The 61,816-nt window shown below is 46.3% G+C and overlaps 5 protein-coding genes across 6 annotated transcripts; 2 read left to right on the top strand and 3 right to left on the bottom strand.

Annotated features, from left to right (window-relative positions):
* Nucleotides 1-517: 517 nt before the first annotated feature.
* Nucleotides 518-8,721, top strand: LOC122919649 (leucine-rich repeat neuronal protein 1-like). The gene is made up of 2 exons (XM_044268802.1): nt 518-671; nt 6,340-8,721. The coding sequence occupies exon 2, from the start codon at nt 6,414-6,416 to the stop codon at nt 8,598-8,600; it is 2,187 nt and encodes a 728-aa protein (XP_044124737.1). The 5' UTR covers nt 518-671; nt 6,340-6,413; the 3' UTR covers nt 8,601-8,721.
* A 6,378-nt stretch (nt 8,722-15,099) lies between these two features.
* Nucleotides 15,100-30,815, bottom strand: ELK1 (ETS transcription factor ELK1). Its single transcript, XM_044305412.1, has 6 exons — nt 30,488-30,815; nt 29,998-30,206; nt 27,565-27,999; nt 26,081-26,488; nt 24,815-24,916; nt 15,100-22,784 (listed from the first exon to the last, which is right to left on the bottom strand). The coding sequence occupies exons 1-6, from the start codon at nt 30,591-30,593 to the stop codon at nt 22,686-22,688; spliced, it is 1,359 nt and encodes a 452-aa protein (XP_044161347.1). The 5' UTR covers nt 30,594-30,815; the 3' UTR covers nt 15,100-22,685.
* A 4,706-nt stretch (nt 30,816-35,521) lies between these two features.
* UXT (ubiquitously expressed prefoldin like chaperone) lies at nt 35,522-42,300 on the bottom strand. The gene is made up of 6 exons (XM_044268316.1): nt 42,118-42,300; nt 39,397-39,478; nt 39,070-39,137; nt 38,716-38,823; nt 36,104-36,167; nt 35,522-35,750 (listed from the first exon to the last, which is right to left on the bottom strand). The coding sequence occupies exons 1-6, from the start codon at nt 42,177-42,179 to the stop codon at nt 35,703-35,705; spliced, it is 432 nt and encodes a 143-aa protein (XP_044124251.1). The 5' UTR covers nt 42,180-42,300; the 3' UTR covers nt 35,522-35,702.
* A 9-nt stretch (nt 42,301-42,309) lies between these two features.
* On the top strand, nt 42,310-45,432 carry EMC3 (ER membrane protein complex subunit 3). The gene is made up of 8 exons (XM_044268315.1): nt 42,310-42,508; nt 43,399-43,456; nt 43,565-43,658; nt 43,739-43,843; nt 44,188-44,269; nt 44,348-44,427; nt 44,976-45,058; nt 45,247-45,432. The coding sequence occupies exons 1-8, from the start codon at nt 42,354-42,356 to the stop codon at nt 45,340-45,342; spliced, it is 753 nt and encodes a 250-aa protein (XP_044124250.1). The 5' UTR covers nt 42,310-42,353; the 3' UTR covers nt 45,343-45,432.
* A 1,260-nt stretch (nt 45,433-46,692) lies between these two features.
* CDK16 (cyclin dependent kinase 16) lies at nt 46,693-60,968 on the bottom strand. Of its 2 annotated transcripts, XM_044305914.1 has the most exons (17): nt 60,821-60,968; nt 58,408-58,543; nt 57,149-57,307; nt 54,468-54,598; nt 54,019-54,144; nt 53,868-53,924; nt 53,571-53,685; nt 53,098-53,192; nt 51,694-51,756; nt 50,015-50,138; nt 49,798-49,918; nt 49,349-49,446; nt 48,981-49,086; nt 48,853-48,895; nt 48,059-48,149; nt 47,764-47,835; nt 46,693-47,548 (listed from the first exon to the last, which is right to left on the bottom strand). In XM_044305914.1, the coding sequence occupies exons 2-17, from the start codon at nt 58,532-58,534 to the stop codon at nt 47,508-47,510; spliced, it is 1,569 nt and encodes a 522-aa protein (XP_044161849.1). In that variant the 5' UTR covers nt 58,535-58,543; nt 60,821-60,968; the 3' UTR covers nt 46,693-47,507. The 2 variants fall into 2 exon arrangements, with proteins under 2 accessions (XP_044161849.1, XP_044161848.1); XM_044305913.1 differs by lacking the exon at nt 57,149-57,307 and having other exon boundaries at nt 60,821-60,949.
* Between the last annotated feature and the right edge of the window lie 848 nt (nt 60,969-61,816).

The following is a 61,816-nucleotide window of genomic DNA, read 5'->3' as shown; positions in this document are numbered from 1 at the left end:
GCAGGAATATCTTCAGTGTGCATCCTCCTTCATGTGTCTGGTTCCTTAGGAGCCACTAGTTCTGTCTGCCCCCGGTTCCTAAGCCCTTTCCTTGTGTCTGGGGTGGGGTGGGGTGGGGAGGACAATAATGAGTTAATATGTGAAATCCTCTGTTTCCAGGCAGGTCAGCGGCGTGATCTCAGGCCTGATCCATATTCATAATATCACCGTGTGTTGTCAGCTTCTATATCAGACGCTTTACACATCCATCGGTCCCGCCTGCCCGTCTTCTCCATTGGTCGCATCCTTGGAAGCTCTGGAAGATGATTGGCCGGCTGGAGCACCTGTCAGATGAAAAAGCTCCTTTTATTCAGCCGGAGGAGAAAGAAACAGCCACAAAGCAGAACACGAGGGAGAGAGAGAAGACCAAACGGGTGGGAAAACATGACAGATAAAGGCGAGAAGGTCCACCAGTAGACCAGAAGGAACCTCGAAGGAGACATCTCTGCAGGGATAAGAAACGAAGGTACTGCTCCTCCAAGAACCAAGCAAGGACGGAGCAGACCAGGGCGTGAAAGACAAAGAATGGTAGACCCAAGCCCCTGAAGGCTAATGGCGTAGAGTTGAAGAACCGTGGACAAGTCTTCTTCTCAAGCGGTGGTGACCCCTCAAAAACCGAGGCCTCTTTGACGGTAAATAGGTCTATTTCTCATATCATCATCCTTCATCAGTAGGTGTCCCCTCCCGTTGTCCTCAATTCTCCGTCTTGTCCTGCCTCATTAAGTCCAAATTTTTGGATCTCCTCCTTCCCATTCCTCTTGCCCTCCATAAAATTGCATGGGGCACGCCGATTCGGCACTGCTAAGTGGCATGGCATGTTGTCATGGGAGGTGACGTCATGCGTTGAGGGTACAGATAGATATGCAAAATTTAAAACAAACTGTACAGGATGATTTTTTTTAAAATATATTGTTCATTGTTCGTAGGGCCACCTATACCCAAAATTAAAGGGTAACAAAAAACAAACAACATTCTCGGAAACAGTTAATTAGATAAAATTTAAAATTTAAATTTCCAGTGTATTTCTGAGGGGAGACTGGACGTTTTTTATCAAATTGATTGTAAAGTTCTGAATTTCCTTAGTCTCAGGGTAGAATCTTTGTTGATGTTCAGCAACAAACACAGTGACACCTGCTGGTCGATGGGAGTACTGCAGGGAATCATGAAAAAAAAAAATCTGAGAGGTTATGTTATATTACAACATTTCTTGAAAGTAGTCACTCCATGACTCCAATGATGGGGGGGGCAGTGTTTACTAATAGAACCCGTTGAGTAGATGCTGATTGGTTCATTTGCACCATGTGACTAGAACGACTATTACCATATTTTTACAACACTTTTAGGACCATTTTACGACACTAAGCCGGATGGGTCTTGTGGATATGGTACAGCCCTCAGAGGCCAACCGCAAGGATGAAAATGATAAAAAAAATATTCTGCCTGCTGCCACCACTAGGGGGAGCGCCTCACATATAGAATATACAGCTAGTATTGAGTTCAATAGGAGCTGTATAATCTGTATGCAGTGAGCTCCCCCTAGTGGTAGCTGCATTTATTATTACATTCAATAGGAGCTGTATAATCTGTATGCAGAGAGCTCCCCCTAGTGGTGGCTGCAGGCAGAGAAAAGGATATCCATAGTCTTCCATATGCAAAGTAAGGGTACTTTCACACTAGCGGCAGGACGGATCCAACAGGCTGTTCACCCTCTCGGATCCGTCCTGCCGCTAGTGTGAAAATGGCCTAATTTCTTTTCACTTATGGGACCCCTGTACAATTCCTTTAGTATGAAATCTGATCGTCCAGAATGCCCATTGGTCTGAGATTCTTCAGGACTAGTTGAAAGCTACATTAATTGGATGTTTAGAAATTTTGGGGCTCCAGAGTTTTGTGTAAAGATGGTGCACTTCTAATTTGTAAGCCTGGTTTAGATATATTTCATACTTACTGGTGTAGCAGAGCTGACTATGTCACTGTTCTGTTTCATTTACCAAGTGTAACAGCAAGTTATGCCGAATGACAAACTCTGCTCTAACACATCTGTATCTGCAGAGCTGGATATGGCTATTGCTCTCTGTTGTGTTCTTGCCAATCATAGCTCTCATCTGTCTGCTGGCCGAGCATTGATCTCCCAGCAGTCATGCAGTACAGTTACTGATAGTAGCACCACACAGATCAGAAGATCGCCATCTAGTGGCCACCCTCCCATTATAAACTATGTAAACAATGCACACAGGGATAATAAACAGAGTGATGTCACAGTACAGGGATAATAAACACAGTGATGTCACAGTACAGGGATAATAAACACAGTGATGTCACAGTACAGGGAATAATAAACACAGTGATGTCACAGTACAGGGATAATAAACACAGTGATGTCACAGTACAGGGATAATAACACAGTGATGTCACAGTACAGGGATAATAAACACAGTGATGTCACAGTACAGGAGATAATAAACACAGTGATGTCACAGTACTGGGATAATAAACACAGTGATGTCACAGTAGCAGAGATAATAAACACAGTGATGTCACAGTAGCAGGGATAATAAACACAGTGATGTCACAGTAGCAGGGATAATAAACACAGTGATGTCACAGTACAGGGATAATAACACAGTGATGTCACAGTACAGGGATAATAAACACAGTGATGTCACAGTACAGGGATAATAAACACAGTGATGTCACAGTACAGGGATAATAAACACAGTGATGTCACAGTACAGGGATAATACACACAGTGATGTCACAGTACAGGGATAATAAACACAGTGATGTCACAGTACAGGGATAATAAACACAGTGATGTCACAGTACAGGGATAATAAACACAGTGATGTCACAGTACAGGGATAATAAACACAGTGATGTCACAGTACAGGAGATAATAAACACAGTGATGTCACAGTACAGAGGATAATAAACACAGTGATGTCACAGTACAGAGATAATAAACACAGTGATGTCACAGTACAGGGATAATAAACACAGTGATGTCACAGTACAGGGATAATAAACACAGTGATGTCACAGTACAGGAGATAATAAACACAGTGATGTCACAGTACAGGGATAATAAACACAGTGATGTCACAGTACAGGGATAATAAACACAGTGATGTCACAGTACAAGGATAATACACACAGTGATGTCACAGTACAGGGATAATAAACACAGTGATGTCACAGTACAGGGATAATAACACAGTGATGTCACAGTACAGAGATAATAAACACAGTGATGTCACAGTACAGGGATAATAACACAGTGATGTCACAGTACAGGGATAATAAACACAGTGATGTCACAGTACAGGGATAATACACACAGTGATGTCACAGTACAGAGATAATAAACACAGTGATGTCACAGTACAGGGATAATAAACACAGTGATGTCACAGTACAGGGATAATAACACAGTGATGTCACAGTACAGAGATAATAAACACAGTGATGTCACAGTACAGAGATAATACACACAGTGATGTCACAGTACAGAGATAATAAACACAGTGATGTCACAGTACAGAGATAATAAACACAGTGATGTCACAGTACAGGATAATAAACACAGTGATGTCACAGTACAGAGATAATAAACACAGTGATGTCACAGTACAGGGATAATACACACAGTGATGTCACAGTGCAGAGATAATAAATACAGGGATGTCACAGTACAGGATAATAAACACAGTGATGTCACAGTGCAGAGATAATAAATACAGTGATGTCACAGTACAGGATAATATACACAGTGATGTCACAGTACAGAGATAATACACACAGTGATGTCACAGTACAGGATAATAAACACAGTGATGTCCCAGTACAGAGATAATAAACACAGTGATGTCACAGGACAGGGATAATACACACAGTGATGTCACAGTACAGGGATAATAAACACAGTGATGTCACAGTACAGGGATAATATACACAGTGATGTCACAGTACAGGGATAATACACACAGTGATGTCACAGGACAGGGATAATATACACAGTGATGTCACAGTACAGGGATAATATCTTTCTTTTTTTGTCCTTTCCTGGCTCACCCCTTGTCACCCATAGTAACTGGAGTTCCAGTGGAGTCCCTTTGATTGGTTGGTATGAACAAGGCGGCCATTTTTAGTCAGACATGGCAAGGCCTGGTGTGTAGCAGTATGATAGTGGTAGTAGTAGTGTTGGGGGGCGAGGAATTTGAAAAATTGAAGAATACCGCAGTATGCACCTCAAGTGGCTGATAACAGGGAGCAATAGATGAAGAGATGGGATTTAGGCACGATATCCCTTTAAATGGTTTCCCTGACAACCCTTTTATTATGGCAGTTTAGGCTGCTCCAAAAAAACCTCTGTGAGGAAGATGGCAGCTTACAAGATGGCGGAGGGGTGGGAGGAGGGGGTAACAGGCTAAAGATTAGTTCTCTCTTCTGTGCATTGGCTTGCAGGCATTCCTGCGTATCCCAATGAGATGTAGTAGAGCTGAATTTGTTATTTAACGATTCGTTGCGTGCCATCGGAATGATGCAGCACTGTGACGGGCTCAGCACTGCTACATCCGTGCATGGATCCGCTTTTCCATTCATTCCGTTTCTATTGCACCATCCTAATCCATGGTTGCTGAGGTGGATATAGCAGTGCCCGGCGGCGCGCTCGGGGTTAATAATGTGCCTTCCCTCTCCTATCATTGGGAGAAAGCGCTCAGGGTGTTGCCATGGCAACATCTTAGTGCGAGCTAAAAGAGAGCATAGGAGACAGGGGCTTAAGATGGGGAGACAAATGAGGGGAGCAGGCGAATTATGGGGGGTGGGGGCGAGAGAATGGGCGCTGAGAGGAACCGGCATGAGGCGGAAACAAGAATAAAGGGATCAAGGATTTGTATTGATGGGGAAGACAGGGAAAAACACTGGAGCGAGCAAGCCAAGATGGAGGATGAAGAACAGATGGGGGACTGGGGGGGCGTGATTACTAAATCAATGGCTTAGACTAGAAAAATTTTAAGGTTTTGTGGCTTTAATGTATGAATCTGAGAACATGTATATATAATATATATCCTCTAATACAATAATATAATATAATATAAAATATGGAGACACTGGGTTGCCAAGGCATTGTAGAGCATATGGCCATAGCAACCAATCGGGTGGTGGCTTTCATTTTCCAAAAGCCCTCTGACAAAAGAGAGCTGGAATCTGATAGGTCCTTTCAAAAAATGAAAGCTGAAAACTGATTGGTTGCCACGAGCAACTGCTTTACCGTTCATTGGCAGCAGGTTTAATCTCTTAAAGAACCCTTAAAGGAACATGCCAATAAAAACTAGAGGCAGAGGAGCATGACCTCTACTTGGTGGTCTTTAAATCTCCTCAGGTCCAGCACTAGGAATACAGTAGTGTATTAGTTCTTCCTGGAGTGTTCCTTTAAAGCAGACATGCTCAACCTGTGGCCCTCCAGCTGTTGCAAAACTACAACACCCAGCATGCCCGAACAGCCTACAGCTATCAGCCTACAGAAGGGCATTGTGGGAGTTGTAGTTTTACAACAGCTGGAGGGCCGCAGGTTGAGCATGCCTGCTTTAAAGGGATTGGACCATCTGGGACATTGATGCTACATTGCTAGGATTTGCCATCAATGTCAGATAGGTGCAGGTCCCACCTCTGGGACACGCTCGTATCTCTGGAACGGGGCCCCCCAAGTGAAGGAGAACACTCTGCTAACGCTATGGGAGTTTCTAAAGTTCCCAAGCGAGGGTGCTTAGCTGTTCTCAGAAGCAGTGCATTGTCCTTCAGTTTGGGGACCCTGTTCTGGAGATAGGAGCAGGTCTCAGAGGTCCCTAGCGATATGTCATCAATGTCCCAGGTGGACCAACCCCTTTAAGGGCATTTTTGTCCACATTTGTGGCTGGAGGTCCATTGCCTCTGAAGAGGTATAATCTGTTATTGTGACTTCTTTAACTAGGGGTGCAGAGGTAGAAGTTGCACCTGGGGCCACATGTCAAGGGGGACCTAAAGGCCACATAAGATGACCCTACTGTTATAAATGACACATGGTAGTTGGGATGCCCTGATACAGATCTTGCATTGGAGCCCATGAACTTCCAGTTACATTGAGGTTGGTGAACCTGACATCACACCTGTTGAACGAATGTTGTCCAGATAGTGATACTTACATTCTCTGGCTTCTTTACGCCGTATAAATGGTGGTTTATGAGATACTGATATGACATTACTAGATGAAGAATTTGGGTTCTTTCTTGTAATATTACCTTCTGCTTTGTCTCCTTCCAGATCCATAGGCCCACAACTGGCTCCTTGTCTTCTCCTGGATTTCATTCAACATACATCGTATTGATTCCTTAAGAATGACGAGATCACTTCCTTGGACTGAGACTTTGGCTCTTCTTGTCATTTACCAGTCATTGTACATCTCAGGTCTGGCATTCTGTCCTCCTCAATGTGTTTGTGAAACAAGGCCCTGGTTCACCCCACAGTCCGTGTACCATGAAGCGAAGACGGTGGACTGCAATGACCTTCTACTGACTCACATTCCAGAAAATATCTCTATTGATACCCAAGTGCTACTTCTGCAGAGTAATAAGATATCACACATGGGTTGGGAACTTCAAGATCTGGTGAATCTTACCGAACTTGACTTGTCTCAAAACCACTTTCAGAGCATCCGGGACTTAAGCGTGTCCAACCTTTCCCATCTCATCACCCTTTATCTAGAGGAGAATCAGCTCACTGAGCTGCCGGACTACTGCCTAAAAGATCTAGAGAGTCTAGAAGAGTTGTATATTAATCACAACCAGATTAATTATATTGGCCCTCGAGCCTTTGCCGGCTTGGGAAAACTTCTGAGACTTCATCTCAATGCCAACCGTCTACGTGTTATCGATTCAACGTGGTTTGAAGACCTTCCAAACTTAGAGATACTCATGATCGGTGAGAACCCTGTGAGCGCCCTTCAAAACTTGAATTTTCAACCACTTGGAAGATTACACAGTCTAGTACTGGCAGGGATGGAACTTAACCAGATTCCAGAAAATGCCTTCTTTGGGTTGGACTACCTTGAAAGCCTTTCATTTTTTGATAACCGTCTTACTTCTGTCCCCAAGGAGGCGCTGAAGCATTTGAAGCTCCTCAAATTCTTAGACCTTAACAAAAACCCCATAAGTAGAATTCGGTCCGGAGATTTTAAAGACATGCCTCATCTTGAGGAACTCAGCCTAAATTCAATAGAGGATTTAGAAAGAGTGGAAGCGGAAGCCTTCCAGGACCTGCCTGAGCTTATTAAATTGGAAATTTTCAACAACCCTAGGTTGACCTACCTGGACCCTGGTGCCTTTGGACCCAACGTTAGTGCTTTGAAGACTTTACTACTTAGCAATAATCGATTGGCATTAATACCGCTTAAAGTATTTCAGACACTACCGGGATTATCTGAAATCAGCTTATACAGTAATCCTCTGCGCTGTGATTGCCAGAACAACTGGAAAGGACTTTCATCAGTTCAGCTGATTGAAGCCCAAGCCACACTCTGTACGAGCCCACCACTGGTCAGCGGACACCTCTTCCAGGAAATACAAGGACAGGCTTGGTTAAGTCGATGTCCTCCACTAATAGACGAAAATTCTTTTCCATCTCGGCTTCATCTATCCAAACACCAGCTGGTTACTCTTAACTGCCAAGCCAGCGGTCACCCAAAGCCAGAGATATACTGGATAACTCCTCATGGAGAAAGAATATCAGGAGGAACAGGCAGGGTCCGAATCTTAGCTGAGGGTTCTCTGGAAATTTTGGATGCTACAGAAGAAGATTCTGGGTCATACATGTGCCAAATGTGGAACTCAGATGGTACAGACAGTAAAAGTGTTGTCATCTTCATCAATGGGACTGAGGAGCAGGAGTTCACGTCTCTGTCCATAGTTACCAAAAAAGTTCATTCCAATTTTGTTGTGGTGGAGTGGAAGATGTTAGGCGGGCCAGCCAATGCTCCAAACGTCCTCGTTCCAGCCCTATGGACCTCAGCGACCATGAGGATACACAATCCACATATCAGTTATACCGCCAAAGTTCCTCTAGATATACAAGAGTACAACCTCACACATCTACAGCCAGCTACCAAGTATGAGGTTTGCTTCACTGTGTCATCTCTATCCCGGCCAAGTCAACAATCTTGTCTCAATGTGACCACCAAGGATGCTTCCTTTTCAGTGGCTGCAGTTGGTCGGCCGGTCAGTATTGCCCTCTCAGCAGCTCTCGGCTCCCTAATTGCTGGACTATGCATGGCTGCTGTCATCGTCTATGCTGGACATCACCTCCGTTACAAAAGCTGTGGACATTCTTTAAAAAAGTATATGCAGAGGGCTTCGTTCATCCCTCTCAATGAGTTCTATCCACCACTCATCAGTCTTTGGGAAGGAGAAGTCGAGAAGGAAAAGGAGAGCAGCTTGGAACATCCGGTTTTGGTGCCACCTCAAGAAGACAAGACGTTTCCAACGGTGGTTCAGATTGATACGTCAAAGACTTACATGTGGCAGCCTTAAACCCCTCCCTCCAATGCAATGAACTGGACATTGGGCCCCAGAATTTCATGCGTAGAAAATGTCCCCGTCTTAGAAATTTTTGTACCAGCAGACATCACGTGACGTTGGTGCCATTAGCACAATTTTGTCCAGACTGGCACCAGCGAGAGACATTGCGACCGCGACGATACACATTTTTTTATTTTCGTTCTTGGTTCTCGGTTTAACCTACATTACCAGCTTTCTAAAGTAAAATGGCGGCCATTTATACGTCACGTGTCTTTTGTGGAAAACTGTCAATAAGAAGGGAATTTTGGAAGTTCACACCTGTCTGTAGTCTGTTGATTTAGTCATGTTGCTTCTTATATTAAGGAAAGTTAGAGACCACGAGAGGGATCTCTTGGGCCCCAATGCAAGTAACATGGGTCTCCACTTACCATGTACCAATATTAGATCTGCAGGGGTCTGAACCTGGTTTTCAGAAGCTCCAGCACTGGAACCAGCTCCTAAAACTACACAGCTCCTTCCACTGTGTAGTGGCATTGCCTGGTCATTGCAATGCTGCTCCAATCCAAGCTTCTGAAAACAGCTTGGGCAGGAATTGGACCCTCGCAGATCTGATATACTCAACCTAAGGATAAGTCAGTAAGTCCCAGAAAATCCCTTTAAAGAGGGTTGATCCTGTTGACAAGTGCTCTTTAAATGAGAAAATGCATACTCCCTTTATGCACCACTGGAGGGAGCTATGGAGCTTACTGCATACATACAATGCATTAGTATACTGTAAGCTTCTGAGCTCCCCCTAGTGACGTCTGAAGGAAGCCAAATTGTTATCCTTTAACTCTTATGTATATGCAGGGGATTTGGAGCTCTGTGCCAGAAAAGCAAAGCTCTCACCGCTATAAAGATATATTAAGAGATTAATCGGGACAGAATTTAGGACAAATTGGTGTTCAAAGTTGGACATTCCCTTTAAGCAATAATACATCTTCTCTCCACCTTTCCGTGGCATATACTCCATTGTCCCCTCATGCACTGCACAGATTTCCTTACCTCTTCCTGTTCACAACGTTCCTTCCAATGCCTTTACGATCTGTCCACCGTACAGATTTATAATTATTTCCAAATAGGGGCGGGGCTGTGACAACCTGTGTGTGTGTGTGTGTGTGTGTGTGTATATATCAATCTTAATCATTAATATCTGCACTGTTGAGTTATATCATCCTACTACCCTGCTGGTGTCAGTCTTCACTGTATACTGGCATTATATTCATAAGATCAAAATATTCAGAACGAGCAGTAACACTCAAGAATCCCCAGAATGCATTGAGTAATGCCTGGTTGCAATCTAAGGGGCCCTCTGGAATTCTCTCAGGGCCCTTGAAGGAGAATCCTGATGAGCACCACTTGTCCTGATGGCCATCCACTGCCCAATGCTTCGCCTTTATTTCATAATATTGCAGATGGACCCAGAGGATCATAAGGGCCCTGTTTGGGGCCCCCTGATACTGTGTTCTTTCTACTTGGATAGCACTATGTCATGCGCTGCAGGATCAGGTTGTTCTTCATCGGACAGGCCCCAACAGGCCACATACCACAGCGGGTGCACATGGCCCCCAAGATCAGTCAGGAAATATTCTGTGTATCCAGAGATCAGAGAAGAGACGTGAGAAATATCAGATCGGGACACAGCGAATATTTTTAAAAATATATTTACAGATATAACAATATATAATGATTTACAGTGTCCTCAAAGGCCTTCATAAAAGAGTCAAATGAACAAGACCAGAAGAGTGAGACATGTGAGAGCAGCACGGAGACCCCCGAGAGAGCGTCCCTTCATCAACATGAACACAGAGAGAGAAATACTGTCTGGAGAGGGACATCTGAGAATGGTGTGTGGGGGGCTGAGGTGTCACATAACTGTGCAGTGTGACACCCTCAGGTTGTGTGTAGTGACCGGAGGGGACGAGCCGTGTGTGTAGTGACCGGAGGGGACGAGCCGTGTGTGTAGTGACAGGAGGGGACGGGCCGTGTGTGTAGTGACCGGAGGGGACGAGCCGTGTGTGTAGTGACCGGAGGGGATGAGCCGTGTGTGTAGTGACAGGAGGGGACGGGCCGTGTGTGTAGTGACCGGAGGGGACGAGCCGTGTGTGTAGTGACCGGAGGGGATGAGCCGTGTGTGTAGTGACAGGAGGGGACGGGCCGTGTGTGTAGTGACTGGAGAGGACGGGCCGTGTGTGTAGTGACAGGAGGGGACGGGCCGTGTGTGTAGTGACCGGAGAGGACGGGCCGTGTGTGTAGTGACCGGAGGGGACGAGCCGTGTGTGTAGTGACCGGAGGGGATGAGCCGTGTGTGTAGTGACAGGAGGGGACGGGCCGTGTGTGTAGTGACTGGAGAGGACGGGCCGTGTGTGTAGTGACCAAAGGGGACGGGCCGCGTGTGTAGTGACTGGAGAGGACGGGCCATGTGTGTAGTGACCGGAGAGGACGGGCCGTGTGTAGTGACAAGGGGGATGAGCTGCGTGTGTAGTGACCAAAGGGCATGGGCCGTGTGTGTAGTGACCAAAGGGGATGGGTCGTGTGTGTAGTGACCGGAGGGGATGAGCCGTGTGTAGTGACCGAAGGGGATGTGCCGTGTGTATAGTGACCGGAGAGGACGGGCCGTGTGTAGTGACAAGGGGGATGAGCTGTGTGTGTAGTGACCGGAGGGGACGGGCCGTGTGTAGTGACAAGGGGGATGAGCTGTGTGTATAGTGACCGGAGAGGACGGGCCGTGTGTAGTGACAAGGGGGATGAGCTGTGTGTGTAGTGACCGGAGAGGACGGGCCGTGTGTAGTGACAAGGGGGATGAGCTGTGTGTGTAGTGACCAAAGGGGATGGGCCGTGAGTGTAGTGACTGGAGAGGATGGGCCATGTGCATAGTGACCGAAGGGGATTGGCCATGTGCATAGTGACCGAAGAGGACGGGCCGTGTGTGTAGTGACCGGAGGGGACGGGCCATGTGCATAGTGACCGAAGAGGACGGGCCGTGTGTGTAGTGACTAGAGAAGATAGGCGATGTGTGTAGTGACTGGAGGGGACGGCCCGTGTGTGTAGAGACTGGAGATGATGGCCGTGTGTAGTGACTGAAGAGGACATGTTGTGCTTGTGTAGTGACTAGAGAAGATAGGCCATGTGCGTAGTGACCGGAGAGGACAGGCCATGTGCATAGTGACTAGAGAAGATAGGCGATGTGTGTAGTGACCGGAGGGGACGGGCCATGTGTGTAGTGACCGGAGGGAACGGGCCATGTGTGTAGTAACTGGAGAGGACGGGCCGTGTGTGTAGTGACTAGAGAAGATAGGCGATGTGTGTAGTGACTGGAGGGGACGGCCCGTGTGTGTAGAGACTGGAGATGATGGCCGTGTGTAGTGACTGAAGAGGACATGTTGTGCTTGTGTAGTGACTAGAGAAGATAGGCGATGTGTGTCTACAATGTCCATATCCACAGTTTTCCATCTCTCCGGTTAATAAATATTGTTGCTTTTTCCCTTCAGTTCCGTGAACTGATAATAAATAAAGTATATCGCTATGAGAATACATTTTCAGCAAAAGCAAGTCATTGTTGCCGTCATTTTTTCTCCGTTTAGATCATACAGAAATTTTTAGACAAACATAATCACTAAAGTCGGCAGAAGAAAGGTCAGAGTCTTCAGCGTAGTCAATAATAAATTCCCTTTATAGCGGCTGACTCCACAGAGCACATCCGGAAATCACTTCACAAAAATATTGCATAAGACTTGAATTTGTCACCTGAACAAAATCAGAAAAATACGAAAATCTTGCATGAAATTTCAAACTGACCTAGAGCTACAGAAAAACCACCTATAGACTCTATACTTTTTTGGCACACAAAGAGTACGAAAATGGCCACCAGACAGCTGGGAGGACTGTTGACCTGCTAACAAAGCACATTCATCGCCCCCCCCCCCCCCCCCCCCACCTCCTAATTCCCAAATCCCCAAACCCTAAAAATTTCACAGCAGCTAAATTCATCAAAAATAAAATAAAAATTTCAGTTGTGGGTCATCTCAGCGGGGCTGAGCATCAATAAATTGACCCACAGATACAGCATCATAATAAGTAGAAGGTAACGGAGCACAACAGTGGGAGAGCAGCATTTCTACGTCTTGAAAGTATCAGCGATGGACCTCCATATATGTAATCCATCAAATCGTCTTGCACAAGAAGGCCATCATTCAGAAGAAACCTACGGAGAACATCTCATATATGGTCCTAACCTGGTGGTGGCCCAAAAGTGCCTTCTTGGGTATATTGATCGGTTCCAACCATCTGAGTTGTCTTTCAAGCTGTAGACAAGATACTAGAGAGCTAATTAGACCAATCCAGGAGCCAAATTGACTTTTTGGAATTTTTAGCAGCCAGGAAAACAAATCCAAAAGTTAGGTCCCAGAAAGCATAAACCCAAAGGAGCAGCAGACATGGGGCTTGTGGAGAAGGTTGGCCCCAGCGAAGGTTAGTTCCCGGTGGATAATGAGAACCTAAACAAGGCACCCCCCCTCTCCATGGGCACTGTAATGTTAGCAAACATGGCACAGAAACCATCCAGAGGTTTATCTAACCTACCTAAAACAGAAGGGGTACAAACCAGCACTGAGCTCTTCATGACGTATGATGGGGGGTATGAACCTGCAGAAGAGTGGAGTCCATCTGCCATGGGCCCTCGCTACCTTACACCAGTTTCTAGGCAAATTGGCTCCAACCCTGGTCTACTTTGGATCTTTAGGGTCTACAGCTGGGCCCAGCACCCAACAGGAGACAACTCCAGGAGACAAATCCATATACAATGACCAACTAAAAGTGTTATATCCCTCCCTAACTGGGGTTCAAAATTGACTCAAATTGATTGAAATTGGAGGGGGGATGGGGAAGGCTTGCGGGTGGGTTCTAGATTCATACAAAGGATTTGCCCCTGACAAACCAATGGGTTACAATAAAATAATAATAAAATTAAATACTAAATATATACAAGGAGGGCATCAGGGACAAAAAACGGATGCGCCTCCTGAAGAGCATAACATGTGGAACTGTAACATAGCTAAGTGCCTGAAATGTGCCACCCAATATGAGAGCATCAATAAGATAACCCCAGGAAAGGAGTATGTATTGTCACCGCGGGAGCCTAAGGGGCCCAAGTCCTCTTGACCAGGGGTGTAACTGTGTTTCACAACCACTGGAGGGCCACAGGTTGCACCAAAATGCTGCTTCCAATGTGCAGAGGGAATGGAGGTGTTTTAAAGGGGTTCTTCACTGATTTTACAAATATCTGATTACTATACAGCACAAGATGTGGCTTGAGTACTGGCATGCTCCTTGCCCCCTTTGCTACCTCCACACCTTATTTGGTTTTCTAGGCAAAGTTCTAAGTAATCTGAGAAAGCCTGGTTGCTCAGGACATGCCGTCTGACAAGATATGACATTGCTTGTAAGGCAGTCAGAGCAACCAGACGAGTGAGGAGGAGTCAGGCAGCGTCAGCCTGCTTTAGTAATCAGATTCTTTTTCTTGAACCAAGAAACATTAAACCCTTAAACTCATGGATGCTGGATGTTAACATGGGATGTGTCTGAGCACTGGAACACCAGTATTGGCAAGTTTGTAACCAGACTGCCAGCTGAGGAGGACAGGAGGAGTCAGGCAGCGTCAGCCTGCTTTAGTAATCAGATTCTTTTTCTTGAACCAAGAAACATTAAACCCCTGAACTCATGGATGCTGGATGTTAACATGGGATGCGTCTGAGCATTGGAAACACCAGTATTGGCAAATGGTTCCATTGTAACCAGACTGTCAGCTGAGGAGGACAGGAGGAGTCAGGCAGCGTCAGCCTGCTTTAGTAATCAGATTTTTTTTTTCTTGAACTAAGAAACATTAAACCCCTGAACTCATGGATGCTGGATGTTAATATGGGATGTGTCTGAGCACTGGAAACACCAGTATTGGCAAGTGGTTCCAGACTGTCAGCTGAGGAGGACAGGAGGAGTCAGGCAGCGTCAGCCTGCTTTAGTAATCAGATTTTTCTTTTTCTTGAACCAAGAAACATTAAACCCCTAAACTCACGGATGCTGGATGTTAACATGGGATGTGTCTGAGCATTGGAAACACCAGTATTGGCAAATGGTTCCATTGTAACCAGAGTGTCAACTGAGGAGGACAGGAGGAGTCAGGCAGCGTCAGCCTGCTTTAGTAATCAGATTTTCTTTTCTTGAACCAAGAAACATTAAACCCCTGAACTCATGGATGCTGGATGTTAACATGGGATGTGTCTGAGAACTGGAAACACCAGTATTGGCAAGTTTGTAACCAGACTGTCAGCTGAGGAGGACAGGAGGAGTCAGGCAGCGTCAGCCTGCTTTAGTAATCAGATTTTTTTTTCTTGAACCAAGAAACATTAAACCCCTGAACTCATGGATGCTGGATGTTAACATGGGAAGTGTCTGAGCATTGGAAACACCAGTATAGGCAAGTTTGTAACCAGACTGTCAGCTGAGGAGGACAGGAGGAGTCAGGCAGCGTCAGCCTGCTTTAGTAATCAGATTTTTTTCCTTTGAACTAAGAAACACAAATCCCATAAAATCATGGACGCTGGATGTTAATATGGCTTTTAACCAACTGGCCAGCATTGCGAGCCAATCAGAACACTGAACTATACAGATATGAGGCTGCAATATGCTGCTTTGGTTGAAGAGGCAAAATCATACAAAAAAACAAACAAACACAAACCCAACATAGCTATGTACATTTTGACCTATTGTGGTACATTATGTGCACTATAAGGCGGACACCCTTAAATGTGTGGACACGCGTGCAAAGTCCTGTATGAAAAATAGAGGGGTCGTCTGTGATAACCAATCAGATGACAAGAAAAGTAATGCAGTAACTTGATTGGTTGTACTGGCAATCCCTCAATCTTTTATTTCATAAATGAGCTCCCTACAGGGTCCCCGACTGGTTCATGCCACTACACCCTCCAAATACTGTTCTGGTCCTATTACCCGTTGTAGGGTGTGATGGGCCGTCTGCCCACCCTTGCCTTGTTTGCCAACATAGAGCCCATAAAGAGACAGGTTTACACCATCCATGCCAAGGAGAGATAGGACCAAGCTTACCCGGCCCTCTCACTCTACAGACCCCATGGTTGCCACAGGGACCCGTCGATAGGTGCAAAACATCCGCCATCTTACCTGGGCACATGCCCAACCAACCAACTACTAGTGCAGCCCTCCACTGGCATAAATCGCCCTAGCGATGAAGCAGAAAGTATGACGCCAACCCAGACAACAGTGCAAAACTGTCGCCGCCCCAAAGGCGCCATTCATAAGGTTCCTGTTTAGCACAGGCATTGAAATTTTTGGACAAGACCTCGCTGGTCGTAGAGTTCATGCAAAAAGTGACATTTTATCCAGACATACACACTCACACATTTTGGTAAGTTTTAATAGTAGCGCCCCCTACCCTCGTCATGGGGTGAGGGCAATTTTAAAAGGGCTATACCCCCATAATAAATTGCGTAATATAGTAAGGAATGACCGTATAAAAATAGCCTATGAAGTCTGCCTGCAGAATTCACCATTCTTTAAACTCCCTTTACTCCTTTCCTTCTCCCCGTTTTACGCCTGACGACGCCCCGCCATTCTTTTAAAGATAAAGTACACCTCTGTGTAGCACATAAATACCTCTGAGATTAGCGTGCCTTTAAGAGAATCCATGGTAATTAGACTGTATCATAAATATAATATATAACGTGACGGTGCTTTATAATATATATGATGTCTGCATAGAGCTAGCAGCAATGACAGGACTTGGGCCCCCGATGCAAAATTTGTACCAAGGGCCCCAAATTAACACATGCCATTTATAGAAGTGGTGACCTATTAAGTGGCAATGGAGCTCTTGGGCCCCCCTGAGCCACCAGGACCCATACAGGGCATTTGTCATACGTCACACAGCACCAGGCAGATTGTACATATCGGGCACAAAAAATGGAGGGAGGGGGCAATTCGCTGGGTATATTTCAACATGGCATTTTTATGGATGACCCGTTTTATCACCTTACTTGTGCATACACCACTGACAACCGTAAAGGGTTAAACTAGTGGGTGCTAAGTGCTACAATCACTATACGGCTCCCAGGACCAGAGGTGCCTGGTATCCAGCTGAAATGGACATTTGGTAGGAGTACAGTGAACATTTGCTTCTCTAAGCCAATCAACACTGCTGGGAGAACTGTCAGCAATGCTGATTGGTTGTTAGAAGCTAATGGGCAGTGTTCCTCCCAAAAGTCCTTTTCAGCCGGATGCCAGACATATCTCGCCAAATATGCTCCACCCAAATGTCCTTTTCAGTTGGGTGTTAGATATATCATATATCTCACTAAAATATGCTCCACCCAAATGTCCTTTTCAGTTGGGTGCTAGATATATTATATATCTCGCCAAATATGCTCCACCCAAATGTCCTTTTCAGTTGGGTGCTAGATATATTATATATCTCGCCAAATATGCTCCACCCAAATGTCCTTTTCAGTTGGGTGCTAGATATATAATATTTCTCGCCAAATATGCTCCACCCAAATATCCTTTTCAGTTGGGTGCTAGATATATCATATATCTCGCTAAAATATGCTCCACCCAAATGTCCTTTTCAGTTGGGTGCTAGATATATCATATATCTCACTAAAATATGCTCCACCCAAATGTCCTTTTCAGTTGGGTGCTAGATATATTATATATCTCGCCAAATATGCTCCACCCATTTGTCCTTTTCAGTTGGGTGCTAGATACATCATATATCTCACTAAAATATGCTCCACCCAAATGTCCTTTTCAGTTGGGTGCTAGATATATTATATATCTCGCCAAATATGCTCCACCCAATTGTCCTTTTCAGTTGGGTGCTAGATACATCATATATCTCACTAAAATATGCTCCACCCAAATGTCCTTTTCAGTTGGGTGCTAGATATATTATATATCTCGCCAAATATGCTCCACCCAATTGTCCTTTTCAGTTGGGTGCTAGATACATCATATATCTCGCCAAATATGCTCCACCCAAATGTCCTTTTCAGTTGGGTGCTAGATATATCATATATCTGACTAAAATATGCTCCACCCAAAAGTCCTTTTCAGCTGGATGCCAGATATATTATATATCCCTCTAAATACGCCGCCTCCCCTTGAAACTCTGAATGTGGGAGCATTATTCACTCCCTAATTTAACCCTTTAAGGGCCATGTCAGATTTTTTCCTTTTTGCAATGGCCACGAGGTCATAATTTGACCGAATCCCTGTCACCACAAAGCCTTCGCCTTCGAAGGACACTCTTATTCTCCACACAAAACATAACCATGAAAATTAACCTTTCAGCTGCTAGCGGACCAAGAAAGAAAATATCCTATTACATTAAGGTGTATGCAATTTTTCATGCATAATTTACAGTATTTAAGAAAAAAAATCGGGAGGGGCACATTTGCAACAAAAAAGAAAAACAGCGCCACTCTTCTTCATGGGCTGTGTAAGGTATTGCAGCTCAAGTGCATGAGGTCAAGTTGCAATACTAGACACAGCCTACGGTCATGCGTGGCGCTGTTTCAGGAAAAGATAGAAGAAAAAAAAAAAACAGACCCCCTTTACTAATCCTGCATCCCTTTAAGTAGAGGAAGAATACTGACCAATCAATTTTAAAGGAGAAAGTGGTTGAAAACAAAAAGGATTTCCATTACGAAAAAGAAATAGCCCCTTTCGCACCAGGTCTTTTGCGCATTTCTATAAGGAGTATATACACGACCTCTTCGCAGACATTAAAAAAGTTTTGCAAAAAAAATTAAAAAAAATAAAGCACACAGACAGTCTTGTGCTTGGAAATTTCAGCAGCAAAGGCAAAGTTTTACATTAGATACTAAGCCGGTGAAACCCCTGGAGGACACAGCCCGCCACCCGGTGTGAACTCTGCACATATGGTCAGGCTGTGTAGGAAAATGGTAATTTTTTCCCAGAAGCCCTTTCAAGGACAAGACGCCCCTGCGGTTAATAGAGAAAGGCCTTAGGAAAGGCGAGGGAGAGCCGCAGAGACCACACACCCCAGTAAATAAAAAATATGTCGCCCTGAAATGTTTATGTTTAGGGGGCGTCACTGGGCTCCCCCTCTGTCTGGCATCTGTGGAACATTCCTGAGGAGTTCTTTGGAATAGGTGGAACTTGACCCACCGAGAAGGGAATGTGAGATACAAACTGTTCCATGATTGGTTATCAAGAAAGAGGAGGTGGGGGGGGGGGGGGGGGGGGCACAAAAACAACGTCAGATAGATTATATACAGTGAAAGTATAGAAAGCAGCAATCTAGAAAGAGCTAAGCAATGAGCGAGACAATCTAGAGAGGTGGAAGATGGATCTAGAGACACGGATGGTGAATTCGAGAATCTAGGGATATATATTATGGATCTAGACATTTGGACGATGACCGAGGTAATCTGGAAAACGTGGATTAGGATTAAGAATATAGCGATGAGGGTGATGATTTAGATAATCTAGAGATAGGGATGAAAGATCTAGAGATATGGAGGATGAATCATGAGATATGGAAGATTGACGAAGAGATATGGATGGCGGATCTAGAGATATGGATGGGGGATCTAGAGATATGGATGACGAATTAGAGAATCTAGGGGTATAGATGATGGACCTAAACATTTGGACGATGATCAAAGTAATCTAGAAATGTGGAAGATGAATAAGAATAGAGATACGGGTGAGGATTTAGATAATCTAGAGAAATGGGTGATAGATCTGGAGGATGAATCTTGAGATATGGAAGATTGACTTAGAGATATCGATGGCGGATCTAGAGACATGGATGGTGAATTGGAGAATCTAGAGGTATGGACAATCGATCGAAAGACCAGATGATGCCTGGACCAATCCAGAGATATGCGTGATGGTTCTAGAGATACAGATGATGAATGAGAATACAAGCATATAGATAAAGAATCTAAAGATATGGATGACAAATTAGAGAATCTAGGGGTATAGATGATGGACCTAAACATTTGGATGATGATCAAAGAAATTAGAGATATGGGTGATGATTTAGATAATCTAGAGAAATGGGTGATAGATCTAGAGATATGGATATGAATCTTGAGATATAGAAGATTGATCTAAAGGTATGGATAATGAATCTTGAGACATGGAAAACTGATTTGATTTACAGATATGAATGATAGATCTAGAGATATGGATGCTGACTCTTGAGATATATAAGAATGATCTGAAAGTATGGAGGATGACTCTTGAGATATGGAACATTGATTCAGAGATATGTATGATGGATCTAGAGGTATGGGTGATGGATCTAGAGATATGGTTGATGAATTAGAGAATCTAGAGATATACATGATTGATTGAGAGATATAGATGATGGCTGAGACAATACAGACATATGAATGATGGATCTAGAGATATGGATAATGAATGATAATACAAAGATATAGATGACAGATCTAGAAATATAGATGACGAATTTGAGAATCTAGAGATACAGATGATTGACCTAGACATTTGGATGATAACTGAAGACAATCCAGAGATCTGAAAGATGGATCTAGAGATCCAGCTAGTGAATGAGAATACAAAGATATAGATGATGAATCTACAGATATGGATCACAAATTAGAGGATCTAGGGATATACGTGATTGATCTAGAGATATGGATGATGAATTAGAGAATCTAGAGGTATAAATGCGAGGTGGCTGATGACTGGCACAAACTAGAGCTGTGGATGATAAATAATAATAATATTATGAGAATATGGATGATAATTTAGATAACCTAGTGAAATGGATGAAAGATCTAGATATATGGATGATGAATCATGAGATATGGATGACTGATCTAATGTATGAATGATAAATTTAGAGATATGGTCGATTCATGTGGATGATGACTGAGGCAATCTAGAGGTATGGATGATGACTGAGACTATATAAATATGGATAATGATTTAGACAATCTAGAGATATGGATGATGGATCTACAGATATGAATTGTGAAAAAGAGAATCTATAGATGACTAGAGGTGTGGATGATGATACAGATAATCTAGAGATATGGATGATGGATCCAGGGATAGGTATGTTAAAGAAAGTGATCTAGAGTGATTGATCTAGATAATCTAGAAATGGATGAGATTATACAGACATAACTGATGTCTGGATTTAGATATTGATGAGAGAATCTAAAGGTATGGCATAAGGGTGAGAGATTGGTAGCATTTAGATGGATATATTATGGGTAGAAGAACTGAAGAGATTGGTGATATTTATAGAATCTGCAGAGACAGACAGAGGTTAGTAAAGAATGAGATACCGTAATCTAGAGCACTTCATCAGATATGGGGTGGACGATAAGATGAGAAAAGGTGATGTCTCCATGAAACAACATAAGGGTCAGATAATATTTTAGGATGGTGGTTATGTGAAATTGGAGAAGTAATTATGGCCTCCATGATAAGTGGGAAGTGGTGTAGCTGCTTTCTACTCAACAAGAAATAATGAAATCAATTTCATTTGCCTTAAGAAATAAAGAATATCTAAAAGCCACATTCTAGAACAAAGATGACCTACCCCAATCAGCCATCGAAAAGGAGGGGGGCAAAAAATGAGGTGCAATAAGTATTTCACCTCTGACAATCAGAGCCCCCCATCCTTAAATCAGAAATAAATTAAAAATCAGATACTTGACCCCTTTTGGTTTTCTGATTGGATGGTTGCCCACCACTGTTCTAGTCTACTCTTATTCAGAACATGCATCAGTTATCCACGTAACCTGAAAGAAGGTGGAGGGACACTATAAAAGCAGGATCCGGAAAAACAAAACATTAAAGAGGAAACGAGAAATGTAACCCGAAAAAAGGGTAGCAACATAAAGTCTAAATATAGTCTTATCTTCATCAGTGGCTGAACTTTCTGCTTCTCAAGAAGGAGGTGAGGAGACAACTCGGTAAAGGTGTGAGAGACTGTGTTCCAGAATCTCGGTAACAATATAAGAAAGATTTTCACACTCCCGAAATATAGAGATCTGCGACGTCTGTGCGATTTTAGCAATAACGCACAAGAAAGCGCCAACAGACCGCCTGTGCTAAGTGCTATCAAAAAGGTTCCAGACATCCTGGAGAAAGTGGACCCATATTCTTATAATTCCAAGGACATTCTCTTATCTACCTGGAAACCATATTTCCTCAAAGGGCTAGAAGTCTTCTGTTCCTCAAGTGGCAGCCACCTTTAATCCAGCATGACCTCTTTGTATCCTCAAGAACTGTCCATCATCCTGGCCAGCTGGATGTCCTGGAGATGTTCACCATTTCCATCTTACTTCTTTCAGATGTTTGGTCTACATCATAATGACCTCCATCTCCAAGTATGAAAATAACTTTATAGACTAATTTTTTTTAAAGTTCTTCACTTGTATGATGTGATGATCATACATCTGAAAATGTAGCCAAGTTGGAGGCTCCAAGTTGATGGAGAACATATTTATGTCAATCACACCAAGTTGACAAGGCCACATCTAGTGCCATGTGTTGATACAATAAGGAGTTGGTTAACATGATAACATTATTTCCCCTTGAGAACCAAGTGGCCATTCTTATCAGAGGTGGCTCTCAACCATGGATGATGACATTGGACTTGGTGGTGGCACCCTCTTGAGGAATATAAGGAGGCTTGTCTTCATAAAGAGAATGCGGCAACTATTGTTCCTCTAGAAAACCGCACATTACTTGGCAATCAACCACCATGGATGCAGGGACATCTTCTGTGTGGCGGGCCACGCACTGGGCTAGTTATCATCTGGATTCCCATGGTGGGTCTTCTTGTTTACAGGCGAAGGAACTGCCATAGGCAAAAAGCAGGCTGCGTCCATGTAGATATCACAACACAAGAACTATACATCTCGGTCAACAGGTAAGAGCCGCCCAAAGATGGTTCGGTGAACAGACAAGGTATTATGTCCTTATGGTGAACTTGGAGGTCACAGCTCTGTGGGTTCCTTATGGCTTCTGAGGTCCTGGTGAAAGGACAACAGGGGTGGATAGTCCATCAACACTGAGGGTTGGGATGTGGATCTGGTTGCTTCCATTTGTTGGGAACTAGAATTAAGAAAGATTAGGGTGATACGAGGAATTCATCATGGACCCTCCAAACCTGCCTATTTGGGAAAAAGTACCTATTTAGGGATCCCCGATCCCTGTCTTCAGGGCCGAAGTCAGCACCCAGCAAAGCAGGGCAAGTGCTAGGGCCCACTGCTCTTGGGGGGGCCCACTCAGGTCTAATCGCAGATCGCTGAACAGTGGGGAATCTCGAAGAGTCGGGATATGGAATCAGTGCTATGACCATGACAAAGCTTGGGAACACCCTGTGTATTTAAGTCTAATTAGCCTCTCTTTCTAAAATGTTCCCGCTGGAATTTGAACTCACAACCTTCTACATTCAAGAACCTTAACCACTGAGCTATTGAGCTCAATGCTAAGCTATGACAGAAAAACCTTATAGTAGTTTCTCATGTATTAGGCATTCCTATACAGCAGAAGTATCATTTTATTTATGTTTTTAGTAATTGTAAAAAAATGTATGGCACAACATAAATGTGTAATTACAAAAAATATATATATAAATTCATACCTCTGATATATATGAATGCATAATATGTGGGAAACTACTACTGAGGTTTTTAGCCATAATATAGTTACTGCAGGTTAACATGAAGCTCTATAGCTCAGTGGTTAAGGTTCTTGACTTTAATGTAGAAGGCTGTGAGTTTAAATTCCAGCAAAATCATTAAAAAATAAAGGCTAAATAAGCCTTAAATAGACACACCGACCTTTTTAATTTGTGTAACTATTATTTTTGGTTGGGAAAGGTGGCAACCCTAACAGAACCCCTGTTCCCCGGTGACCCCCATAACCTTTTTTTATAGTTATGTCTACGGAGATGTGTGGGGGCTCATTTAAGGGAAATCTGTCTTTTTTTGGACAATACCGTTTTGGGGTGTGTATGACTCGATCACTTTTTATTCAATTTTCTTGGGAGATAAAGTGATAAAAAAACGGCACATCAACCTTTTTTTTATCTTTTTATGCTACATCCTTCACCATATGGGCTAACCTTTTTTTAATATATTTTAATAGTATAGGTGTTTTCGCATGTGACGATGCCCATAATGTTATTCTTTTTTTGTTTATTTTTATTTTGGGGAAAGTGGGGTGATTTAACTTTTTAAGTTTTTTTATATTTTCAAAACTTTTATTACTTTTCATCAGATTGCAACTTATACAGAATAAGGGTCCATTCACACGTCCGCAGTGTATTGCGAATCCGCAATACACACCCGGCTGGCACCCCCCATATAACAGCCTATTCTTGTCCGCAATTGCGGACAAGAATAGGACACGTTCTATTTTTTGGCGGAGCCGCGGCCCGGAAGTTCGGGGCCGGGTTCCGGAAATGCGGATGCGGAGAGCACACAGTGTGCTCTCTGCATCTCTTCCGGCCCCATAGAGAATGAATGGGTCCACACCCATTCCCGATATTGCGGAACGGATGCAGACCCATTTGCGGACGTGTGAATGGACCGTAATGGAAATTGCTCCATTATTCTGTATAGAAATCACTATATCACAGTTCAGTGCTGCCACCTAGTGGCCCGAGCTGGGATATACTAATAATGAGCCTGGAAGCCTAGTACAGGCTGCGGCTCATTTTTAGAACAGGGTGCTTTCTTCGATCTCCTCTGGGGGAAGGCGCGTCTGAGCAGGAAGCCCGCTCTTCCGTTTTTTTAACACTCTTAGATGCCGTGGTGACATTTGACAAATGCCACAAGGGGGCCCACTGAGATTTCTCGCCCAAGGGCCCACATGAACCTGGAGCCGGCCCCTGACTGTCTCTATGCTCCCCTCACTTCTGCTGCAGTAGAGAGCGACAGTGAACAATTAAAAAATATATATATATATAAAATCTGTGCTCCATCCTGAGGTTCGATGGGAGTGATAGTCATAAAGTAAAAGCCATATAGAGAAAGAAACTGTTCCCTTGCCCGCAAAGCCTATAGGCCCTGCAAGGGTCGTAGGGCAGTTGCCAAAGCTGTTCCATCCAGAGACACAACTACAACGGCAGATCTTACCTGGAAGGACAACTTTGCTGGACTTCGAGGAGCTATGGGGCTGAGCGTGCTCCAGAAGTGGATAGAAGGAGGGAGAGAGCTTGGCGTGAGCAGTAGAGGCGTCTGAAAAAGAAATCAATACGTTTGTCAGGATCTGCTTGGAAACAATGGCGCACTTTCCGGCCGCCATATCCTGATAGGCACGTGCACCATTGTTGTGTACAGATTGAAGAATGAGATGTAGTCGGAGTTCTTCCGTTCCCGCTAGGCTGGGATCTCTACTGCTGCCTATGAATATTCATGACAAGATGGGATTTCTATAAAGGATCAGATCTTTATCTAGAAGAACAGGCAGAAGAGGCCCCCGGACAACACCCAGACTCATCATATACCACATACCGGGGTATAAGGTGAACCTCAAGGTGTTATTTGATTTGCAAATAACGGCAGTTAGGTACAGGTCCATTGTCCCCTAAAATACTCTGTGCTGCTGGGGGCCCTACCTCTTCCCCTATTAGTTTTTGCCCTCCTAACTTTCAACCATCATGACACTGCCCCTGTCATATGCAGCCCCATGACCATCACATGAGATATGGTAAATGGAAATAAAGTAGCCTCCTGAAATACTCTGTGCTGCTTGCCCAGCTCAGTCCACTATCAGTATCTAAGAAGACCAGCAAACTCCTCTCCTGAAACACTCTGCTCTGTTAGGGATTCTTTTGCATCTTATTGGAGCATTGCCCTCTCTGGGTATTTGAATCTGTTGTATCTATCTACCCTGCATGCAGTGTAAAGCATGGGGGATGGACAGAGCAGGGCAGCCTAAGACTCTGATAAGAATGGACATGAATAACATATTGCCAGACATCCATTAAGCTGAATAACTCTGAACCTGAGTTACATCCTCTGAGCTGTCTCCAGAGCTGCATTCACTATTCTACAGGTTGTCATTGGAAACTGTCAGCAGGCTTGTTGACAGACACTCCCCTAACAGGTAAGCTGAACTCCTATAATACAAAGGGGAAGGTAAGTTTACTGATATCAGATGACTGGTGCAATGATGGCATGCCCCAGAATCCAAATCTCCTGAAACAGCAGGGAATGTTGGGAGATTCAGCTCTGAAGCCTGTAGAATTGTGAATGCAGCTCTGAAGTATACCATAGGATATAAATAACTGTTGTGATTGTTATGCTATTCAGTGGGGCACCATGGGTCCTAACTCTAGGACCCCACCTGATTACACCTTCTCGATCATCTCAACCATTTCTTGGTGACATCTGTCTTACCAGTGAATGAGAAGTTATGACAGAAGATGCACTCCCAGGAGCCAGCAAGGAATTCACAGCAGCGTTCATCTTCTCTGGTGCTATCACAGAAGAGAACGGTATTTCCAAGTCCTTTGGCTTTTTCCCTTTCATGGGCTGTCCTCCTTCAGGAGATGACACCGGTGGAGTTGTGTCCTCCTTCTTCACCTCCTCTTGAAAATCCGTCCTCTCCTTCACTTCTTCCTCCGTCTCTGGTGAGTTGATGACTACCAAAATCTCCTGGGCAAGCGGCTGGTCAGAAGTCGGGGTCTTCAAATCTGGTAAAGACGTAAGAAAGACCTGGGATTCCGAGAAGTCCTCGACATCTGTTGAGGTCTCTTCTAGAGGGTCCTCCACCTTGATGACAGGAGTTGGTGGATCAACTGTGACCTAAGAAAAAAAAGTAAAACATACAGGATGACAGAAGATGAGACCAGATACATGTGTTCAAGTTCTCAAAATTCCCTAAGACAATTCCCCAAAGTTGGTGAAAGCCCGATGGGCCAAATAACCCATGTTGGGTTGGTTCTACTTGTAGACGGGCAAACGTTCCACATTAGTAGAGTCAATCCTTGTAAGTATGGAGAGGGCTGAAGTAGTTGACCCACCTGGGCTTGAAAGCCTGATGGGGCAAATAGCCTGTGTTGGGTTGGTTCTACTTGTAGACTAGGCTAAATGTTCGACATTAGTAGACCCTATGATTGCTATAGGGCCCAATGAGAGATGCATGACTATGGAGGGGTCTGAAGTAGTTGTCCCACCTGGGCTTGAAAGCCCGGTGGGGCAAATAGCCCCTGTTGGGTTGGTTCTACTTGTAGACTAGAGCAAATGTTCCACATTAATAGACCCTACGATTGCCATAGGGCCCAATGAGAGAAACATGGCTGTAAGTATGGAAGGGACTGAGGTAGTTGTCCTACATGGGCTTAAAAGCCCATGTTGAGTTGGTTATACTTATAGACTACGGCAAACATTCCATATTAGTAGACCCTATGGTTGCTATAGAGCCCAATGAGAGAAGCATGGCTGTAAGTATGGAGGGGGCTGAGGTAATTGTCCTACCTGGGCTTGAAAGCCCAGTCGGGTAAATGTGTTGGGTTGGTTCTGCTAGTAGACTAGGGCAAACACTCCACATTAGTAGACCCAGCGGTTGCTAAAGGGTCCAATGAGAGAAGCATGACTTTAAGTATAGAGGAAGCTGAGGTTGTGTCCCACCTGGGCCTGGGAACCTAGGGGAACCCAAACGTTCTTCAAGTCATGGCTTGGTCCCATCTTCAATGCCCATCGGCACCCTCGGACCAGCCCAACAGCCCAATGTCCTTCTTTCTTTACTATGAAGGGTGGCATGACCAAGAGCCTTGCCCACCTTTTCTGCCATAGTGGGAGTTGCATAAAACGGGGTGAAGGGTCCCATTTCCTTTATGCTACCCCCTGATATCTACTGCCCATACGTCTATTGACATTACATGGAGCTGCAGTTCCTTGGAGCTATGGATGTTGACTTCCAAGGAGAGATCTCCATCGTCCTGCTCCGCGGCCTCATACGAAGGGATGCTGATGCTTTGACCTTTGGCCTCTGGTAGGGGAGGAGCTTCTGCTGGAGGCAAGATGTCCGGTTTGTTAGCCTTGGTCTGCTGCGCACTGGGCGGAGCTTGCAACGACTGGATGGTGAAGGTGGAGTAGAGGCCAGAGCGCATGTACTCATTGCGGCTAGTCTTGGAGCTGCTCCTCACCATCTTGGGGACAAAGGGAGAGTTGTCTCCAGGTTTCGGGGTCTGGGGGAGTTCATTCACAGACTCCCTACATTTGGTGTCTTCCTTGGAAGGTTCTCCGCTGCCGGGATCCGGGTAACACACGAATTTGTACACAAACTTTTGGCCGCTGACTTTCTTAATAATGTTCTAAAAAAGACGAAAATACATTTATTTACAAAAATTCAGATTTAAAAAAACAAAAACAAAACTCTCAATATATGGATGGGTCTGACCGCTGAATTTAGCCTCTGAATGTAAGCTATTCTATTCACTGACAGCAAGCAGAGATCTTGGAACGAGTCAGGATTTGACTCAATAACTTTTAGTTATTACACATTAAGGAGGTTTTCCCACCAAACCCCAAGGTCATCACTCGAGACTCAGAACCCCAATTATAGCACTTAGTAAAGGTCACGGGGGTCATATATTTATACTTTTTAAAGGGGTTTTCCATTCATGACATATATCCCACAGGATAGGGCCTGATCACTGGAGGGTACTAGAGCTGAGACCCCCAGGAATCACAAAAACAGGGGTCCCGGCCTCCACTATGGGCATGAAGCAGTGGTGTGCATGTGTGACCACCACTCCTTTCACCTCTGTCGATGAACAGAACGGTGGTCACTCATACCCATTCTGATAGAGGACGGCTCCATCTTCGTGATCACCGGGGGGTCCCGGCATTCTTTTTAGGCAGAGGATAAGCGTCGTTAGTAGAAAACCCCTTTAAGCTTTATGCACATAAAAATTTACATCACATTTACATAAAAATGGAACCACCCTTTAAGGATATGTGTCACCATTTAAAGGGGAATTACAGTCACAATGGTCTACCGAAAAGGTCATAGATACATATGAGAGCATTGGTGACGTCTCGGATCCCAGGCCGTCATTGACATTCACCGGACGTCTGCAAGAAACCTGCTGTGGTCTCCATATATGACAAAAAAGTAGAGGAGCCCCCCCCCCCTCCTAACAACCAATCAGCTCGCAGCTGATTGGCATTCTGATTGGCTGCTCCGGACAACACTAGAGGCCACTTAAAATGAATATTTATCCATGGCAACCAAAAATCAATACTTACCCATAGCAACCAAAAATGAATATTTACCCATAGCAACCAAAAATGAATATTTACCCATAGCAACCGATAATGAATATTTACCCATAGCAACCAAAAATCAATACTTACCCATAGCAACCAAAAATGAATATTTACCTATAGCAATCAAAAATCTACATTTACCCATAGCAACCAAAAATTCATATTTACCCATAGCAACCAAACAGATTACAGCCAGAAAAAGAACACTGACTGGTTGCTATAGGCAGGTCAAATGAGTGACCCATAGCAACCAATCAGAAGAAACTTGTTTTTTTTCCAATGCAGTGATGAAATTGAGAGCAGTGATGTCATCAGTTGCTATGGTCAACGGCTCAATTCTTTTTTCTTAAAGGGGCCTGGTCTCTTTCAAAATTGTAATCCTAGTCTGGCCAGTGACCACCCATGACTCACTCATCCTGTTTTTTGCTTTAGTCTAAATACTTAAAAAAAATAATCCGACCCCTTAAAGGGAAACCATCTATAAAGTAAAATATTAATAATAAAGGGCTGTTACCCGGGCCACAAGAAAATGGCTGACCTCTTATCTATTTGGATGTAGTAAGGGTCGTCATTTGCTGCACCTACTACGACCACTGGGCATGTGGCTGCTCTGGGGCCCATAGAAAGTGGGGGCCAAGCCTCGGTTGGTTCCATCTTCTGCTGTATAGGCAGATGACCTGTTCTATGACCCCCCCCCCCCCCCAATGTCACAGATAAGCAACTAACTTCTCCCCGTATGTCATCTTCCTAGATATTCCTAGTTCTGGAAAGCTGGATGCCGACAAATACAGTGGCCATTACTGCTCCTCAGGGGATGTATTACAGCTGTAACCCCGCCTCTACGGAACGATTCCTATGGTGGTCTAGGCTGTAGGGGGTTCCAGAGTCTGCCGCCATCTGAAGACACATCTGTCCCATGAAATGGGACTAGACATACATAGGCAAGAGCCCAGGTGAGTGCCGGCCATATTGTAAGTCACCCAACTTTCCCGAAAACAGAAATAACTCAACAGCCCCATTTTGGGGGGGGGCGTTCTCACCTTGTCGTAGTAATATCTCAGAGCTCGGCTGAGCTTGTCGTAGTTCATGTTGGTCTTGTTTTTACGCAGGCCCCACAGCCGCGCCACCTCCTCAGCGTCCAGAAGCTTGAACTCCCCGTCGTTGGACGTCCAGGAGATGAGGTGCCGGTGACTCTGCTCCTCCAACAACTGCAGGAGAAACTGCCAGAGCGTCCCGGAAGGGTCCATCTCTGCCAGGAGAAGGAGAAGCGTGAGGCGGCGCTGAAAGAACGCGACACAAACACACGCGGGTTCCAAAGTTAACCATTAATAGGCGGGCAGCAGGACGCAGAAGGGACACGTGTGGGTGGATGTCGACGGAACGCGTTTCGGTCCACGCTGCCATGCTGCTCCCGGTACCGTACAAAAAGCATGGGATCGAGGACAGCGTGGGAGGAAGAACGGAGCGATGTTTTGACATCCATCGCCGACAACGTTCCCACATCTTTTTTTTTTTGGCCCCCCCCCCTACCTGTCTGCAGCCTCAGGCGCCTCTCCTGTCCACAGAAGTCTTGCAGGTCTGGTCGACTTTGCTCTTGAAGGGTCTTTGACTGTCGGTCTGTCCCTGCGGCAACCATGAGGCTGCGGAGGAATCAGCCTGGAACATTGTCCTGGATCTGAGGAGAGGCAAGAAGGAGAAGGCTGAAGATTTTTGGCCTGGTTTAGACAGCAGTGCTCTGTTTTCCTGCCTCCCGCCCTCTTGTCTCCATCTCTCTCCTCCGCCTCCTACTTGTTTTTCTTGTTTTTTTCTTTTTTTTTGCAATGTCTGCCCCTCTTCCCTATACCCAGCAGACACAGGAGAGAATCCTGTTTTACGTCAGAGGGAAGGAGAAGCAGCTCGAAGAGGAGGAGGAGAGGGGAGGTGACAGGGGAGGAGAGACAGGGTCCTGCTCTATCAGATATGGCCGCACTGGAGCTGGGCACAGCAGCTGTCCCGCGCACACCCCCTTACACTGATATCTCCGTTCTGTCTGCTTCTGGGAAAGCTGGGTGACAGCATGGCCGCCGTTATGCTGGAGCATAATGATCAGCATGTCTGCCTACAATGGAGTAATGATATACCTTGCACAGGGCTCTAGGAAAGCTGGGTGACAACCAATATGGCCACTACCGTATCTCAAATTGGCCTCAGGATTTTCGTGCGGCCCGTATGGGGAACCATTCACTGTAATGTGTCCGCAAAAAAACGAAAATGACTCCGTGTGCATTCCATTTCCGTATGTTCACATGGCCGTGCTGCAAAAAAGATAGAACATGTCCGATTCTTGTCCGTTTTGCGGACAAGGATAGGCATTTTTACAATGGATCCGCAAAAAAAAAGCTATGGAATACGGATGTCACACGGACGTCATCCATATTTTTTGCGGATCCGTGCTTTGTGGACCGCAAAATACATACGGTCATGTGCATGTGCCCTTATACGGTGATCCATTCGACTCTCCTGTATTGGCGTCTGGTTTGACAGATTTGCCTTTCAGGATTCTAGGAAAGCCGGGTGACAACCAATATGGCCGTCATAGTAGCTCACATTGGCCTAATCAGTCAGTGATTCATTCTTCTCTCCTATATCGGCGTCTGGTTTGACAGATTTGCTTTTCAGGACTCTAGAAAAGCCGGGTGACAACCAATATGGCCGCCATTATGTTGGAGTCCTGAGGAAAGTATCTGCCTTGCAATGTAGTCATACTTACACCTTTGCATAACTAGGCCAATGTGCTATTCAGGGCTCTAGGAAAGCTGGATGACAACCAATATGGCCTAGCAAGGCAGTGATCCATTCTACTCTCCTGTATCGGCATCTAATTAGACAGATTTGCCTTTTAGGACTCTAGGAAAGCTGGGTGAAAACCAATATGGCCACCATGGCAAGAAGGTATCTGCCTTGCAATGTAGTGATGCCATACCTTGTACTTAACTAGCCAGATCTAGTAGTCAGGGCTCTAGGAAAGCTGGGTGACAACCAATATGGCTGCTATTGTCCTAGAGAATGTATCTGCCTTGCAATGTAGGGATGATTTTGCTTCCCCCTGTACATAACTAGTCAGATATACTATTCAGGGCTCTAGGAAAGCTGGGTGACAACCAATATGGGCGCCATTTTGTTGGAGTCCTGAAGAACCGGTCTGCCTAGTAATGTAGTGACGATTTCCACTGTTAGATATTTCTGGAAAGCTGGGTGGAAACCTATAAATCCTCTATTAGAGCTCTCTCAGGGGGGTTACGGAATTGGGTACGCCACTTTTGTGTATAACTAGGCAGATTTGCCTTTCAGGACTTTAGGAAAGCTGGGTGACCACTATTACTCCCACAGGAAGAGTCCTGAATACAGCGCCATATTGACGTCACTGACAGGAAAAAATGCAGAAAAACCATATATATATATATATATAAACAGGAATGGCGGCGATAGTTGATTGGCGGCCATGTTTTATGATTTAACCCCTTGTCTCTCTCATTGTTCCATAGGCCGCCTCTTTTCTCAGTGAGAAAGTAACCTGCATTCTCATTAGTTGCTATGACAGCAAGCAGAGATGTTGAAGATGAGGAAAAAATGAAACTCAAGTGGGTTTTGTAGTAAGGCTGTCGTTGTTGCCCATAGCAACCAATCAGAGCTCAGCTTTCATTTCTGAACTGGCTCTGGGAAAATGAAAGCTGCGCTGTGATTGGTTGCTATGGGCAATAAAGACAGTTTAACAATTTGTCAGCCATTTTATATACGCCTGTGAGGTGGAGTATCCCTTTAAACCTTGACTGCAACCAGTAAACAATGAAAATGTTCTACTGGTTTATGATAGGAGTCAATCGTCGTCACTGTAGGTGGTCCCATTTTCCCCACCCCCTCCAGCAAGGAAGAGGTTAAAAGGCAATTACCCTCCCCCAGGTGCCCCCTATATTTAATGCCACCTCGGGAGGGAGGGCTGCGGGCACATTCAGCATCAGAATAAAGACTTGTTATTGTGGAGGTGACTTTACGTATGCACCCCATTCCGAGCAGCGGCAAGGCCTTGTCTCCATGGTAACGGAGACAAAGCGCTGCCAATGGGAAGACAAGCGGGGGTTAACCCTTCTGCAGAAGCAAAATATCATTTAACCCCTCAGATGCCGCTCTCACTTATGCAGCGGACCGAAAGGCGAGAATCCGATCGCCAGTATGTTAAATCGTAGAGTCGCTCCTCCTGCCAGAACGGCAAATGTCTCCATTCAGAGCTGAGGGAAAGCTGGAGCAGCCATATCGACTTTGCACAATCCAACAACACAGGGTTGTATGAGGTTAGGAAAACATGGTTGTTGTCTTCCAGAACCAGCGCCACCTTTGTCTGCAGGGTGTCCCTGGTACTGCAGCTAGGTTTTATTCACTTGAAAGGAGCCTAGTACAGCAGCCCTATAGAGGATGAATAAACAGTATAGAGCATGATCCATCAGCCGCTACATTCCAGCAGAAGAATAGTGAGTGCAGCTCTGGAGTATAATACAGGATGTAACTCAGGATCAGTACAGGATAAGTAATGTATGTACACAGTGACTCCACCAGCAGAATAGCGAGTGCAGCTCTGGAGTATAATACAGGATGTAACTCAGGATCAGTACAGGATAAGTAATGTATGTACACAGTGACTCCACCAGCAGAATAGTGAGTGCAGCTCTGGAGTATAATACAGGATGTAACTCAGGATCAGTACAGGATAAGTAATGTATGTACACAGAGACTGCACCAGCAGAATAGTGAGTGCAGCTCTGGAGTATAATACAGGATGTAACTCAGGATCAGTACAGGATAAGTAATGTATGTACACAGTGACTGCACCATCAGAATAGTGAGTGCAGCTCTGGAGTATAATACAGGATGTAACCCAGGATCAGTACAGGATAAGTAATGTATGCACACAGTGACTGCACCAGCAGAATAGTGAGTGCAGCTCTGGAGTATAATACAGGATGTAACTCAGGATCAGTACAGGATAAGTAATGTATGTACACAGTGACTGCACCAGCAGAATAGTGAGTGCAGCTCTGGGGTATAATACAGGATGTAACCCAGGATCAGTACAGGATAAGTAATGTATGTACACAGTGACTGCACCAGCAGAATAGTGAGTGCAGCTCTGGAGTATAATACAGGATGTAACTCAGGATCAGTACAGGATAAGTAATGTATGCACACAGTGACTGCACCAGCAGAATAGTGAGTGCAGCTCTGGAGTATAATACAGGATGTAACTCAGGATCAGTACAGGATAAGTAATGTATGTACACAGTGACTGCACCAGCAGAATAGCGAGTGCAGCTCTGGAGTATAATACAGGATGTAACTCAGGATCAGCACAGGATAAGTAATGTAATGTATGTACACAGTGACTGCACAAGCAGAATAGTGAGTGCAGCTCTGGAGTATAATACAGGATGTAACTCAGGATCAGTAATGTATGTACACAGTGACTCCACCAGCAGAATAGTGAATGCAGCTCTGGAGTATAATACAGAATGTAACTCAGGATCAGTACAGGATAAGTAATGTATGTACACAGTGACTGCACCAGCAGAATAGTGAGTGCAGCTCTGGAGTATAATACAGGATGTAACTCAGGATCAGTACAGGATAAGTAATATAATGTATGTACACAGTGACTCCACCAGCAGAATAGTGAGTGCAGCTTTGGAGTATAATACAGGGTGTAACTCAGGATCAGTACAGGATAAGTAATGTATGTACACAGTGACTCCACCAGCAGAATAGTGAGTACAGCTCTGGAGTATAATACAGGATGTACCTCAGGATCAGTACAGGATAAGTAATATAATGTATGTACACAGTGACTCCACCAGCAGAATAGCGAGTGCAGCTCTGGAGTATAATACAGGATGTAACTCAGGATCAGTACAGGATAAGTAATGTATGTACACAGTGACTCCACCAGCAGAATAGTGAGTGCAGCTCTGGAGTATAATACAGGATGTAACTAAGGATCAGTACAGGCTAAGTAATGTATGTACACAGTGACTGCACCAGCAGAATAGAGAGTGCAGCTCTGGAGTATAATACAGGATGTAACTCAGGATCAGTACAGGATAAGTAATGTATGTACACAGTGACTGCACCAGCAGAATAGTGAGTGCAGCTCTGGAGTATAATACAGGATGTAACTCAGGATCAGTACAGGATAAGTAATGTATGTACACAGTGACTGCACCAGCAGAATAGTGAGTGCAGCTCTGGAGTATAATACAGGATGTAACTCAGGATCAGCACAGGATAAGTAATGTATGTACACAGTGACTGCACCAGCAGAATAGTGAGTGCAGCTCTGGAGTATAATACAGGATGTAACTCAGGATCAGTACAGGATAAGTAATGTATGTACACAGTGACTCCACCAGCAGAATAGTGAGTGCAGCTCTGGAATATAATACAGGTTATAACTCAGGATCAGCACAGGATAAGTAATGTGATTTAAGTGCACATTGATCCCAAATCTGAACAGCAATACATTTTTTCATCAAACGTCTACACAGAACAACTGATAAAGTTTATTCACAATTATTTATAACAGTCCTTTATTCCTGCGCTCTGAACTGGACGCCGGCACTAGTACCAGACCTGTGCATGTGCTCACACGTCTATGTCTCTGTCACCTCTGTGTCCCATACAAGGTGGGTGCAGGAAGAGTCCTCTGTCTTCTGGGATACTATCACTGATTTACTGGCTCATTAGGCAGATCTTGTAATTCCCGCAGACCCTGGGAAAAAAAAGTAAAATCCCATCAATCTAATGACACCAGGAACAGCCAGGACACCACCACTCGCCCCTGAGACCCCATATACCTCAACAGGGCTTATGGAAAAGAATCGACCAGGGGAGATAACCCCTATAACCAATCAGTATGCACTATGCTGATATAATTTATGCAAATTTATGACTTTATACTTCTCGTCCAATTGGAAAGTCTCCTGGGCTGGTACATGGTGGACACAGGTAGATTCCTGCAGTCGATTGGCTTGTAGCGTCATAGTCTATGAGCCATTTTGGGATGCAATGTGTCCAAATTCTCATATCAACCTCTACAGTCACCTCTAACCCTTGGGGTCTCACCTCTAGAACCAGTCTGATATGGGCCTTTATGTTTGCAGCATCTGTGGTCAGCTTCTCACTAATTCTAGAAGAAGCATAAGAAGACATATAACTTCATGGCAAACAAATCTAGACAAGACGAGTCTACACATATCCAGACTTGGCTAATATCATCTTGTGTAATCTAGATATGGCTTGTCCTGGCTAGTCATGATCAATCTAGATTTTATTGAGTCTAGTCCTGATAATATACACAAGACAAATACATAATACAAACCTAGATTACACATGGCTAACCCTAGTACATGAAGATTAGGCATTAGTGGTCTACATAACATGAGATTCAACAAGCCTAGCTGATCTAGATCAGTCTTTTCTCATAATCTAGGTTGTGTCTAGTCTAGATTTGTTGATTTGTGCCCGCAAAACAGCGGGTCCGCAATATATGGGCACTGGCCGTGTGAGCACCGTATCGCAGATGAGGACCCATTCACTTGAATGTGTCCGCAATCTGGAAGATATGGAGCGGAAGACCACGGAAGCACTACATTTCAGTCCATGCAACCGAACTGCAAAAAAAATATATAGAACATGCTCTATTTTTTGCAGTGCAGACAGATCGGGAACCCATTCAAGGCCACATGGACGGTGCAATTTGTGGTCCCCAAAGCACGGGCGGCACACATTTGTGTGCATGAGCCCTAAATCGAATAAAGACTAGACACGGCTTACCTAAATCTAGATAACATGAGACTAAACTACCCAAGGATGGATTTTATCTTTATAGTGCTGGACGTTCCCCACTTTCACATTAACCAAGACAAGTTTTAATTAGACCAGAATAGCGTAGATACATCTAGATTAGACAAATGTAGTCTAAACAAGTCTACAAGACATGAGACTGGTCAGGGCTAGGAATGATGATCCTAGATACTTCTAGTTTAGACAAGAGGAGTCTAGATATGTTTACACAGGGTAAGACTTGAGGGGTCTAGACAAATATAGGTTAGAGGTGACTAGTCTATATACATCTAGATTAGACAAGAGTAAGATAGACAAATCTACATAAAATGAGAGTTGACAAATCTAGATGTGTCTTGTCTGATGTAATCCAGACTGTCTCTTCTATATCGATCAAACCAAGAAAAATGTAGAAATCAAAAGACTGCACTAGGCAAGATCAGACATGACTAGCCTAGTTACATCTGTTAGTCAAAATGAATCTAGAGAAACCTACATGACATTTGACAAGCCTAGACCAATCTAGATTTGTCTTGTCTCGTGTTTTCTAGGTCTGCTGAGTTTAAACTTGAGAAACCAAAATTTACCTAAACAAATCTCATCAACACGCAGCCTAGACTAATCCAACATAATATGAGAATACACTAGTCAATCCAAGACAAATCTGGCTAGCAAATCAAGAATTAGACTAGCCTACATGCATCTACATTAAACAAGAGTAGTCTAGACGCATCTAGATAACACAAATTTACACTAGACAAGGAAAATTGAGATCAGACAAGACTAGCCTAGACAAATCTACATCAAACAAGACCATCCTACACAAATCTAGATTAGACAAGACTACACTAGACAAATCTAGATTAGACAAGACTATCATACACAAATCTAGATTAGACAAGACTATCATACACAAATCTAGATTAGACAAGACTATCATACACAAATCTAGATTAGACAAGACTATCATACACAAATCTAGATTAGACAAGACTATTTTAGGCAAATCTAGATTAGACAAGACTATAGTAGGCAAATGTAGATTAGACAAGATAATCGTAGACAAATCTAGGTTAGACAAGACTATCATAGATAAATCTGGATTAGGCAAGTCTATCATACACAAATCTAGATTAGACAAGACTTTTTTAAAGCAAATCTAGATTATGCAAGATTATTCTAGACTAGAAAAAACTATCCTGGGCAAATGTAGATTAGACAAGACTATCGTAGACAAATGTAGATTAGACAACTGTATCCTAGACAAATCTACATCAGACAAGACTATCCTACACAAATCTAGATTAGACAAGACTATTTTAGGCAAATTTAGATTAGGCAAGACTATTCTAGACAAGTCTAGATTAGACAAGACTATACAAATCTAGATTAGACAAGACTATCGTAGATTAGACAAGTCTACCCTAGACAAATCTAGACAATGCTGTCCTAGGCAAATCTAGATTAGACAAAACTATCCCAGGCAAATCTAGATTAGACAAACTATCCTATGCACATCTAGATTAGACAAACTATCCTAGGCACATCTAGATTAGACAAGACTTTCCTAGACAAATCTACATTAGACCAGGCTATCAGAGAAATCTAGATTGGAATGACTATTCTAGATAAATCTAGATTAGAAAAGAATATACTAGTCAAATCTACATCAGACAAGACTACCCTAGAGAAGTCTAGATTAGACCAGACTATTCTAGACCAGCCAGTACAAGGCTGAAATAAACAGATCTAGATAATATGAGACAAGACAAGCCAAGTACTAAAGAAATAAAGGATGGAATAGGCTAAAAGACGGCCGCTCGTACTGACAACCCCAATAACGTTTACACTGAAGACACAACGAGAGTCAGATGTTCCATAAACCTCCTTACTCCGTCAGCATTTTGTTCTTCTTCTCGATAAACCTGAGAGCTTCATCCAGAGTCAGCTCAGAAAAAAATCCAAATCCTAAAGCCACAAATATCTTGGAGGAGTCAGGGCTGAGGAGGAAAAAAAACAGCAGAGTGTGAATATAGAGGAAGAACGTGAAAGAAGAATCCATCAGGAAGAGGCGGCAACACATTGGGCGATGGTGGAGCTATCGAGCTCCTGTTATCAGCCCGTTCAGGCTGACGATGGCATCCTTCAATGCCATGAGAAACCTCTCTGTATATTGTACATCATGTACAGTATATGGTGCATGTTAGGAAGAGAGAAGATTGAGGAGAGTAGTACTGGTCACTCACACCTCAGCATTCACATAGAAATTGCAGCCCAAGTCGACCTGTGTCTGAAGAGGTCCCGACTCCAACTCCTGCAGGAACATAAAAAAGGTCTCATGAACACAAGGACATACATACTCCAGGGGTGGTGCATGCAGCTGCTATGGGGTCCATAGGAGGGGGCAACTCAGGGATATGTAAACATTTGGCATGTGGAATAGACTTCCGGCCAGAAGGGGGCGCCAGCATTTTTCCACCATGAATCCAACCTGAGGCACCATAAAACCCATAGCCATCAGTCTATATTGGCCACTAAGGTCTATGGAGATGTTAAAGGGTTAAATCCTGCACCTGCAGCCGCTCAATGACGTTCTTCAGCTGCAGGTACTGGCTGATCTTCTCATACACACGGTCACGGTTCTCCAGCACTCGCCTGCAAACGAGACAAATGAAAGATTTATCTAGAAAGTGACCGTAACATCAAAGCGACCTGTAAACCTGCCAGGTGTACTGACGGGCACTGCTCACAGAGGGGTCGGTGACTGGCACTGTCTATGGGGGTTAAGACTGATAATGTCCATGAGAGGGTTAAGGGTGGGACTGTTTATGGAAGTGGCTCAGGCTGGTACTGTTCATAGGAGGACTAAGGCCGGGACTGTTTATGGAGGGGCTCAGGCTGGTACTGTTTATAGGAGGACTAAGGCCGGGACTGTTTATGGAGGGGCTCAGGTTGGTACTGTTCATAGGAGGACTAAGGCCGGGACTGTTTATGGAGGAGCTCAGGCTGGTACTGTTCATAGGAGGACTAAGGCCGGGACTGTTTATGGAGGAGCTCAGGCTGGTACTGTTCATAGGAGGACTAAGGCCGGGACTGTTTATGGAGGAGCTCAGGCTGGTACTGTTCATAGGAGGTCTGAGGCTGGGACTGTCTATGGAGGGGCTCAGGCTGGTACTGTTCATAGGAGGTCTGAGGCTGGGACTGTCTATGGAGGAGCTCAGGCTGGTACTGTTCATAGGAGGTCTAAGGCCGGCACTGTTTATGGAGGGGCTCAGGCTGGTACTGTTCATAGGAGGTCTGAGGCTGGGACTGTCTATGGAGGAGCTCAGGCTGGTACTGTTCATAGGAGGTCTGAGGCTGGGACTGTTTATGGAGGAGCTCAGGCTGGTACTGTTCATAGGAGGTCTGAGGCTGGGACTGTTTATGGAGGGGCTCAGGCTGGTACTGTTCATAGGAGGTCTGAGGCTGGGACTGTTTATGGAGGAGCTCAGGCTGGTACTGTTCATAGGAGGTCTGAGGCTGGGACTGTTTATGGAGGAGCTCAGGCTGGTACTGTTCATAGGAGGTCTAAGGCCGGGACTGTTTATGGAGGGGCTCAGGCTGGTACTGTTCATAGGAGGTCTGAGGCTGGGACTGTTTATGGAGGGGCTCAGGCTGGTACTGTTCATAGGAGGTCTGAGGCTGGGACTGTTTATGGAGGGGCTCAGGCTGGTACTGTTCATAGGAGGTCTGAGGCTGGGACTGTCTATGGAGGGGCTCAGGCTGGTACTGTTCATAGGAGGTCTAAGGCTGGGACTGTCTATGGAGGAGCTCAGACTGGTACTGTTCATAGGAGGTCTAAGGCCAGGACTGTCTATGGAGGGGCTCAGGCTGGTACTGTTCATAGGAGGTCTGAGGCTGGGACTGTCTATGAAGGAGCTCAGGCTGGTACTGTTTATAGGAGGTCTGAGGCTGGGACTGTCTATGGAGGGGCTCAGGCTGGTACTGTTCATAGGAGGTCTGAGGCTGGGACTGTCTATGGAGGGGCTCAGGCTGGTACTGTTCATAGGAGGTCTGAGGCTGGGACTGTCTATGGAGGGGCTCAGGCTGGTACTGTTCATAGGAGGTCTGAGGCTGGGACTGTCTATGGAGGAGCTCAGGCTGGTACTGTTCATAGGAGGTCTGAGGCTGGGACTGTCTATGGAGGGGCTCAGGCTGGTACTGTTCATAGGAGGTCTAAGGCTGGGACTGTCTATGTAGGAGCTCAGACTGGTACTGTTCATAGGAGGTCTAAGGCCAGGACTGTCTATGGAGGGGCTCAGGCTGGTACTGTTCATAGGAGGTCTGAGGCTGGGACTGTCTATGAAGGAGCTCAGGCTGGTACTGTTTATAGGAGGTCTGAGGCTGGGACTGTCTATGGAGGGGCTCAGGCTGGTACTGTTCATAGGAGGTCTGAGGCTGGGACTGTCTATGGAGGGGCTCAGGCTGGTACTGTTCATAGGAGGTCTGAGGCTGGGACTGTCTATGGAGGGGCTCAGGCTGGTACTGTTCATAGGAGGTCTGAGGCTGGGACTGTCTATGGAGGGGCTCAGGCTGGTACTGTTCATAGGAGGTCTGAGGCTGGGACTGTCTATGGAGGGGCTCAGGCTGGTACTGTTCATAGGAGGTCTGAGGCTGGGACTGTCTATGGAGTGGCTCAGGCTGGTACTGTTCATAGGAGGTCTGAGGCTGGGACTGTCTATGGAGGGGCTCAGGCTGGTACTGTTCATAGGAGGTCTGAGGCTGGGACTGTCTATGGAGGGGCTCAGGCTGGTACTGTTCATAGGAGGTCTGAGGCTGGGACTGTCTATGGAGGGGCTCAGGCTGGTACTGTTCATAGGAGGTCTGAGGCTGGGACTGTCTATGGAGGGGCTCAGGCTGGTACTGTTCATAGGAGGTCTGAGGCTGGGACTGTCTATGGAGGAGCTCAGACTGGTACTGTTCATAGGCACCCAATTAGGCAAGTGTATGGGGGGCACTTGTAAATAAGGGTACTCCGCTCGGCTGTGTATAGGGCATACAGCGTGCCCCTCCTGGCACCTGTAAATGAGGGCACTCTGACTGACACAGTATAGGGGCACCCTTCCTGGCAGGTTATAAATGAGCCCTCTCAGCAGGTCCTGGTGGGTGTGACCACCATGTGGGGGAGGGGCCTTACACACCGCACACACCCCTAACACAGCAAGGTGCGCACCTAAAATCCCCCTGAAAGCTGTTCTAGGATCACGTGCATGTAGCCAGTCACATGACCGCCGCCGAAGTCACGTGGTACGAACCTCAGGTCTCTCTGCAGAGTGTCCGTCAGGAAGGCCTCGTACCTGAGGACCTTCTCCTCCATGTCTGGAGCAGCCTGGAGGCAGCAGCAGCAGCACCACGCGGGCTCTGACGTCACCCAGCCTTCCTTCAGTCACATGACTAAAAATGACGTATTAGGCACCCGCGCCGCCATGATTGTTCCTGGCGGACGAACCGGAAGTGGTGTGCGTGTTTCCGCTTTGACCTCTCAGACAAGATGGCTATCCCGGAGCTGCTGCTGGACTCCAGTATACGGCTGTGGGTTGTGTTACCCATCGTGTTCATCACCTTCTATAGCGGACTCCTGAGGCATCATGTCACCCGGCTGCTGCAAGGGGAGAAGAAGACGGAGCTGGAGCCCCTGAGTGACAGGTGGGGCCCCTGTGTGATCAGCTTATGTGGCCCCTGAGCTGTCGCTCCTCTTACTTCTGGCTGGGTTATGACTGTTATGTGGCCCCCTGTGCTGCGACTCCTCCCCCGCATACTAATGTGGCCCCCTGTGCTGCGACTCCTCCCCCGCATACTAATGTGGCCCCCTGTGATGCGACTCCTCCCCCGCACACTAATGTGGCCCCCTGTGCTGCGACTCCTCCCCCGCACACTCATGTGGCCCCCTGTGCTGCGACTCCTCCCCCGCACACTAATGTGGCCCCCTGTGCTGCGACTCCTCCCCCGCACACTAATGTGGCCCCCTGTGCTGCGACTCCTCCCCTGCATACTAATGTGGCCCCCTGTGCTGCGACTCCTCCCCCGCATACTAATGTGGCCCCCTGTGCTGCGACTCCTCCCCCGCATACTAATGTGGCCCCCTGTGCTGCGACTCCTCCCCCGCATACTAATGTGGCCCCCTGTGCTGCGACTCCTCCCCCGCCTACTAATGTGGCCCCTGTGCTGTGACTCCTCCCCCGCATACTAATGTGGCCCCCTGTGCTGCGACTCCTGCTCATACTTGTGGCCCCAGGTTTGCACCTTGCAGTCCACCCCTCCTCCCCGCAGCTGTGGCCCTTATGCTGTGACTCCTCCCCTTCATACTTATGTGACCCCTGTGCTGTTTACTCCCCTAATGTGGCCCCTGTGCTGTGACTCCTCCCCCACATACTGATGTGACCCCTGTGCTGTTTCCTCCCATAATGTGGCCCCTGTGCTGTGTCTCCTCCTGCTCATACTTGTGGCCCCAGATTTGTACCCTGTAGTCTGTGGCCCTTTTGAGTTGTCACCCCTCCCCCGCTCTTTCCCTAACCTGTCCTCCTTCCATCCCTCAGTCAGGTTTTGATCCGGAGCCGAATCCTCAGGGAGAACGGGAAATACATCCCCAGGCAGGTGAGTACCACCGCGACCATCCCACCCCGGTCATGGTGACGCCCTGCAGGGGTCTAGCCTCCGGAGCTCCATGGGGTGGGCATGACGGCCTTCTCCTTTCTCGTCCAGTCGTTCCTCATGAGGAAGTTGTACTTCAATGACGAAGAGACCGGCTTCTTCAAGAAGACCAAGAGGAAAGTGATCCAGAAGAACCCAATGACAGGTAGGTACCCAACGCCTCCAGGACGCAGACCACCCACCGTACGGTCACCCGACTCAGTGTCTCCTTTTCCCAACCCACAGATCCCTCCATGATGATGGATATGATGAAGGGCAACCTCACCAACGTCCTCCCCATGATCCTCATCGGCGGATGGATCAACTGGGCCTTCTCTGGCTTCCTGACGAGTAAGAGTTAAAAAGCCCCTTTCACTGCCCTCTAATATCTTACTCCTACTCTGAGATACCATCACTCAAAGCTGCAGGCCCAAAGCCTGAGGCTGCACTACTGAAAGGTTCAGATCCAGCGATGTCATGGAGTCAAATCGCATTCCACCTCCTTGGTCGTACCATACGCTCTAGGCCAGGTAGGGGGCAGATGGGGCTTTGGCATGGGAGTGTCTCAGTAGTGCAGCCTCAGGCTTCGGGCCTGTAATTTCTAGCGGTCCTATCTCTTCAGGGAAGGAAGATATTGAAAAGCGGTTTTCACGTATATATTTTTTTAAATCCGTGTTATCGGCGTGTCTTTTCAGCCAAGGTTCCCTTCCCCCTGACCCTGCGATTCAAGCCCATGCTGCAGCGAGGCATTGAGCTTGAGTCCCTAGACGCCTCTTGGTAAGTGTGTCTCCCCCGCTGGACGCCCCCCGCCGCTGCTGGACTCGGCCGCCGATCTGACCTGTGGGTGTCTTGTAGGGTGAGCTCTGCCTCCTGGTATTTCCTCAACGTGTTTGGCCTGAGGAGCATGTACACGCTGATCCTGGGACAGGACAATGGTGAGTCGTAGATCTGCTTCCCAAAACATGGCTGCCTTCCAGAAACAGCGCCACACCTGTCCACGGGTTGTGTGCGGTATTGCAGCTCAGCCCAGTGAAGCCGAGTTGCAGCACCAGACACAACCCGTGGACGGCGGCCATGTTTTTCTAACTCCTGACGGTCCAAACTTTTCATGTCTGGAAGGATTCAGGTGGTGCGTAGAGCGCCCCCTAGCATCTCATTAGCAGAGTCCGACAGATGATTTTATTTAGTCAAATGAGTGCTTCAATGCACTTAGGGGCTAGGCCCCACCCCCGTTGCACTGAGGCCTTCATTTGCATAAAGAATAAAGGTCCTTTTTCTCCCCGGTATCACTACTAGGTAGCATGCCTTGTTTAATAGGGTTGATCCTGTTGACGGTTGCTCTTTAAGGTTTGCAGCCTTCTACAAAACTACCAACTCCGGCATGCTGGGAGTTGTAGTTTTGCATCAGCTAGAGAGCCCCAGATTGCACCCCGCCTTCTGTCGGGGGAGCTTTTAACCTCTTGGTCTTGTATCTGCCTTCCAGCCGCCGACCAGAGCCGTGTCATGGAGGACCAGATGACCGGAGCGGCCATGGCCGCACCACAAGACACCAATAAAGCCTTCAAAGTAAGTGCGCCCCAAAATCTATAGAACTGCGCAACCGTTGTCGGCCATTTTGGAGGATACAGAGAATTGCGTTTGGCCACCTGGTCACTAGAGAGACCTTTCCTTGTTGTCCCACGCCCCTCCGGGAATTCGCTAGGGCGACTATAGTCAAGAAAAGGCTGCATTTTAAAGGTTTCCATCTTGTTTAGGCCGAATGGGAAGCCATGGAGATCACAGAACATCAGTGGGCGCTGGAGAACGTGGAGGAAGATCTCGTCTCGAAGGACCTGAACCTGGAGCAGTAATCGCCACACGGCCAAAGAGACCTTACCCTTGTACACAGTATTTGTTTTTTTTTCTTACAGATTGCCAAAATTAAAAGTCCTATTATAATATCATGGGTTATGGAAGTGATTGGCCCGAAAGGGCGACTGCCAGGGTGCTGTGACTTAAAGGGGTGTCCCATCTGAGATTTATAGGATAGGCCATAAAGGTCTGCAAGGAGCGGGACCCAAAGTGAATGGGAGAGCAAGCCGTGCATGTGGGACTGGCACATAGTAGTGAGGGGTGGCTGCGCATGCGCAACGTGCTCTCAGTTTCACAATGGGGCCCCATTCTTGAGACAGATGTATATCCCACCTGTAGGGACCCTCTCCTATTGGATATTTATACCATATCGACAGGCCATCAGTGCTGCAGATGGGACAACACCTTTAAAGGGTTATTCCCACCTCATACATTGGTGGCATTTCGCCAGGTCAGATAGGAGCGGGTCTAACCTGTGGACCACCACCACTTTTATGGGAATTCCAAAAATAGCCGAGCAATCGCACTTGGCGATTTTCGGAGGTCTCGTAGAAGTAACGGAGAGCGCACCAAGCATGCATTGGTTTCCTTTCCATTCACCAAAAATATTGTGGAGTCGGTGCTTGGCTATTTTAAAGAACTCCCATGGCGGTGAATGGAAAGGGGGGGGTGCTCCTTCACTTTAGGACCTGGTCCCGGTAGGACCTGCACCTATCTGACGGTATAGGCCAGAGACGGGAATACCCCAATAAAGGAAATATGAAAACCATGCCTAGGGCAACATCTGCATGGAGTTTGTATGTTCTCCCCGTGTTTGTGTGGGTTTCCTCCGGGTACTTCGGTTTCCTCCCACACTCCAAAGACAGACTGATAGGGACCTTAGATTGTGAGCCCCATTGGGGACAGTTGGATGATAATGTCTGTAAAGCGCTGCGGAATTAGTAGAGCTATATAAGTGTGTATAATAAATAATAGTACAGGGGGTGAAGAGTATCTTCTATCTTTGGATCCAGGTCTCGTTCTGCCATCTTGATTGTAGAAGTCTTTGTCGGCCTAGTTCGGACGTTACGTTAAGCAGAAGCTGTAGTTACATAGCGCGTTCCGAATCGTGAGGTGTAATGCCCAGGAGAGGTGACCGGCTGCGCTGTGTGCAGCAGCCTGCATGTCGCAGGCACTATGCAGATTCACATAGGGAATGATGGGTTTTCACTGGCGGTATTTGGGGATTTTTACATTGACAGCCCACCACCGATCACTAGGATAGGATGTGAAATCCTAGACCAACCCTTGAAATAATAAGAAACCTTCATTGTGCAGAGTATCCCAGGAAAGCGCAGACCAGGCGGAGGTTGGTTCACTGTTTTAATAGTTGTTCATACGTCTGATATTTAGCAGGAAGAGGGTTCGGGGCCCTTTCCTTGCTCCTCCCCTGGGTGGCAAAGTAAAAGGGATCAGAGTAGGGAAGGGCTGCCCGTGTATACATAGTCTGCTCATCCTTTCTGTTCTCTACAGAATGCTAAGCTTTGGTACCTGCGCGCAGTTTGTGGGGACTCTCGTAGGCAAGCCCCCCCGCTAATACTGACACCCGGCGCAGGCGCCGTCCTGAGCTAAAGTGACTCGACACCAAGTCTTACATACCTTCACCCATCCCTGGAGCAACGTAGGATAAGCCAAGAACCCTTCCACCATCTATGAGTAGGGTCTAGTCACCCTCTACATTGTTCTCAATGGTCTTTTCCTACCGCCAGAAGAAGCCATAGACAAGCCTGGATCTTAAGTCATCAGCTCTCCTCAGGATCGAGATGGTGACCTCTTGGCCAGCTCTTCATGTAGAGAAACACTTCCTAGTACGCCTGGGAGTAGGGTAGGATGGGCACACAAGGGAGAGCAAGGAGAGGACATTCGTCAGGGGCGCACGGTATGACACACGGTGGGGGTGTGCCAAACAAGTCCCCGCAGGTACAGCAGCAGATCAGCACGTAGTGTCCGCACGGCAACGGGAAAGATAATATGGGTATTGTAGATGCCACATGCTGGCACTGCCTAATGTCCACTTGTCCACCTACTGCAGGCTCAAAGAGCAGTCAAGTCCGACTCCGCCCGGCCTCAGGCTCCTTCAGCTGTTAGGACCACATGCTTGCTTCGAAGATAGACCTCCAAACGTTCAACCAAGAACGAGGCTGAGCCTTCGAGACTGTATATGAACTGCAAAGCAGAAACCAAGCATCACTACAGTAAGCTTCGTCATTTTCAATCTCACTGCTTGCTGTCACTGAATGAATCTTATGGCATACTGAGGATAGGCAGTGTAGATCTGTAGTTTCCCAGCTGTTGTAAACTACAACTCCCAGCAGGCTGGACGTTGTAGTTTCCTGACAGCTGGAGACCCCCCTGCTCAGGCCATCTGGAAGGGGTCTTACCGGATTCCGTGGCTGGCCGAAGCTTGTTCTCTTCATCCAGATGTATTTCTTTCAGTGCAAAGATGGAAGTAGCTGGTGAAAGAAAAAAAATCGCTAAAATTTACTATCTGTTTCTGGGCGACAGGCTGATCACCCTGCCCTCTGAGGATGCCGAGGGCAGGTCCACCTCGATGAGCAATGATTCTGCCCCGTAACTGGGCAGATGTGACATTCAAGACTATAGGAAAGCCTCTATGTGAGGTGTACTAGCTGTAACCCAGCTTTCCCAGGTACTGATGGAGGTTGTAGTACTCACTGTCTGGTAGCTTATGAATCCTTTCCCCCAGTTCCTGGAAGTATAAGTGTTTCATGGCTTCCTCCGCGGAGATCCTTCTCCTTCCTTCCAGCTGTGGAAACATGGAATCCATCAAACAACCGCTCTGCAACCCTGAGTTCAAGGGCTGTTGTCAAACTGCAACTCCCAGCGTACCCCGACTACCTGCAACCTGGTTGTCAGACCCCCTCCCAGCATGCCCTGACTACCTGCAACCCTAGCTATAGCAGTACTTTGCAACCTGGGTCTCCAAAGGTAGTTGTAAAACTACAACTACCAGCATGCCCAGACTACCTGCAACCCTAGCTATAGCATTAGTCTGCAACCTGGGGCTTTAAGGTGGTTGTCAGACCCCCTCCCAGCATGCCCTGACTACCTGCAACCAACCTGTCTTCCCAGGTATAGCAGTGGTCTGCAACCTGGGGTGCTCTGTGAGACTACAACTGCCAGCATGCCCAGACAACTTGCAACCATCTATAGCGTTTTGTCTGTAACTTGGAGCTCCTAAGGTAATTGTACAACTACAACTCTCACTATTCCTGTAGCTGACTTGTATTACTAGCTATAGCAGTGGTCTGTAAACTGGGGGCTCTAAGGCAGTTGTGAAACTACGACACCCATTGTGCTAAAATTAAAAGGGATTTTACATGTGACCGCTGAGGCCAATGAGCGGCAGCAGTGGTCATGGGACTATTAGCAGGTGTTTTTATTTCTAGGTGCACTTTTTGGCCATTTTGCTGTTTAGTTTGGACAATCCCTTTAAGGGCCACATTTACCTGAAGGAATTTGGAGAGAAGGTTGGCTCCATCCGTATCCAGCCTGAGGAAGACAAAGCATTGCATTAAAGGGAGAGGGGGGGTAAAAGGAAGTGGGCAGTGGTAAGGGTGGCATAAGGGCACCATACCTGGCGGCATGCTTCTGGATCGGGTCTGGATGATATTTGGGGTAGTTGTAGGATTTAAATTCTTCATTAGATAGGATCCCGGTCCACGTCTCTTCCGTGGGTGTTCCTAAAAGGAGGAATAATAGAAAGGAAATTCCGTTAATTCTGACTCCAGTTACATTTTGTATCCTTTCCATAACTGATAATTCAGAATATCTGATTATCCGACAGCTGCCGGATTAATGGAACCTCACTGTTTATAATAACACATTGGAATTTCTTCCAGGTATAATCCATATCTGGTTTTTCCGACGCGTTTCCATTCAGCTTACAAAGCGTCAGTAAGACGTGCATCATATGTCAAAAGGTTCCCTTTAAATGCAAATTACCGAGTATCCGAAAAATAAAGTGCAGCTGTTCCTCCACAGTGGATCCTGGGAAAAGCGGTCGCCCTGTGACCATCTCGTAAAAGATGCAGCCGACGCCCCTAGAGGAGGCAGAAGAGAAATCAAATGGGTATGAAACCATCACCCTCATCATCCACACCACTGCATAGTATCATCATCGTATAGCCGCCAGATACATCAGCGTTATCATAGCGCAGAGGTGATGTCTGGAGGTTCTTAGCTATGCTCTTGGTGGTCGTGGGGCTACCAGAAGAACGCTACAGTCGGCCTCTAGCCTAATAGATCTGGCTGATAACAGGGAGCAATAAATTGTCCTGGACGGCAGAGTTATAATCATTCCGCATTCACAACATGCAGTCTCGCTGACACCGAGAGGAAACTGCAGCTGCATCCCCCTCCTCCCTCTCCAGCAAATCTCTTCATCTACTCACCACATGTCGATCTGGGTGGAGTATTCAGTGGACCCCAGAAGAATATCTGGTGGTCGGTACCACAATGTAACCACTTCATTGGAGTAGGTTTTTGTGGGGATAGATTTGGCGCGGGCCAGGCCTGGAAAGACACGCAACATCAGAAACTGGAGACAAAAGTGGGACAAAACACTGGAAGGGGATTTATTTGTTTTTCCCACTTTTTGGCTTCACTTACCAAAATCGGCGAGTTTGAGCTCCCCCTTCTCATTGATCAGCAGGTTCTGCGGCTTCAGATCTCGGTGCAGGACTTTACGTCGGTGACAATACGACAGTCCTCGAAGAAGCTGGAAAAGAAAGAGCTACGCAGAGAGCAGACCGTTACTTAAAGGGAAACTCCAGTCCTATTGAACTGCCCTAATTATAAACCTGCTGCTATTTCGCATATACAGTTCCTATCTCAACCTATGTATTTCCATGGTTACAGACTACAATCGAACCTTGTGTAGTCTGATCACGCAGTGGCGTATTTCCCCCTTTCTCGGCATCTGTAGTCAGTATTATTCACATACAGCTGGTTTTAAATCCCCCAGGAGGGTTCTGAACTGCATTATATCCCACAACCCCCAGCTTGGACAACCGTAATCAGTGTGAGAGATGAAGGTGGGTAAGACACAAGTACATAGGGTGTAGCATGAAGGCAGCTTCTCAGAGAGCACCCCGAGCTCTGAACATGCAGCTGCACAAGCAAAATGTTGAAAAAACTGCACAGGGATCGCGCACCAAGCTCTGAACCTGCAGCTGCAAAAGTATAATATCAGAGCAACTCAGGCTCAGGAGGTACCGTGTAATTCTGGCAAATGGAGTACACGCCGGATCCGGACAACGCAAGTGTGAAAGAGCCCTAATAAATAGTGTTTTTCCATATATGAGTGCCAATCCTATATTTAAAAATATAGAATGCTAAATAAAATGGACATTGAGGGGTTAAAAATAATGAAAAATAAACTCACCTCATTCACTTGATCGCGCACATCTTCTTTCTAAAGGACCTGCGGTGACGTCACCGCGCTCACCCTTCAATGTCCATTTTATTTAGCATTCTGTCTTAAGAATGCTATTACTTTCCATTATAACCATGTTATAACGGAAAAAAATTAAATCACCCGAACCTGAACTTCAGTGAAAAACTCCGGGTACCTGAACTGGCAAAGTTCGGTACGAACCCTAACTTTGCAGTTTGGGTTCGCTCAACCCTACTAACAAGCACTGACTCTGCAGCTACACAAGCAAAATATCAGAGCAACTGTATAGGGGGCACCCACCGAGCACTGAACCTGCAGCTGCACAAGCAAAATGTCATAGCAACTGTACAGTGAGCTCCCACCGAGGTCTGAACCTGCAGCTACACAAGCAAAATGTCAGAGCAACTGTACAAGGACCACCCCACCGAGCTCTGAACCTGCAGCTGAACAAGCAAAATGTCAGAACAACTGTACAAGGACCACCCCACCGAGCTCTGAACCTGCAGCTGCACAACCAAAATGTCAGAGCAACCGTACAGGAAACACCCACCAAGCTATGAACCTGAAGCTGTCCAAGCAAAATATGAGCGCAACTGTACAGCGAGCTCCAACCGAGCTCTGAACCTGCAGCTACACAAGCAAAATGTTAGAGCAACTTCGCAGGGAACACCCACCTAGCACTGAACCTGCAGCTGCACAAGCAAAATATCACAGCAAGCAGATCTATCTTGAAAATAAGCAAATCAATACAGAGATCAGCCTCCCAGGGGGGAGCTTAGTTGTGTGCTCTGCCCATACAGTATGTAGCTAGAGGTAAGTAGTATATGGCTGCATCTTACAGGTGGCTGTGGGCAACAGGGTCAGTTTTGACCAATGAGGATAACACACTCACCTTGACGTTGTGAAGGTTTATTAAGTTCCCACAATCGTCCAGATACTGTTTTAAATCTTTGTCCTGATTGGAGGAGAAGAAAATAATAATCAGCGCACGTGGCGAGCTACAGTACAAAAGGTTAATCATGTAGTGCGTAAACATAACTGCTGTAATGTATCTAGAATAAAAAAATAAAGCAACTTTGCAAACATCTCCGACAATTTTAGGAATACAGCTCTGTTGCAGACCTGTCTCCATGGTTACAGACTACAGAGCAGCCCTGTGTGTAGTCTGATCCTGCAGTAGTCCATGTAGAGTAATGATCATAATGTACACCAGGACAACGCATAGGACCTGCATACCCAAAAGATTTTTTAAATGTGTTTTTATTGTAGTGCCCTGGAGCAGAGGTACTGTGAAGTCTGGACATTTGCCTGTTTCCTCTATGCAAAGTTATAAACTTCTTACTTTATTTCACTTGAAAGGGTTAACTTGCACTGTTTAATACCATGTAATTACATTTAATATATATGTTGTTATACATATCCTGTTCATTTGCACAGCACGGTGGAAAGGGTTAATGTACACTAAGAGATGTTTGGGACTTTCCAGCTAATAATGAGAAGATGGTAATTTTAAATAGCTGTCATAGGGTTTAAAGAAGAGCATGTTTTGGAGGGAAAAAGCCAGACTTGTTTACCACCAAAACCAGACGCACTGACCTTCTGACTGTGTGGTTTAGCTTTGCTATGTCTGTTTTTGTCTGGAAAAACTGCTGTGTCTTTGCCATTGGGTATCATTGAAGCTCCAATGCAAGTCTATGACAGACGGCAGTTGTAACATTGTATTTGTTTGTGCTGAGTTTTCTCCACTCCTACCCCTCCCACTAGAAGGTTCTTGTTAAGCTAGAAACTGTATATAAGGAGAGCGGTCAGAGACCCTAGTGTGCTGCAGTTAGGGAGCAGTGCTTGGAGTGGAAGACTCTGCCGGTCTTCATGAGTGACCAGAAGAAGACGTTGAGATGGGAACGTTGAGCCACAGACCATGGATCACCAGCCCTGTGACCAAGGAGCTACCCGGACTACTGAGCTACAGACCGTGGGCCTCCAGCCTCTGACCAGGGTTCCAGCCTTCTCAGAGAGAGACAGGACAGGGTGCACCACGTCTTACTAGTCCTTCAAGAAAGCAGCAACACGTGGTGACACCTCGTCGGTATCCAGGGAACCTATCATAGTGTCGGGGCCAACCCAAACCCAGCCACTGCATTATCAAGACAAGGTAGTTGCAACCACCACTTTAAGGCGCCACCCTCAGGCCAGGCAGATCTGTTCTCAAGACGTGACCCACCTAAATTCGCAGGGCAATAGTCTCCTTAAAGGCCTCTGCCAAGACTATAAACTTTTCCCTCTGCCCCCAACTTACCAGATACTCGAAGACAAGAGTCAGGGTCCTCTCCGTGTGGATGATATCGTGCAGAGTAACGATATTTGCATGTTTCAAGTCCTTTAGAAGGGAAACTAAGGCGAGAAAGGGTAGAAGATCAATCACTTCATGTCAATGAGAGGTTGTCACAGCCCCGCCCCTTTTACTAGCATCAATGGAGGCTTTTGGGCCCAAATATAAATCCTGCAACAGAGCAGCCACCTATCACGTCTTCTTATAGGCTTTAGCGCCCAATCAGGCACCAGGGCCTGATATGATAGCTATCTTTGCACCCCCGTAACTACACCTCTGATGAAGTTCCCCTTAAGGGAGTGGTCTATAGGTGACCGAACCACTAAATCCACTAGGCTCTCAAACAGGGTAGAGTCGGAAGACCCCCACAGAAATTAGATGGCGGAATCTGCAGGAGGTAGTGTTAACGGGCACCTTATAGTTTTGTCCTTGGTACCTACCTTCCCGAATGGCTGTACATGGTGCACCTTCTTCATGCTCCAGACGAATCTCCTTAAGAGCCACCAGGTTCTCGGTCAGCTTACTCCGGCCTTTGTAAACAGTGGCATAAGTACCCTGAGGTAAGAAGTTAGATGGGATGTAGTTAAAGGGACACTGCCCCCTCCCCATGTCCACCATCTCGCAAGTCGCTGGAGTTAAAACAGCGCCACGCTTGTCCACAGGTTGTGTGCGGTATTGCAACTCAGCCCCATTCACTTCACAGCTTCCTCATTCCCAGTGCAGACCAGTTTACTCACCTCTCCCAGTTTGTCTAATTTGACATAGGTTTCCAACTTCCCAAAACCAATCTCCGACTGTAAGAGAAGATATGGAGAGATCAGTAATGGTGTCGGGGTTATAATTATGGGGGGGGGGGGGGGTATAGTTTCGAGGCAGCGAGGTACTCACCAAAGAAACTCTTCTCAGTCGTCTGCTTAAAGGCTTATCGAACGGGGGGCTACTCAGAGCCAGTTTCTCAAGGTAGCCCTCAGGAAGACGGATATCAGCGGGGAGGGACAGGCGCTTATTTACATCCTAGGGGGAGGGAAAATAAGTCTAGACTTAAAGGGGTCCTCCACAGAGGCTGGTATTTGGATGGGCACAACTTTCTAATACACAACTTTTCACATTCTGCTCCTTAATACGAATAACGGATCCATCAACAGCAACTTGTTGACGGTTTCCAAGTAGCAACTGCCTTTTTTCTTGGTTATGTTTGGTAAAATTTCACAGATTTGCATCTCATTTACATACCCCAAGGGCCTCCCCCTAGGAGCTGTAATGGCAGCCATATTGGTGGTCGGCCACGTTTTCTAGGACACCGCTAACTAGACAGAAGGGGGTGACAGCAGGTTTACCTCTGTGGATATTTTCCGCGCGGCATTGTTCCTCATCCTGACCCGGACTGGCGACTGAACTTCATCAGAAGAGCCGGAGGCTTGATCGCTCTCCCCGTCAGAGCCCATTTTTAGGTCTTCGTGTACAATCTCTAGACAAAGGGAGCAGGTTTGTCACACAACGGACAAGTCGGACATGCGGCAAGATGCCGATCCAAGTTAAAGGGTGAGTATTTATGGGGCGACCAGGAGTTCCCCTTTAAATCAGGCGACTCCTCAATTGGTTATCGTTTGAGAGGGTCTGGAATGATGGCCATTTACCAAAGAGAACTGACAAAGCGAGAGGGTTTTAAAAAGGGACAAAATCAAAATGAATCGATGTGAGCGATGCCTTTTGTGATGATGGGGGGGAGATGCGGAGCAAGGGTAACGACACTGCAGCGAGTCAAGTGCAATGGTGACGACACTGCAGCGAGTGAAGTGCAATGGTGACGACACTGCAGCGAGTGTAGTGGAACGGTTATGACACTGCAGTGAATATGGTGCAAGCCCAATGACAATGCCACAGCGGAAGCTACTAAAGGGTTAACAGGCTCAGGAGGTACCGTAGAAGGTTCCCAGGGGGTCGAGGGGGAATTACAATACAGACTAGAGAGGGATCATCGTAGAACCCATAGATCGTATTAAGGGGTCCGCAAAAAAAACGGGCGACATCTGTGTTACATCCGTATTTTCTGCGGATCCATTGTAACAATGCCTGTCCTTGTCCGCAAAACGGACAATAGGACATGCTCTATTTTTTTACGGACATACCGATACGGAATGCACACTGAGTCATTTCCGTTTTTTTTTGGCCTCATTGAAATGAATGGTTCTGCATATGGTCCGCAAAAAAATACGGAACGGACACAGACACAAAGTCCGTTCGTGTGCATGAGCCCTAATCTTTAGGATCAGAGAAGGGTACCAAAAAAAGTACCACAGATGAGGGCAAATGAAGATGAATGAGTCTTTACATTGGAAGATCACTCAACAGCACCTTGCCAGTGGCGTAGCGAGCGGGGGCTTGCGGGGGGGGGGGGTACCTGGCCGCTGGGGCACTGAGTGCCGAGTGAATGGCTGAGGCTACACGCAGGGTAGTTTAGGCTAGGAAATTGTCGGGCTTGCGCGCACGATGAGTCGGTTTTCTCGTAAACCGCTTTGCCCCTTCTAGGCCTTTGTGAGCAGTAGGCAAAGCAGAGTGCACCAGGGTGGAGAGATAAGCCGGGCGGCCCCCGGGGGACTTCCGAGAGGAAATATTGGTGAAGGGAGTGAGGGGCTGCAGCCAGTGCCCCTGCCATGGGCATTTTACAGTAACTATATCATGGGCCTGCTGTGCGGACTTTACTTAGGCCCCCCACAATAATAATCCTTCGTATTAATCCTCCCCCCAGGCCCGCTAGTCTACTGTGACTTTCAGTGCGGGGGGCCGCATGGGCCCTCCATGGCGATTGGGAATAAATTAAAGGGATTGCGCCAAGTTTTGACGGTCTTCCCTATCTATAGGAATAACTAACTGATCAGTGGGGACCTGACCGCTGGGACCCCACTGATCCCTAAAACGGGGGTCTGACGGAGCGGAGGGTGGGGCATGCGCCCTGGCGCTCCAGTCATCAGGCGGTCCTATAGAGAATAAGTGGAGGGGCCGCACCATCAGACTGGGGGACCGGGACCCCGGTATCAGCATGGTGTAATATGCAGTCACTATAAGGTGGTAATATGCGCTCATGGTCTTGGCGGTATTTTTTGCCTCCTATAGTCTTATTGTTGGTAATGCTGTTTTTTATTTATTTATTCAGGATTAGTATGGCGGTAATATTCTGATCCTATGTGGGCATGGTGTGGCGGTATTATTTGGCCTTTATATAGTGTTATTATTGGTCTTGGTATAATGTAACGTGTCCGCAGCTTACGGAGCGCGGTACTTGGCTTGCCCCAGGCACTGGCCGCCCACTCTACGCCACTGCACCTTGCTGATGGTTTCCAAGCAGCAACATGATTTTTATTTTCATTCTTATTAACCATTTAGTCTTTGCCCAGCATTTTTGTTATCAATATGGCGGCTGCAAGCCAACGTGTTTCTGCCAGTAGCCATAGGATAGGATATTTAGGCTAGGAGACAAACCACACGAGCAGATACATGCACGAGACGAATGCCACTCGACACCTAAAGATAAGTGGGGGCGCTACCGCAGGGTCTATATAGTGCCGCAGGACTAGTGGCCCACACACAACCACTTTACTGCTGTCTGAATGAGGCCTAAGTTATACACTGCATTCACCAGCAGAGGGCGCAAAAATAGGACTGACGATACTGACACAGTGTAGCAAGCCCTCTGCTGTGTGAAAGTAGGACAAGGCCAGGACAGGTTTTGCAGCCAATACATTTTTCCTGTGCTGATACACTGTAGCAAACTATGAGACCGGTCCTGCCGCGTGTTTTGCGCTCATGTGTTGACAGAAACAGAAAAAGTTCATTTCACTGACAGCAAGCAGAGATATTAGAATGGTGAGTTTTTTTTTTTTTTTTGAAGAACATCTCAGGAGGACACACGCACCTCTGTGTGCACAAGCAAACATTGACACATGACCTGGAGGTGTGCACTGGCAGGGCCCGGTGTGGCGGTTTTGCACGCTCGGTCTGCTGGTGCACACACACCTACCTAGTCGGCTGCTCCGGTTCAGGTAAGAGCTGAGGCTCCGGCAGACGGCACTGTGCGGCCGGGGGATGGGCGGCTTTTGGAAGGAGCTGGCGGTGTAGTGGTGCAGGAAGGATTGCATGCTGTGGGACGAAAGGCTTCTCCCATTTCGGACGATGGGCTCTGAGGGGGAGGGGGGGGGGGGGTACATCAGGACAACAGGTAGGGTGGAAGGCAGGGCAAGAATGGGGCAGAATGGGCATAGATTCAGAATAAGAACCACAGGAGGATAGGGGACAGGAGACAGGGAAACCGAAAGGAAGCATGGAGGATGGTGAGGAAGCCATGGCAAAATCAAGAGAAAGAAGGAAGATGGGGTGGGGAGGGATGGAAATGACAAATTGGGAGGGGAAGGGGGGTGCCAGAGAAGAAGGGAAAAGACAGCAAGGGAAGAATAAATTAACGTAAAAGGAAAATAAATCATACAGATTCAACAAAAAGGAACCAAAACTGAAAGAGCAAATAATAAAAAAATCCCCTGATTTCAACCCAAAAAACCAGCAGCATGCAAAGCGGGCACTCACCAGTGAGACTTCCAGTAAGAAATGAGTCAGATCTACCTCCAGGGTGCCACAGACCCGCACCTACCTGCCGCCAGTCTCACCCCATGGGCAAGGTGCACATTCCCCCTACCTAATGGGATCATACTTCATCTTTCTCTTAATTGACCACTTCCTAATTACCCCCTAGGGCACTCTCCACCACAGTAGAGCAAGATCACAAGGGATTCCAAGATCAAGACTGCTCAAGAAGGTGGCCAGGCCCAATGTTACCAATGGATCCAAGAACTACTTTTGCCACTGGTGGACTTTTCGAACCTGTAGTCCCATGGAGAAAAAGAAGAGTGTAGCAGCTCTCATGGACCACACCTTTAACAATACTGTTCCCCAAATAAAGGAATGAGATCTTTCCTGAGAATAGTTTTCCAAGGTCAACCAGGAGGTCCTGCATGTATTACAATGGTAGGTTCTCCCTCTGTGGAATATTGGTATTAATGACCTACCCTTATATTTAGGGAAAGCATAGTACGATGGCTGGCCCACACCCTGATCGCACACAACTTCTTCTAGTTGTACATCTCCATTCTCAGGATATTTCGAAGTGATGGGGACACACTCAACGCAAATAAAAAACAAGATAGCTGGCATCTACCATCCACTTACCTGGGTACTCATACCCACCAGTTCCATCCTTTCCTCACTGGTCCTGGTAATGGTACTTACCATTGTCACTGCTGCCATTGTCTTCCATGGTGATCTGCTCTGAGTGGTCTCCAGGGCTTTTTTCTGAGGTCCTTCCACCCCGGAGGGTCATAGAAAGCTGCCTCTTGATTTTCTTCATCCGGTCCATGGCTGCCAGCTGAAAGTGGAGAATATAAGTACCCAACACATGGAGGAATAGGGACTTTGTGGTCCTTTATGTCACATTGGATGGAGTTCATCAACACCTCTAATGATATGAGGTTCTTATGGCTGGTGCTATAATCCAATTTTCATGATGGGAACAAGCCCAAAAGTTAGGCTGCCCTAACAGGGGAAAGAAGGCTATGAATAACCACTATCTAAGGATGTAGCCCAATAGTTGGTGGGATACCAGTTTGACTGTTGCTCTATGACCACCTGATTTCATTTCAGTGTCTTCCTAATGACAAGCTCATTAAAGAGGGTTCTACATGATGGCCACTTCTTCGCTTGCATCCAAACTTGGAAGTCGCCATCACTGCCAACTCCATGCCTCATATTTGGAATATAATGTCAATACAGAATTGGTCCTAAATCCCCAACCAAGATATGGACTTGTCAGTGCAGGACATAAGCAAGAGAACCTCAAGTCTTGAAGTGTAGACGAACAATCTCAAGGTGGTGATTGACGCATAGGTGTCTCTGTCCTGAAACCATTAGATGCTACCTTGTCACATAGGTGTTCCACCTTGTTTCTGTCTTAAAACCAGTAAAGACCATTGAGATGCTACCTTGACACATATGTGTCCTACCTTGTTTCTGTCTTGAAACCAGTAAAGACCATTGAGATGCTACCTTAGGATCTTTAAGAAGATCCAAGGGTCCAAACCTCAGTCGTTATGATTGCCACTCTATCCATTGCTTATTAGAAGATCTTTGGTATTGGGTCAGGGCTATACCAAGAGTTGAGATCGGTTGGGCATTGGCTAAAGTCAAGTAAGTCAAGACCCTCCTCCGCCACCACCTTGAGCCACACTCCCATAAGAGTAAGTAAGGATGGTCATACTCCGTTCACTTCTATGACCCTTGCCTTGGTGTAGCCCAGTCTTTGACTCCATGTTTTCTCCATAGACATGACTGGCAGTTGCTCGAGTTGAGGAGTTGCTGCCTTCTCCTTATGGTAGAAAATATCTCCCTAGATCTGCAAGCGTGGCTCATAAAGCCATATGTTCTTCTGCAATGAGATCTTTATTTCTATGCATTTTTAATGAATCATTATAGCGTGCAGACGATGGGCAACCTAAAACCATCGTGGGCGTTCTGCTAGCGGTATACCGCCCTAGAGAATAGATAGTGGGGAGACAGGGGCGAGGGCACTGAGATACGTAAATGCAGGGTAATAAGGTTATTAGGGGGTATTAAGGCATGATGGATACCATGAGATGTTAGGGTAGGTTCTATAATATCCCGCTCCTGATGGTTTCTTAAAGGGATACTAACCCTATAATTGTATACCAATATGCTGGTATCTACTATTCCTTGTTATTAGCCACCAGGCTGACTGTATTCTTCCTGGAGCTAGAAGGAAAGATTTTGGAATTGCCTTTTAAGCAGTTCTCCAATGCTTGACATAATGGGATTGTCCTGATGCAAATGAGGCTAGATTGACCACTGGTGGTCCATAGGCGATCACGTGGTATATAGTGGTGCTGCTGAGTCCTTCAGAGCGAGAGGCACTCTTTGCACCAATTCCCCCCTTAAGAGGGGGATCCTGATGGGACAATCACTTAAAAGAGAACCTTTTTGGATCTGCCCCAGTGCTGTGTGAACATGACCTTAAAGTGACAGCCGAGGTTAGGGTTCCTCCATACCTTTTCCCACATGCAGCGTCCAAGGCCGGTCAACGTGGGACAGGACCATAGGGACAAATCCCTGGACCCATGTCCTTACAGACATCACCGATTGGAAAATCGCTTAACAAGTAATTCCATAACTGATGCTGTTATATATAACGTCATCACGGCCACCATCTTTAACTACTGGGGGGGGACCTGATCGTACACGTCCCACCATGACAGGTCCACTTTAAAGCAGACCCAAGGTGCCTTAGATCCTGAACAACGTCACTGCATCCTCTCTGCTATTCTTATCCGTAGTCACATGGCGCAAGACAAGCCAAAAAAGCCTTAATTTAACCCTGTCCTCCCCAAGCTTCTGTCATCACCCTGTAACCGAATCCTCCCCTCGGCTATTCCTATGCACCCAGCACAGCTCAGCCTCAGGGCTCTGCTATTCCTGTATCCACCTCACACGTCTACACCATCCTAATCCTGGGCTCTCCTGCAGTCCTCTCCCCCACAATGCACTGCTCTTGTTGTTTGCAAGGGAATGGCTTGCAGCCGGGCTCCTGACCCACCCCAGCCTGATGCATGCAGCATGCGGGGCCCCTGCTCACCCTGTGTCTGGAGGACAGAGAGTCAATGGCATGAAGCAGCGAGTCAATGACATGGAGCAGGCCCGGCCAGATCTCTGTAGTCCTCTGCCATTGTTCCTGTGCAGTCCTCCCCCTCCTGCTGCCTCCTTCTGTCCATCTCTCCTCCTTCAGTCACTCTCTCTCCTCCTCTTCCTGCACCCCCCCCCCCTTCATGATGCTAAATCCAGAACCACCCACTGACACATTGTGACAATTGCAATGCAATGTGACAGGCTGCAGGCGATGTAAAGAAATAGCAACCCCAGCTGCATGCAGTGGAATCAGCCTGATACAATGTAACAAAGCTTCACCTGCTGTGACAATCCTGTATACAATGTATCAGATCTGTAATGCAATAACCTGGAAGAATCATGCACACAGCGGTGTCCGTATTGCGGTCCTAAAACCATGGATCCGAAAAAAAGGACACCTTCCCATCACTAGAAATATGACTATTCTTGACCGCAGGACGGACAGGAATAGGACGTGTTCTGAAATTTGCGGAATGGACACGCGGATGCGAACAACACACAGATGACAGATGATTTTTTTTACATACCCATAGAAATGAAAAGGTCTATGTGCGAAGGAAAATACAGCTGTGTGCATGAGGCCTTAGGCCAGTCAGTGTCACGTCCGTGGAAAAAGCGTACGCGTTTCACCCTTAAAGATCCGTGGTTGGTCCGTGTATCCGTTTTTAAGATCTGTGTGTCATCCGTAATTCACTGACGTTGCTCAGCTGAAAATACATTTCCAAAGAATCTCCTATTGGTCTTCAGTGAAAAACGGACACAACACGGATATGTGTCAGTGATTTTCAGGGAGCCATAGACTTCAGTGGGCGTGCTTGGTCCGCATCACGTAGTGCATGTCTCCGTGATTTTTTTACTGACCCGCAGTCAGTAAAAAAAAAATACTGAAATGTGAACAGACACATAAATCAATGGGTACGCAGAAAATGCGGACAGCACAAGTCAG

Source organism: Bufo gargarizans, chromosome 9 (assembly GCF_014858855.1).
Source record: "Bufo gargarizans isolate SCDJY-AF-19 chromosome 9, ASM1485885v1, whole genome shotgun sequence".
Taxonomy (NCBI): Eukaryota; Metazoa; Chordata; class Amphibia; order Anura; family Bufonidae; genus Bufo; species Bufo gargarizans.
The sequence above is the reverse complement of the archived record's forward strand: the minus strand, read 5'-3'. Positions and strand labels throughout refer to the sequence as shown.

Excerpts from the sequence above, each read along its gene's own strand:
- UXT (XM_044268316.1), bottom strand. The coding sequence starts at position 42,179 with ATGGAGGAGAAGGTCCTCAGGTACGAGGCCTTCCTGACGGACACTCTG. Across the intron at positions 38,824-39,069 it reads TTCTATGTGAATGCTGAGGT|CCCTGACTCCTCCAAGATAT; the intron begins GTGAGTGACCAG and ends TTTCCTCCTCAG. Across the intron at positions 35,751-36,103 it reads ATATCAGACTGGTTCTAGAG|GGTCTGCGGGAATTACAAGA; the intron begins GTGAGACCCCAA and ends TTTTTTTCCCAG.
- LOC122919649 (XM_044268802.1), top strand. The coding sequence starts at position 6,414 with ATGACGAGATCACTTCCTTGGACTGAGACTTTGGCTCTTCTTGTCATT.
- ELK1 (XM_044305412.1), bottom strand. The coding sequence starts at position 30,593 with ATGGTTGCCGCAGGGACAGACCGACAGTCAAAGACCCTTCAAGAGCAA. Across the intron at positions 30,207-30,487 it reads GCGCCTGAGGCTGCAGACAG|AGATGGACCCTTCCGGGACG; the intron begins GTAGGGGGGGGG and ends TTCTCCTGGCAG. Across the intron at positions 26,489-27,564 it reads CCAAGGAACTGCAGCTCCAT|GTCACAGTTGATCCACCAAC; the intron begins GTAATGTCAATA and ends TTTTTTTCTTAG.
- CDK16 (XM_044305914.1), bottom strand. The coding sequence starts at position 58,534 with ATGGACCGGATGAAGAAAATCAAGAGGCAGCTTTCTATGACCCTCCGG. Across the intron at positions 49,919-50,014 it reads GCTCAAACTCGCCGATTTTG|GCCTGGCCCGCGCCAAATCT; the intron begins GTAAGTGAAGCC and ends GTGTCTTTCCAG. Across the intron at positions 48,150-48,852 it reads TTCTCTCCAAATTCCTTCAG|CTGGAAGGAAGGAGAAGGAT; the intron begins GTAAATGTGGCC and ends ATGTTTCCACAG.
- EMC3 (XM_044268315.1), top strand. The coding sequence starts at position 42,354 with ATGGCTATCCCGGAGCTGCTGCTGGACTCCAGTATACGGCTGTGGGTT. Across the intron at positions 43,659-43,738 it reads CCAGAAGAACCCAATGACAG|ATCCCTCCATGATGATGGAT; the intron begins GTAGGTACCCAA and ends CCCAACCCACAG. Across the intron at positions 43,844-44,187 it reads CTTCTCTGGCTTCCTGACGA|CCAAGGTTCCCTTCCCCCTG; the intron begins GTAAGAGTTAAA and ends GTGTCTTTTCAG.